Raw genomic sequence first — 72,089 nt, 5'->3', positions numbered from 1 at the left:
CCTCCGTCCACCTCCTCTCCATCATTCTCCCACGCCTTCAAGGAGGAAACCATTAAATGTCGTGTGAAATATTCATGTTTGTTTAAAGAAGGAGAGAAAAATTTTGTTTACTTACGGGGAAACGAACGTGCAGTTTTCACCACATGCATATGGCCAACAAGGTGTGGAGTGCCAAACAGGTGTGGAGTGCCAAGCAGGTGTGTAGTGCCAAGCAGGTGTGGAGTGCCAAACAGGTGTGGAGTGCCAAACAGGTGTGGAGTGCCAAACAAGTGTGGAGTGCCAAACAGGTGTGGAGTGAAACAGGTGTGGAGTGCCAAACAGGTGTGGAGTGCCAAACAGGTGTGGAGGCCTTGCAGGTGTGGGAGTGCCAAACAGGTGTGGAGTGCCAAACAGGTGTGTAGTGCCAAACAGGTGTGGGGTGCCAAACAGGTGTGGAGTGCCAAACAGGTGTGGAGTGCCAAACAGGTGTGGAGTGCCAAACAGGTGTGGAGTGCCAAACAGGTGTGGAGTGCCAAACAGGTGTGGAGTGCCAAACAGGTGTGGAGTGCCAAACAGGTGTGGAGTGCCAAACAGGTGTGGAGTGCCAACCAGGTGTGGAGTGTTATTAAGTAGGGTGTTATTAAGTCAATTACAGTATATATGAATTGCCATTTACGTGTGAAATGGTAACCAAGAAGGCTGTGCTACACACTAACACGCACACACACACACACACACACACACACACACACACACACACACACACACACACACACCCTCATTATCTTAGTACACGTTAAACATCTCTGTCAGGTGTTCGCTAATAATTTTTTTTCATACTCTTTCTTGACTTCCGAAATTCTTTTGTACAAGTTTTCATTGTCAGAGTTATATGAGCTGCTCCCTTCCGTGTTTGTCTTCATGGCTGGTTATTTATGTGTGTGTGTGTGTGTGTGTGTGTGTGTAAAAATGTGTTCCAGAGATAATATAGACACGGCTTAGAGAATACATGACGGGATGAGAGGTCGCACTATGCCATTATTTATCCTCCACGTGACACAGAAACCCACTCCCGTTTCACCTCCGTTTCCTCCATCCTCCACACGACCCCCTTCCCCTGTCTCCTGCTCCCTATATACTTTTTTCACACGGTGCCTGACCTCCTCTACCTCTTATCCACTAATTATTTTCACGTAAAAAAAAAATACCCTCCTGCTTTTTTTTTGGGGGGGGGGAGGGGGGTTAGTTTTCATTATCGTCAAGTATCATCGTTTTTATGTTCTGTCCTTTTTTTACATTATGCTTATTATATATAGACAAGTTTTCCCTCATTTCTCATCCCAACACGCTCTTTCTCTCCTCATACGGGTTAATAAAACAATGACCTTTGTTAGTTATATGTCTAACGCACTTTACGTGTACCCAAAAGGTCAAAGTTCAACATGTAACAGTGAGTTGGACGAGGTGATTAGTATAGCACTCCTGTTATTAAAGCCAGACAGACACCCATCAGTATTATGTTGATGTCTGGTCGTGGTTACTCTCATATATATACCACAAGTGTCTTTTTTTTTATAAAGTGGATCTAATGCTTTGTTATATACGTCACTCAGTGTGTAGTAGGGTCGTGTGGTCTTAGGAGTGGTCTTTGAGTGGTCTTTAGAACGCCATTTTGAGTTGGTTTAATAATATCCTCTCTTGCTGGTCTTATAAATGATTTCTGAGGAGCTGTTAACGGCCCAATAATGTCCTGTAAGAGGTGTTTGAGCTTATAAACATAGACTGGCAGTAGCCCCATTCATAGAAATTCCCGATATGAAAATTATTTAGCCCATATGAAATAAATCAACTTGAACTTCCATTGCAGTATAGTTGGTAAATAAAAATGAATATCTGGAATTTCAATAATAACCAGCCATTCCTCGCCGCTGGCAACACTGGCGAAGGAAAAAAATGCCGTAAAATGAGTTTTCGAAATGTAAGGAGCTGAAATAACAGAGTGTGACCTTTAAATGCGATTATCCTGTGAGGGATCCCTATGGAAGCTGGCCCTCTGGGAGACTCCTTTTGGAACTGTGACGAGATGGTTGTATTGAAATGAAAATTAATATCCCTCAGCAGAAGACGTCCACCTATTCTCAGGCATGTCTCGGGTGAAGGCTACACACGCCTGGCGCCGAATATGAGACCAACTTTTTTCCAGGGTTAAAGATTTATGAATCACGAAGGCCACACATACCCTAATCTTAATGAGCCCCAGATCTTGGTGGTTCCAGTCCTAATGGATAAGGCAAATAAGCTTAAGCTAGGATCGATTAGGTTGGATTAAGTTTAGTTTAGATTACGCTAGGGTAGGTTAGGTTAGGTTAGGTTAGAACATATTCAGCTAGAGGCCATCTAACCTTTCACCATTAAGAATCATGACTTAACCCAAGACGTAAACACCAAGTGAACAACAGATCACAGGTGATGGTGTGTAAACAGTGGGTGAAGTGTCTCACCACTTGCCTGACGAGGCCAGGTAAACATCAGTGAACCATAATTGCTTTCATTACTGGCACGTACCTGGATATTCTATCTAGGGGTGAGGAGAGGCTCTTCTCTATCCTCTCTTCTCGCTCTGTTGTGTCCGTGTGTCGGTGAAAGGTCAGTCAGAGACTACAGCTGCTCCTGGGGATCCATATTTTATTTCCACCTTCAACTGACCTCCGACATTCAAACCCGTTCACCTTGACCCCCCACCCCCCCACCCTCTTCTCTCCTCCTCCTCCTCCCTCCCTCCCTCCCTCCACCTTGCTCCAAGTACTTTTGTGTTACTTTATCTCTCTCTCTCTCTCTCTCTCTCTCTCTCTCTCTCTCTCTCTCTCTCTCTCTCTCTCTCTCTCTCTCTCTCTCTCTCTCTCTCATGTACTTGTAACGTTCCAATCTCGTGAGATAAGTGACCGTAAGCAAGGTCTCGCGGGTCCGTTCTTCTCAACCACCACAGAACTAGAATTTGGTCTGTCTGTCTCTCCGTCCATCTGTCTGTCTGTCTGTCTGTCTGTCTGTCTGTCTGTCTGTCTGTCTGTCTGTCTGTCTACATACTGGAAGAAGTGAGGAACTTATATTCCCTGAAGATTATGTTTCTCCCTCTTTCGGAAGTATTAATTTCTGGCACCCCTTCTCCCCTATCCTCCCCTCCTCTTCTCTTCTCCTACCTGTATCTTTTTGGTGTCTTATTTTCCTTTCCATATTCCTTGATCCTTCTCTCTTCTCTCCCCTCTTTCTCTCTTCTCTCTCCTTTTTCCTCTTCTCTCCCCTCTTTCTCTCTTCTCTCAATCTTGTGTATTTTTTCCTACTGAAGTCTACCTATTAAATTAATTATTGTCTGTATACTGATGACAAAAAATATCTAAGCATTACAACCAAGAGAATTATGTTCGTAGGTGTGGTGTTATTTTATCTGGTGTGTGGTGGATTCAGCGAACAATTCCTTGCATCCTTCTGTATGGAGAGAGCAGTTTCTCACCATTTTGGAGGCGTAGTGAGAAATATGTCACAGTTCTTTACAGTGTCTTTTATTTTTAACAGCAAGTGACTCACTGTATCACATTAACTGTAGTGCAGTGATGAGATTAACTTAATAACTTAATGAATAACAGTATTGACCAGTTAAAAACCACCTGTCAAATTAAACTGTATCTGAAGTCGTGAATAATCTATGTTTTTTTTCTTCACTGCATCGAGATATTAAAACGTATCATCCAGTCTACAGTGAATGATTTAGTTATGCTGTTTTGTAATTGTTACAGTGAGTCATTCCTCCATCTGACGAGGTAACTACAGTGAAATTTTCAATACTTTTGGTATATATGTATAGTGAACCATCGACTACGACCAAGCTACGTCAAGTGAATAGTTTATATCTTACCAGACTCTCCTCCATTCAACAGTTCATCACCAACTTGCTCCCTGCATCGATCATCTCGTCACCATCTCTCTGGTTTACGGGTGAATTATTCCTGTTGACTTGGCTAGCATGTGCCTCCCAGGTTACACCCAGCACTAACACCAGGACAACGTTCCAGGAAAATGAGACTCAGAATTAAAGATGAGCAGATAAATTCCAGGAAAATAAGACCCGGAATTAAAGATGATCAGATAAGTTCCAGGAAAATAAGACCCGGAATTAAAGATGATCAGATAAGTTCCAGGAAAATAAGACCAAGAATTAAAGATGATCAGATAAATTCCAGGAAAATATTGCTCATGAGATCACTGACTAACAACCAAAGAAAAATACCATAATTTATAACCAAGAAGAATCCTATGTTAATAATATTGGATCCATTACAGTATACAAGGGCGACACACACACACACACACACACACACACACACACACACACACACACACACACACACACACACACACACACACACACACACACACACACACACACACACACACACACACACACACACACACACACACACCTGAAATAGCAATGGTGTATTTTTTTATTCAGCCTATCTTCCCTATAACTCATATGGCGATACATAATTCTCTGTCTCTATAATCCTACTGTCAACATACGGTAAGACGAGAGACAGAACAATAGCACGTGCGGTCATAAAGTCAGTCTGTCAGTCTGTCAGTCTGTCAGGTGTAAATTAGCATTGTACAGGTGTTGAGTTCAGGGTTGTATGTAGAGCATTTGCCCGTAAGGAGGAAGACCCATTGTAACACATAGTAAATTTCTCCTTACCAGACAGGTTGGCATTAGGGGTAAAAAACAAAGAAACCGGTAGCGTCTGTCGTATTCGTTTGCTGAATATGTTTGCTTGTTTGGCTTATGAAGGTGTTCGCTGGTAGCAGGTGGTGAGTTAAGTCCTGTGTCCATAAATACTGTTTTTGTTTGTATCTTTGTATAATGTGTGTGTGTGTGTGTGTGTGTGTGTGTGTGTGTGTGTGTGTGTGTGTGTTTTCAATCAAAACTAAAATATATTTCGCCCAAGAAGTAACAAATCAAGGAAGTATTTTAAACATTGGCAAACACTCCTTAAAAATAGACACAAGGTGAGCGGCCAGCGTCGTGTTAACATTTTTCACTTCAAGTTGTTCGTGTTTCGTGTGTGGTGGTTGTCCTCTTGTGTCTCACTCTTGGTGCGTGTCTGTGGCGTCAACTATGAACTGTTAATTTTTTTTAGTTTGCCCCCGAGGGGGCTAGTTTATTGGGCACCCCCTTACATCCTGTGCAAGGTGAAGCGCAGAAGCGTTTACAGTGCCCATCTGGTAAGCATGCGGAGTTCATGCTTGCCTTTATGACTCATGCATTAAGGGCTTAAAGGCCTGAAGGGTCATGGGTTTTGTTTTTGAAGAACGCAAAACGTCCAAAGGTCAGAGGTCAAAGTCATAAATGTTTCAATGTCCTGCAAGTGTGCATTTCCGGGTTGGGGTGGGAGGGGAGGGGGCATGGATGATAAAGTAAAAGGTAGGTCAGTGAACGAGGTCCAACACTGAACACATGAGGACACACACACACACACACACACACACACTAATATAATGTGGTTAGTTGAGAGTATGGAAAATATAGCTGATGCTGTGATAAGACACGAGAAGAGCGGCTTTATATCCAGGGATTGTAGGGGGAGGGGGGGTGGGGGAAACACATGAAAATACACACGGTTTTCATGGACTCAGAGAAAGTCTATTAAGGACATGATAGAAATGGGCTGAAAGGGATATGGTGAGAGAGAGGGGGGGGGGGGTATAGGCTGGTCGGGAAGCTATTGGAAAACGTGAAGAGGGTCAGGAAGGAGTGTTAGTTGGCCGCGTCGAGAGGAAGGTCTTACGTCTGTAATGTAAACAGAGGCGTCAAAGATCTGGCGAAGCTGAAGAAAAATAGAAAGTGAGGTTTGTTGATGTTTCCCTGATGAGGCTTTGTTGATGGATGAGGGAAAACGAGTAACAGCAGAATGTGGAGAGGAAATTTTGGTACATGATACAGGTTAAAGAAATGATCAAAAGGTTTCATCATCCTTGGCTGGTGGACGAAGGTATGGCAAAATGTTCTCTTAATAAATGAGTTGGTCGGTCATTCTGGGGTGATGTTCGTCGAATTGTTGCAACAGCTAAGAAGAAGAAAACTAGTACCATCATTCATGCGTGTTTAAACTTATATACCTGTTATGCTATACTAAGAGTTATTGATGCCGAAAAAAAAAGGATTTCTCTATGGTTATCAATATATAGCGTCTGTGTCTCTGCTTTCACGTGTACCTGTAATATACCTATGTATAATTATGTATCTGTACCTATTAATTTATGTGTAACTGTACCTATAACTGTGAATGTGGATCTGTATGTATACCTGTTCTGTTAGGTCTGAATTAATAAACCGCGACCCGCAACCATCATAATGGTTTGTTTACAAATTTATTTCTGGGTAATATCCGTTTTGAAATTAATTCGGAAAGTGGCTTACTGTAAAACACCCATATCGGACCGAATCTCGCCTGGATATTGCACAAAACGGCCACATAACCAATAATGAAGTCCGATGGTAAACTTAACATGTAAAAGTAATTCAAAACAATAAATAAACGACTACCCTCCTACATAATCAGATCAAATATATTATTAAGTAAAAATAATATATACTTTTGTTGTTTTTGGTCATATTATATTGATTTTTTCATTCTCGGGTTTAAACTATCTGGATTACACCGTTCCACTTTATCATCCCGGACAGGTTAGGTTAGGTTTGTGACCAGTGTGAGCATTAGGGGATTTCTAGTTCCTATCATCAGTTAATAGGTCTAGTGTGTGTCTGTAGAGGATAGGTGTTTAGTGACTGTCTCTCTCTCTATGGTACATTACACTCACAAACTTGATCTCGCATTCAAACAAACAAACAAATAAATACAAACGCAAACACACACACACACACACACACACACTTTCACATTTTACTGCACTTTTACACTACCCTATATTTTGTCCATACTCTCACAGTCATACACTCACACTCAACAACGACACACTCACGCCTTCCAAGACCTCTCTCTCTCTCTCTCTCTCTCTCTCTCTCTCTCTCTCTCTAGTCTCTCCACCACCTTCAGTAGCTCTTGACCCCAGTCTTCCACACTATAGTTCCTGCGTATATGAAATTAATCTGAATAATCATTTTCCACTGTTGTCAAAATCATCTTCAGGAGTATTTAATGACCACGTGTCTTCTCCGTGTCTTGCTCTTTAACCTGAGATCCACAAGTTTGTATTTTTTTTCATTCAGTTCGAAAGTCAGGTGAATCTCTAATCAACGCATACTAATTTGTTGCTTTACCTGTTGATTCAAGTTAACCTGTTGGTGTAAATTATTCTGAATCACCTTTGTTGGCTAACCTTGGTCGAATTGTTTTTTATTGTTTGTCACTGTATACCTACGCTATCTAGGTATACATTATTTGTTATCCTACACGGTGTATGTTATTGTGTATTGAAGATATTGACATCATACGTGTCTCCCATAACTCTTCCTTGTTGGCCAGTGACAGACAGTGTGTGAGATAGGAGCCTCTTACATCTCTCTACGTCCACTTTTCCTCACCATTGGATACTGAAAGAGACAGTCAAACATCCTCTTCTATCCTCTGATGCATTCGACAACTATCCTTCTACTTCTCCTTTCAGCTGGATAGTAAAAAGACGTTAGTCGTAGTACTTCTGTCTATCCCCTGATGTCCTCGATACCTTCTTCAGGTACAAGACTCGCCTGCCTCGCCACACACACATTGAGTCACTTCTCATCTCCTCGCCTCACACTCCTCCTCAAACACTCTCCAACTTTATTAGATCTTAACACTTTATGACTTTGAGTCTGTATGGAAAATTTCAAGGTATTTTGTTGTTAATTGACATATTTTTTTATATAAATTAATCTTTCGTTGACGTATTTCAGTATTTTTTATAATTTTTTTATTTATGATCTTGTTAAATTTAACTTGTAGTTGGATGGAAAAAGTTAATTTAAATGTCCTTATCGATTTTGGGGCCACTAGGTCTAGAATATTAGTTTCCGTATCCTACCTCGAGTTCCAATACGGCAAAGACCATGGTATTATAGTGGTACCTTGGTGCTAGGGAGGGGTATGTCCCTATCAGTCTCGAGGTCAATGGTGCATTTTTATTCATTGGAATCTGTCATGGACAATAGAAATAATTAGAAACTCTTAAAACAAAGGCACCGAATGCAAATAATTATACTTCTTTTATCCTGGCCATGACAAAGGCGTCTTTTAATTGATTGATTAAAAATCGTTCAATATAAAACTGGTGATATGACGTAACGTGAAACCAATTCATTGTGGGTCATTTTTTTTTTTTTAAGGATTTGATTCATCTGTTATTTTCTCGGCTTCTCTATTGTGTGAGTTACCCTCCACATATAATAACAGATTTCCCCCACATATACAGATTTACCCTACACTAAACAGATTTTCCCCCACATATAAGAAATTTATCTACTCTTTACATAAACAATAAAAACAAACTATAATTATCAGCTAAAATCTCATAAAACACTTAATTACTTATAACAATGAAGTAAACATCAACTTAAAAAATAACTACTTTAATTAGTAACGATATGTTAGCCAAGTTAAAAGTAGGCCTAGACACCCATATTCAAAGGCCTAAAGAGTACCAAAAAGTCCACATACATTATTGTAATAAATTTTGTCCTCAATAGTTTTCAAAGTTTTTATTAAGGGATTATACAGGTCAAAGAAATTACCATAATATACTCACGAGTTTAAATAATGTCTAATTAAACACAGGAATCTGATTAACCTTTCCTTAGATAACAAATAGGATTTTATTTACCTACACATATTGTTAAGTTTCACGTTAGAGGGTCACAGGTAACGAGGTATTGCTATTGGGAGGGTCTTAGTATATGAGGTGGACTAATGTTGTGTTTGTGGGATATTTTTGGAGTTTCTTGGCGAACTTTGGAGTATAGCTTGGGGAGATGTAAAGACAGTGAGGTATAAATGGAAAAAAAAATCGATGAAGAGGAAAAAGAAAATTAAGGCCAAGAAGAGAAAAAGAAAGAGGAAAGATTCAAAGAAGAAGAAGAAGAAGAAGAAGAAGAAGAAGAAGAAGACCAACAACAACATAACAAAACCAACAACAAATACAAAACAACAAAACCAAACAAACAAACAAATAAGTAAATACCTTAGAAATTCAAATCTCAAAACAGAAAATGAAAAAAAAGTAAGAAACACAGATAGAAGAGGTGGCGGCATGAGGTGAACTCGCTCGTGATCTTCCCAATGTGCTGCCGACACCCTGAATTGGTGCTGTGAGTAGTTGGCTTAACACCATCTAAAGGGCAACTGGGACTACCACCTTCTTTGCCCTGTCTGGCTGTAGGATTTCTGTTTTTCTTTTTTGCATGTAATTCAGGTAGGATACTCGGTGAAGTCCTTAGTTCTGTGTTTGAGTTGATTTAATGTTGTAGGATAGTTCAGTTATTGTCTGAATCATCATCATCATCATCATCATTATCATCATCAGTAGTAAAAGTATCATTTTCATTATTGTGATCGATCCTCCGCCTCAGAAACACACACACACACACATACATCTCTATAAGTAAGGCAAGAACTAAAATCTTTCTCCAGACTTGATGGTGATAAGATTTACAAAAATATTATCTTTCTACCCGGGATGGTTGTCCACCCCCCCCCCATCCCCCACCTTCAACAACAATCTTGTTTTCAGGTTGGCAAAGGCTTTTAAGTGGCTGTGTGGCGGAGAGGATTTTCCTTTAACGTCAAGGAAAACAGAGCTCACTTGTTTCCTGAATAGGTGGATACTGGCGGCAACTTTCTACTGTCAGATTGTATTGGTTCAAGGTGGTACTGTAGTGGGGTCATGGATGCTGTAGCGGTGGTGGTGCTGCTTGGTATGTGGGGGCAAGTTTAGGACAGACAGACAGACAGACAGACAGACAGACAGATAGACAGACAGCCGAGGACAGAGGGTGTTCCTATACTGTTCTTTCTTAACTCACAAGTTTCTTAAGTTTTCCTTCTTGACTTCTTGCAATGACTTCCTAAACTAGTTAGCTCAGTTTTTGGGGTTAATTTGCTCCTTTTTTTTAATTCATAGTTCTGGGTAAGTTTTACTTATTTTCTTTCATTTACTCTGTGTGTGTGTGTGTGTGTGTGTGTGTGTGTGTGTGTGTGTGTGCCAGACAAAATCACGACTTATTCATCAAACAAATTTAAGTCTTCAAAAAGTGTCGTAAGTTATTGGTGTGAAATAGTTGATGATAGATTCTGTGGTACTTACGAGACCAAAGTAGAATGATTCTTACGCTTATACCAATAAAACAGACACACAACACCTTAGAGCTTTATCAATATGGCCCCATACTCTAATGGAAGAGAAAGTAAAGTACCCACCATAACCATATTCTAGTGTACAGTCATTGGTAATTACAGGTGAGTGACATAAAGTTATGTAAAAGACAGGTAAGTCAGAATGGTTCTAATAACAGGTAGGTCTTATCAGCTCAAAAGGTCAGGGAAGTAGGTCAGGTACGTCAGATAAAGCTCAGAAAGGTCAGGTAAGGTCAGATAGGTCGTTTCATATACCTGTTGTTCTAATGTGTCTGGAATATTATTTTTGGCATCTTATTTTTTTTTCGGTTTTTAGTAAGATTCATAATGTGGGAGTGAGCGATGTTACTGGACTGAAGGAAGAATTTATACCATTGAATCACTTTGTCAGTTAGGAAAGTCATTCACAGGGCTCGCTAAACACAGCCGAAAAATACTCAGTTCTCAGCGACACGTATGTTAAGTCACTTCCCAGCGTCTCAGTCACCCTCAAGGACAGGGGCCACACACCACAGATAAGACACAACCTCTCATAACCCTTGGCTGTACCACACATCTCTTACACTCGGTATTGTGTTGTGTTGACCTACAGCCATAACTCTCCACTCCTCGGCCCGCGCTCTTGTGTGTGGCGTGGCTAACCTGCGCTTACCTAAAGACGGTTGTTGTGGGGTGTGCGTATATCACAGGGGCTTCACCCGACGTCAGCCTCGCCGACCGGAGCCCCGTGGGAGGTGTTACTCTGCGGACCACAACCTCCAGGTTTCAATGATCCTCTCCTTATTTTATGATTTCTCGCCTGTGTTGTGTTGATGTTTCATGTTAGACGGCTACCAGGGGAAAAGCAATTTGTTCATATAATATTTTGCTGTTTGTTGGTCCTTCATCTGGGCATCAATAGAGAAGATCTTTAATAACATATACTAAGTCATTCCTTAACACTAGACAACAACTTTTACTGAAACACATCACTTTACCTGTTCTTGGGTAACACGTAAAATTATTTGGCGTCGACGTGAGTATGAGATTAAATAGGATATCATTCTTTTCTCAGGGACACTTAGATGTATCTGATAATTTATATAATCTTGAGATAAAATAAGCTGGGGTGCCTAATCTTCACGTGGTCCCAATCATATGTGTAAGGTCAGTTCAGTGTCAAGATGTATATAAATATTTATGTGACTTTCTTTCAGCATTTGTTTTTTCCCAAGAGGGATTCCATTTTTCACCAGACTCTCTCTCTTATATTTATTTGACTTACTTTCTGTATAATTTCGAAAGCGATAATTATTTAATGTTCCCTTAACTTTCTTTCAATTGGATTTTACTTTCAATTTATATATTTTTTTAAGGAGAAAATGTCAAACTTAATTTTTTTTTAAGGAATCATAAATATCTTGTTCTCGTAACTTTTCTCGGGTAAAGTTCATCAACTTTTTTTCTCATATTCTAGTAATTATAACTAACTGACTTTCATTTAACTTTCTCACAAGCAAATCTAATTAACATTCTTCTTTTAACCTTCTTACAGGTAAGTTGTCGGGTGTGTGTGTGGAAGTGAAGCCTACGAAATTGACTGAAGAATCTACTATGTGTTCTGACGTTCAACAGGTGATATACGCCAGGTAATAAAACACTAATTAAGGTGAGTCACTGAGAGGAAGAACAACACTCTAGCTTATCTTATTCCTGGGATAAATCTCTATCATCACTCTGAAGCAACGTCTAAGTGATGTGATATAAAGGAGTAGAATGATTGCGATAAGAGAAGCTAACTGATATGATATAAAGAGGTTGAATGACGTGCATGATACCTGGAGTAAGCATGATTGTGATATAATATTGAGCATGATGAGCATGATAGGTAAAGACAAGTTTGAGGAAGTAGAGTGTAAGATACTGAAATATAACACAGAAGAAAAGTAAAGAAAGTGAAACAAAAGTCACAGAAAGGAAAAGTAAAAAAAAAAATCGAACAAAATCAACAAAAGAAACAGTTGATGAATTACAAGACTTAGAAACAAAGAACAAAAAAAATAATAGATAAATGGTATAAATTATGAAACAATGAAAGATAAAAAGAAAAATATTGAGATAAATTACACGAACCAGAAGTAGAATTAAGGGGAAAAGGAAAATAAAAATGAACGTCAGTATTTCCAGCGACTTCCTGCCAGCGGTGTTCCTCTCTCGACAAATGAAATATTGTAATTTCCTCCCAAGACTGAAGAGAAGGTATCGGCCCAAGGAGGAAATGAACCAGAGCTCCCCTAGGTATTCATCAATAATTACAGAGATGACAACTATATTAACTCTGAAGGTAGAAGTGGTGGGATCATTCAGGTGAACCTTTTAGCTTATTTCACCTCACTTGAATAGAAACTAATTAGAACACAAAGAGCTACCTCCTCACAATTGTTATGGTGGTGGTTGGAGGTGAGTGACCTTTGACCTTCTTAGAGTGTGGTTGTAAGAAGTGTAATATTTTTTTAATCCCTTCACTACAGGGATGTCCCTTTTAATATTTTATTTGGTTCACGCTGGACGATTTTATATTCAGCTCAGAGTGGCTCCCCGTACACAAGGGGTTAAAGATATGCTATTTTATCACTTAGTAGAAGCTAATTAAAATACACAAGGTGGGTATCTCCTGACAACCACATTAGGATTGGAGGAATTGTATTTTTTTTTCTTAGGAACTGTGAACACTTTACACAACTTAAATAGAACCTAATTAAAACACAGGTGACTGATTCCTTACAAGTGTATCATTGTTATGGTATTGTTCGATCTTCTTATGTTTTGGTTGCTTGAGTTACGTCATCGTTAAAGGGAATAATACAGTGTTTCTCTCCCTGAATAGAATCTAATTAGAGTTTAGAAGATGGTTGACTCCTAACGAGGCTGATAACAACAGACAAGGGGCTATAACAATTTTACTTGTGACTCGTGATGTGAGTTATGAAACTGCTGATATGAGGTATTTACTGGCATTGTGAGTTATTAATTGGCTCACGCTGGCTATTCTATGAAAATAAAGACTAATAATTGGTCGTTAAATTTTCACTAAATAACAACGTATATTGAAGCATTAGTTTACCTCAGTATAAGTAAACTTCGGTGTACGAATCTCTGAGACTCCCGGGTGAGAGCTGAAGAGTCGAGCACCAGATGGCGTCTTCATTCACCCACTTAACTCGAAATGACCTGAGCTGATCTACTAATGGTGGGGTGAGGGGTTAAAGAAGTCAACATATGATGTCTGAATGTCTCTTTGTTTATCTTGCCAGCATACTCATTAAAGACAAAATGAATTCTCTATACTGGAGGCTGAACTTGGCTCAAAAATGTTTCCATACTGATGTAATGTGAAAACTTTAATGAATACACAAGAATATTTTATTTAGTAGGTAAAGACTGACTACCTCTTCAACACCAAGCTTCAAGGAATGATTTATATTCCCCAAAAAGGTGAGGGACTTGTTGTTGAAGAAGATCTCTCGGTGGTGGGGAGATCAAGCAGCCGAGTGATGCTATCTCTCTCCTGTCTCGTTGTTGTTTACAGCTGCGCCGAGAGACAGGGGTAGTATTTAATGTAGACTTATGTGTTTGTCTCTCTCTCTCTCTCTCTCTCTCTCTCTCTCTCTCTCAACGTAAAAGTTATACCATAGACGCTCCAATGATCTTGTCTCTCATGGTAAATATTCTGAGGTGTAGTTTGTCTAGAGATAACGAAAGTAGGGAACACAAAGACACTGATAATAAAACTAACACTATACCATAGACGTAAAATATAACGTAAAAAGAACAAAACAAAACTATATATAGTTTTTAATTGCTATTTCTTTTTACCTAAATGGAGAAAATAAATCGATTTACCCAACTAGTCGTTTCAGAACTCAAAGAACCTTAAATACTCTCTACTGATGAGGTAAGATATAATGAACTTACAACTTAGATACTGTATTTAACAAGATGTGAAAAAAAAAGAATAAATTAGATCTTATAGTGTCAAAGAAAAGAAAGAAACTTTATCTCGTCTACAGAATCTTCCCGGTAATTTAGTTATTAAATTACAAGATATGAATGACTTACGTAAAGGGTATCATGCCATTAAGGGTCTGAGTTGTTACGAGGTTGTATTTTGGGTAACTGTGTGTGTGTGTATGTGTGTTTACGATTATTCATTCTATTATCGCCTCTCAATATTGCAATTATTTAATACATCTACTTCTTAGTATATTTATTTAATTTTTGACCTACTTATCCTACTATATATTGCTTTATAGAGTATTACAAGCAGGAGTTAGTCTCAGAATTCAATACGGACATTTCCTCCGTAAAAGAAAACGGAACTCTGGCAATTCTCCGTTCTCTATACGCATGGTCCCTGGCAGAGGTAAACCAAGAGTGTGATGGGTGGGGTGACACAGCCAGTCTTGCCGATCATAACTCCAGGTGATGAGGATCTCGTGCGTTGGTGGCATCCGCAGAGGCTTTCATCTCCCATGACGTGAAGTAGTCGCTATAATAGTCACCGTTGTGCAGGAACAGATGGCGGAGTAGAGCCCGTCGTCCGCGCCAGCTCCCGGGTCAACAGACCACAACGAGGTATGTGTTTATCTTGTCACTGTGGTCATTAGTTTCGTCCTTAACAGCTCAGGATACGGTGAACGATGCCTAAAACACTCTGTGATGGTATAAATGTGAAAATTAAATCCCTGGTTGATAAAATAAACTCGAGATGGGGAAATACTTCACGCGCGTAATTATTGTTTTCACTTGGTAGTTTTTAGAGGAAATTCTCACGCGTATAAGCGGCACCTTCAAGCGTAATGCGTTGGTTCATCGAGAGTCAAGTCTTATGGGAAAACTCTCCGGTATAAACACATTATAATGAACAATCGTAAAGGAGGTAAATTTGTCATCCATCAGTTTAATGAGTTTACGCTGTGTTTAAAATGGCGGTATAAACAACGGCGTATATCACGACAGAACTATAACACAACAGAGACTACGTCGTAATATATAAAGGTGAAAATCATGTCACTAACCATTATTTTTAGTTACCACGCTTTCTGTTGATGCATACGTAGACAACGTAACACAAACGAATAGAGGTTAACGTAAAGACAATAAAAGTTATAATCTTATTAGTGAAAATTAAAATCAACAAACTTAAACAAAAAATGAAGTCCATAATTTCTTCACTACAGCCTTAATAATAACAACGAATTATACCCCAGTAGATTGGCGTCATTAAAAACATCACCAAATATAATTCACATAAAACACTGGGAAGATTACACGGACCATTAACTCTTTTGTAAACCCTGTAGTGATTTGTGACGGGGCGAGGTGGAAGGGGAGGGTTCAGGTCGGTGTAATTCAAGTTGGTACAGTCACCCAAAAAAGTCCTGTCGCCTCTCATCCTGAACCATGAACCCCGAGATTCGGTCTCTTGAATCCGAATCATTTATGGACAGAATAGTATATCGGTGTCTACTGCTTCGGGTTCACGAGTCTGAATCTCGGGGTTCGTGGTTCAGGATGAGAGGAGACAGGACTTTTTTGGGTGACTGTACGTGTGATGAGGCAGCCAGATGGTCCCTTAGGTGAAACGAGGTCATCGAATCACATACTACCTCGAAGTTCACGCTCTTAAGGGGTGATAGACTTAATGTAATTCTTTAAACTTGGAAGCGGTCTCAGAATCCATCAATGTTTCGAGCTAAAGCTATGATATGAAGATGAAGAGCGACATGGGGTTGAAATTGCTTTCTTTTGTTCCCAGTTGAGGGAAATTAATGGGTTTGTGATTATTGAAGGATTTCGATTCAGGTTAATAATGAGTTTGTAGCTTAATTTGGTCCCTTAACTGTAGTGCTATGGGTGTGTGTGAGTTTTATTTGGACACACACACACGCACACACACACACTTTGGGTATTTTTCGCACGCAGAATATATTTCACACAAAATTCAGATGTGGTTCACCCAATGTTTGTATATTTGATATAAACATTTGTAAACATCACACAAAAGTTTGTTTATAATTCACACACAGTTTGTGTACTGTATACTGTATGTTTCACACACACACACACACGTTGTATAATTCAGGACCATACGGGACTGATACTCGTTAACGAGACAACAACTATCGGCCCGGCCTAGTAACCACAATTTAATCACAAATATAAAAGTCAGACCAACACAACATTATATCAGAGATGTGAATTAATTGCACAGCTCAATGTACCGTACTAACGTAGGTATTATAAATTCTTAGTCGCTTTCGTTCTTGTTATTCATGTGTGTGTGTGTGTGTGTGTGTGTGTGTGTGTGCATTTGATTTTTTAGCTGCATCAGTCAGCAATATGAATGACTCTTGTCTGCTTTAGCCATTGACTGATTCATTCCTTCATTCACCCACTGAAATATTTTTTTTAACCAACGTTCATTAACACATTTGTTGATTAGTTCTTAGCTATGTTAATATTATTCATACAATTTTCACTTCTACATAAATAAATAATATTCCAAATATCTTGTATATATATATTCAGTATTGTCGTTTGAATAATTAATTTCTGTTTACATTATTGAATATATTATCAGTTACAGTATTTAATTTATTAGTTTAGTGATGTTATTGTTTTATATGAGGAATACCTTCACTATATACTGTACCCAGACTAGCACAGAGACAAGGCACACAGACACATCACTTCTCTCACACACACACACACACTCACACACACACACACACACACACACACACACACACACACACACACACACACACAATAGAGCAATAATATGTTTTCATTCATATACGTACAGTACAGTGTAATTGACCTATGCACTAGTGACATATACTTTAAGCCATAAACTTTTAATGAACCCAACCTAACCTAACCTAACCTAACCTAACCTAACCTAACCTAACCTAACCTAACCTAACCTAACCTAACCTAACCTAACCTAACCTAACCTAACCTAACCTAACCTAACCTAACCTAAACCTGTATTTGAAGAACTTTTGTGTTTTATTTTCCTACATACGATTTCTATTCATTTTTTTCACCTCATAACAAATTGGGCGATTTATATTAAGAGAAAGACAGACAGACAGACAGACAGACAGACAGACAGACAGACAGACAGACAGACAGACAGACAGAATTACTCATCATTTTCCGAGGCAAAGTGAAAGAAGCTGGTCGAGGATAGCTCAGGTCGCCCCCTCCCCCCCCAAGTGAACCCGGTACTAGCGAGCGATCCCGGGGTCGGTCTCAAATTGCTCGTACAATTGTCTGTGAAATGGAAACCAGGAGACAGGACGATCTGCATCTCTTTCACGACGTAAACATCCGAGTCGAGTCACACTAGGAGAGAGAGAGAGAGAGAGAGAGTCTTGGTTTTGTTGCAGCTAAACGAAGGAATTGTTGAAAGGAAGAGTGGTAAATGGCGATGATGCAAAGAGGAGGAGGAGGATGGGAAGGAGGAAAAGAAGGAGGAGGAGGAAAAGAAGGAGGAGGAGAAAGAGAGGAGAAGGAAGAGGAATGTGAGGAGAAGAATAAATGTGAGGAAGATTTAGTAGTATTGGTCTTTGGTTGAGGGAGTTCTCTGGTCGACTGAAGCTATTGTTGAAGGACGTCCGCTATATATTTATTATCCCTTGAATATTTCTTTAGGCAGGTTCTCACTCCCCTCTGGAAATCCTACAAGGGAGAGTTTATTAATGCCTATGAACGTGTGATTTCATGTGGCAAGATGGATGTGTATATATTTACTTTATAAATTGTTTAGTACTATAGAGTAAAATAAACTAAATAACATAACAGTGATGAAGGGAATTACGAAAATGAACTTGGTATTAACAGTAATATTTTGATTTTATTCTTTCCATTCATTAATCGTTAAATGAAAGACTTGTTGGTGATTAGTGTATGACCTGGTATAGTTATTGGGGTGTTGGAACATTTTATAACGTTAGTATTTCCTCGCTCTCGAAACAATATATACGAATTTCCTTTTGAGTACAGTAATTATTCAAAATTTTTACCGTTTGAAAAAAAAAAAAGTTACATTATGTTTTTGATAATGTATAAATGTGACACGAAAATATACACCGTCTCCTGTGAAAAAAACAACAACAGCCCGTAGACATTTTTTATAATATATCGAGCTGGGCATTAGACTAATAGGATAACATTTATGTGGGTTAACGTAATATATGTCAGATGTCGGAAAAAAATACCTTGAAATATTGGTTAGGTGAGAAATATTATATAATTAAAATCATGGTTATGAAATTAATGATCATATCCTGGGCTTTGAATAAATTTTATTTGTATTTAAACGATAAATAAATAAATAAAAATAAATGAATAAATAAATGAAGATCACTATAAAGGAAAATTATCAAAGGTTATCAACGCAAAAAAATCAAGGGGTAAATGAAAATGTTCCAAGAGACTGTTAATTACAATGAGGATATATAAGTAGTAGTACAGGTAGTAGTAGTAGTAGTTCTCGTAGTAGTAGTAGTAGTACAGGTAGTAGTAGAGGTATGTATAAGATATCGGTAACAAATACTCTATACAAACTGTACTGGACGTAACAAACAGATCACTTCCCAGCATTCATTATGGGAAGGCTGAGTAATCTTCTTTTGATATATCACCCATCCCATATACTCTCTCTCTCTCTCTCTCTCTCTCTCTCTCTCTCTCTCTCTCTCTCTCTCTCTCTCTCTCTCACCAGCCTGGGGTCGTGTGGGCAGGTTCATGTTGAGGCTCGTCTTTAAAACGCCCACGTTCAGTTCCTGCTGCTTAGTTCCGCATCCAGAGACGCGTTCATAAATCTCTCCTTGTGAACTCTGGGTGTCGCCCCGTTTATTGCTCTATTATGAATTATGTCTATCCCTCTCCCTCCCCTCTTCCACCCGTCTAGGAATATAAAGTCAAGGTACCTTTTTTAGATCAAGGTGTAGATGGAAGTACCTTTTTTAGACCAAGTTGTAGAGGGAAGTACCTTTTTTAGACCAAGGTGTAGAGGGAAGTACCTTTTTTAGACCAAGAAGTAGAAGTAGACCTTTTTTAGACCAAAGTACCAAGGTGTAGAGGGAAGTAGACCATTTTTTAGACCAAGGTAGTAGATGGAAGTACCTTTTTTAGACCAAGTTGTAGAGGGAAGTACCTTTTTTAGACCAAGGTGTAGAGGGAAGTACCTTTTTTAGACCAAGGTGTAGAGGGAAGTACATTTTTTAGACCAAGGTGTAGATGGAAGTACCTTTTTTAGACCAAGTTGTAGAGGGAAGTACCTTTTTTAGACCAAGGTGTAGAGGGAAGTACCTTTTTTAGACCAAGGTGTAGAGGGAAGTAGACCTTTTTAGACCAAGGTGTAGGGAAGTACCTTTTTAGACCAAGGTGTAGAGGGAAGTACCTTTTTTAGACCAAGGTGTTATAATCCTTACCATACAGCTATATCATCCATCGGTTCTCACTACCTTGTCTAGGTACCTGGATTATAGGTAAGTGAAATTGAGGCGTATGGCGCATCCACAGTAGAGAGAGAGAGAGAGAGAGAGAATGTGGTTCTCTTTTCTTATTTCATCGCTGCTGATATTATTTGTAGAAAATCCCCCACCCCTCCACCCCCCCACCCCACCCCACCCCCACCTTCCCCATATACCTCTCTCTCTCTCTGCCTCTTCCTCAACATTAGCCTCACCAACCCCTCCTCCCTCTTCCATCAACTTCTCTCACCTACTTTTCCTTCTCCAACACTCTCCCGTTCTCTTAACTTCCCACATCATACCACCACCACTATCACCACCACCACCAAGCTACCATCACACAACTACTACTACTACCACCACTACCACCACAATCACTACCACATTACCACCACCACCACAATCACTACCACCACTACCACCACCACCACCACCAAGCTACCATCACACAACTACTACTACCACCACCACCACAATCACTACCACATTACCACCACCACCGTGTCATCAGCATTAAGGTTCCAGATGAACCTTTGACACAATACCACCACTTAACCTTTACACACGGACGTCCTCAACTCTGCCAGGGAATATAACCTCTGTTTATCTGAGGTCGAGCTGGGTTAAGTAAATTCAGAGGTTTAGTCAAGATTAAACAGTAACTCGGGTCACATGAGTCAAGGGTTAAATAAATTGAATTCGGGTCAACAATATTAACCAGGGTCAACTATTGTTATGTGAGGTCAAGTAGGGTAGAGTTAAAGTCTAGTTGTATATCCTGATGTATGGGTCAATTACCGTCGATACGAGGCATTTAGTACATGAACGAGCAAAGATGGTTTAGAGAGAGAGAGATTAGTCTATTTAAGTTAGGATGAGGTTTAGCCTCAAAACGGATTACCAAGCTTTATCCACATATTAGCCTAATTAAGCTAACATGGATCAAAAGAATTAGTCTGTGTCAGTTAGCATAGAGTAATGAAGCCAGTCCTGATCAGTAAGCTTGGTCCCTTTATCAGTATGGATCAGCTAGCATGGAGTGGTATTAAGCCTGAATCAGTAAAGGTTAATGAGAGTCAGTAAGGATCAGTCTGAACTCGTGCTAGGTGTTGTGGAGGAGAATTCAGTCTGGCGCATTAGTTTCCAGGATTTTGTAAGAATCGTGACTGATGAGACCGGATGAAGGGGCAAATTGGTAAAGGAAGTAAAGACGGAAAAGGGTAAGAACGGAATGAAAGAGGAGGATGTGGAGATAGAAAAGAGGGTTAAGGAGATAGAAGAAGAGGTAATGATGATGAAAGCGGAGGGAGTCGAGATGAAAAGTAAGAGAAGGGAGAGGGAAGGAAGTACAGTAGAATGTATAAATGGAAGAGGAGGAAAAAAGATTCAAAATGGGGAATAAAGAAAGATGATAAACCAGACATAGATAAAGATGGAGATGGAACTAATACAACATTCATACACCTATTAAAAAAAACGAATAACTATCAATATATATGAAAGAAAATAGAAGGTGGGTCTTGTGGGTATTCTCTTATAAAATTTGAACTTAAAGGAAAAATGGTAATTGACTTTAGAGACGTGGATATTGAAGAAGAACCGAAGGAAAAAAAATAGATATGTTTTGGAGAGGAAAAATTGCATTGTGTGTGATACTTATATTAGGAATAATCTGCCTTAAAGCTCGTGTATTCGTTTCCGCTACGTAGGATAGAAGAGAAAAGATGAAATTGTACTTTTATACTTGGAAATCTCTCTCTCTCTCTCTCTCTCTCTCTCTCTCTCTCTCTCTCTCTCTCTCTCTCTCCGCCACAAAAAAACATTGACTTCACCACGGACTCATCTCCTTAAACCCTCATTCATGATCTCACTTCCCTCTCACTCTCTTTCCTCCCACCCACTCTTCCTCTCTTACACTCTCATCCTTCATTCACAACCTCTCACTCACTCACTTTCTCTCATCTCACTAACACCAGTTGTCACCAATAACCACGGGATGGGATGTGACCTGGTGTTGTCAATGATTCACGCATTCAGCGCTCTCTCTCTCTCTCTCTCTCTCTCTCTCTCTCTCTCTCTCTCCCTCGTCACACGCCAAGCATTCCAGCCGTAACAGAGGACAAGGCTGCAGCATCAGGAATAGTTAGAAGGATTTGACATAAAAGTCTTGCGTTTATGTATTATTATTATAAAGGAATTTAGGATCTGTACAGCCATTGCCTCCTCCAAGATTCGTTGTCCTGATCTAAATGAACCTACGTGTACATGAAGACATTTCCTAACTTATGTAAATAGTACCAAACTCCTTAACTATTTGATGGTAGTCGAGATGTAGAAAAAGATTTTAAAGAAAACAAAGGCGGACGAAGGGCTAACTTAAATATCACTGTTTTGTTTTATTTTTAGTTTATTTTTTATAGTTTATGCATCATATATCGAGTCCGGGACCTTGGTTTTATCATATTGATATTAGGAGTACAGATTCCCTAGACTGTGAGGCCTGTTCCTTGGTCTATACGTCTCCGATACGTATATTTTTTATGTTTACTTTGAAGTCCTTGAGCACATAAGTCCGTCCTGCAATATTCCTCCTTTTGCGTTTCCATTCGACTTCATACCAAGATCCTAAGAAAACCATTTCAGTTTTGTGGTTTCCGAAGCTACGTACCAATTTGTTCGGTCATATTAGAGAACTGGATGGAACTTATAACGTAAAACACAAACACGACACGGAATTTGTATGATCAAGGGTTAATCTCTGTGTAAAACAATAAGAGATGAATGAGTTATATATGTATCTGTAAGTTATATCATGGGGTACTTTTCATATGTTAAATTTTATCCCAATGACGATATGACGAGAGAATAGATAACTAATAAACGTTCTTACCTGTTGAGTGTCGGATCATGTAATAGTAATGAAAGTAGTGTGTGTGTGTGTGTGTGTGTGTGTGTGTGTGTGTGTGTGTGTGTGTGTGTTTCTTTTCCTCTCTCTCTGTCTCTGTATATTTCTGTGTTTTTATATACAGGGCAGGATACAAGGGGAGGACACAGTAGGCAGGATATAATGGTAGGCTGCTCGGCTGTGCGTGTTGGAGGATGGAGGGGGTAACTCTCTCATGCTCACCACGTTGTTTTGATATACGAGTCAAATTTTCCTCGACGTGATCCATCCATTCTCCTGCGAGGCGTCAGCTGAAGAGGATCGAAAAGAGAATTGGGGAAAATAGGGAAATAGAGAGAAAGGGGGAGAAAAGGAAGTAGACAGAGAAACAGAGAAAGAGAGGGAAGTAGAGAGAGAAAGGGAGAGAGAGAGAACGAGGAAGATAGTGTAAAAGAGAGCTAAAAAAATATAAGAGGAAAACGCCCCAGGTGAACGAGAGATGAAGTGTGGGAACTGATGATGATGAAATAGAGATGAGAAGGAGAAGAATGTGTGTGTGTGTGTGTGTGTGAGAGAGAGATAGGAGAAACAGACTACACTTTGGTGGAGAAAAATACCACACCACACATTCTTCTATTTCTCTTTTCCTCCTCCTTCTCTTCCTCCTCCTCTTCCTCTTCCTCTTCTTCCTCCTCCTCCTCCTCCTCTTCCTCTTCCTCCTCCTCCTCCACTCAGGATGAAGGTCAACCTAACACGGGCTCCCCTTGATAAATATTTCACACAATCTCACAGCTCCTCACTTCCTCCGGGGTAATGAACGTGGGTCGTTCTCTACACCTTTGACGGATCACAAACTCTGCAGCATTTGTTAATGGTATTAATGATGTTTTGTTCCTTTTGTTTTTGTTTGTTCTTGTTCTTTTTTTTTTACGTGTTTGTTTTTGTTCAGTTTTTTCATTGTTTAGGATATCAGTTATAATGTTGTTATTGTTTTGTTGTTGTGTGATTTTGTTGTTGTTATACTTTTAGATTCGATGTTGTTGTTTTATAATTTGTTTATTTATGTTTTTGTGACATGTTGATGCTACTACTCTCTCTCTCTCTCTCTCTCTCACCACTCTCAGCACCACTGTCACCACCACTGGCCGTCACCGCCACCACCACCACCGACACCGACACCACCACCAATTACCTCACTGTCACCACCACCACCACCACCACCACTCGCCACCACCACCACCGTCACCACCACCACACCACCACCGTCACCACCAGCACTGCCACCACCACTGCCACTAAGTTCCAGAGCTAGTTATAAACTCAGGAACTTCGTCTGTGAGATTGTTAATGTATGTTGCAGCAAATGTGGAGTATAGCATTGTGTGTGGTACATAATCTTAATGAGTTAAGTCGTAATATATGTTGAGTTTGTTTTAGGATTTAGAAGGAGGGAGGGGGAGGGGGAGGGGAAGGGGAGGGGGGGAAGGGGGAGGGGGTAGGAGGTCAATCCAGCCACTTAGTGTCCTTCCGGTGAAATGATCAAACTACTCTAAGAATGTGAGCGTGAGTTATGCTTGTTGTTTACCTCCAGTAAAGACGCATGGTGTGTGTGTGTGTGTGTGTGTGTGTGTGTGTGTGTGTGTGTGTGTGTGGTCAGCGCACTATTCTTATTATACCTCATCACCACCATCACCATCACCAATTCCCACCACCACCACCACCACCACCACTACCATCACCACCACCACCACCACCATCACCATCACCATCACCACCCCCACCACCACCACCACCACCACCACACCATCACCACCACCATCACCACCACCATCACCACCACCACCATCACCACCACCACCACCACATCACCACCACCACCATCACCACCACCACCACCACCACTCACCACCACACCACCACCATCACCATCACCATCACCATCACCACCACCACCAACATCACAATTAATCTAAGGTATATCTCATATTCCAGGTCCTCCCACCACCATCCTAGTCAACATGAACGTCCGCTCTATGGGACCTTTCTCCGAGAAGCAAGAGGTGAGTACCCACACTTCCTACAAAGCCTTCTTCAGATAACCCTTTAAGTGAATTAATCCCCATGGTACAGTATATCCACGTCATGTATCTAACAGTATCCATAATATACACAGGAATAAAAGAACTTACGGGGAAAAATAAAGCAAAACTACCCATTTACCTTTATAGATGAATATACACAACTCTCAATTCTTTACTTTATGTGATTATTGGTTTTCTATTTCCTCATCAATACGATAAATTGTGTAGTATAGAAATATTGAAAGGAATAAATATGCACGAAATTAAACTCATTGATATTTTTATTTCTCTTCTCTTATACAATTCATTCAAACATTCATTCATTTCATTCACTCTGTTTGATTCTTAGGAGTTGGTGATCAGATAATAACATAACTGTTGTTTTAATCTCGTAGTGCCTCGCTGGGGGTTGGCTTGAGTGTTAACTGGGGATCCAGGTCAAAGGGACTCCACTAATAGAGCCAGTTCTAATTGAGCCAGTTCTAATAGAGCCATTTTTAATAGAGCCAGTTCTAATAGAGCCAGTTCTATTAGAGCCAGTTCTATTAGGGCCAGTTCTAATAGAGCCAGTTCTAATAGGGTAAGTCCTAATTGGCCTCAGCAGTTCCATAAATTCCTAATCTTACCGAACCAAACATGAAGTAAACAGAACTCTTGACCATTAAGACTTGACCTGACTTGACCTCACTACTACTGGACTCAATACTAATAGTGAGGGTAAAATAGGTCATGAGCCTTATTGAACCAGGAGACTATATGACCAGCCACCTCTTGTTACACGAGACTATAGGGCAATTGGTCATTACTTCATTACATTTGTCTTCTTGAAAATATTACCTGTTGTTTCTTCTATTGATAATATGAGATAAGGCTTCTTTCGTCTGTCTTTAAGTGTGGGTATTATCTGTCTGTCTGTCTGTCTGTGTACACACTAAGCTATCCACCTTTAGCCACGAAGCGACTACTGAACTATGTGCCTGCTCTCTCTCTCTCTCTCTCTCTCTCTCTCTCTCTCTCTCTCTCTCTCTCTCTCTCTCTCTACCATCTCCCATTTTCCATCTCAGATCCTTATATATTCTCAATTTCCACTTCTTCTTCTTCTTCTTCTTCACTAATTAGTTTTTCTTTCTCATCTTTTTTTCACCTTTCACCTTTTCTTTTCAGTGTATATTCTTTCTCTCTCTGTTCGTGGATTTCATTCTCACTCTCTCTCCACCTCTTCACCTATCTCTGTCCTCCCTGTATCTCTCTTCCCCGTTCATTCCCTCTCCATTTATCTTGTTTAGTCCTTCTTTTCTCCTTCCTCCTTCTCCCTTTCTTTCTCTCCCCTGCCTCGGTTTTCTTTCTCCCTTCTTCCCTTCCACAACTCTCCAATCTCTCTATCTCCTTCACTCATACTCCCTCCCTCCTTCATTTCGTCCCTTCCTAACATATCCAATCTTCCTCTCACCCTGACTTCTTCCCTGCCCACCTTTCCCATCTGCCTCTCTCCTTCTTCCCTTCCTCACCTCAATCATATCCATATCTCCCTCCTTCTCTCCCTTACTCCTCATGCCTTAAATCCTTGCTCATACTCACACCAAGGCATTTGACTAAGCCGACCAGGAGCCCCCATAGACGCTGGCAAGTGGAAACCACGCGTCAGTGAAGTTGTCAAATCCTCCGGTTTCGTCTCCACCTCCTCCGCCGACTCAAGTCCTCAGCGGAGGTTCACGCACACCAGGCTCCTCAGTGTTTACACAACATTCATACTTCCCGAGCTCACCTATGCCTCCCCTACTGGTCTTCCTCCTAAATGCCACACAACGTAAACACCTAGAAAAAGTGCAAAAGAGGGCATGCAAGATTATTCTCTCCCCTTCCTACTCCACATATCAAGAAGCGCTCAACACACTGACCCTTTCGACTCTCACTGGCCATCACCACGACCTAATCTGCAAATTTGGTAAGAAGCTTGTACACCATCCTCGACACCGGCTCCTACTACCACCTGAGATCCCTAGCCCGAGAATTGCTGTTCGACACCACAACCGCATCCAGCCCATACGTGCACGAACTGATCGCTATAAGAACAGCCCAGTCACAACCATTGTAAAAATTATCAAAAACTTGTAATAAACCAGTGTATTCACTCCCAGTAAATACTACTTCTTGCACTGTCACTATGTTGAAATGCCCTGTAGTTTGAGCTTTTCCCCATCTAGTTATTGTATATCTTATTTGTATCACTTATGTTACTTGTATATTATTTGTAATTCGAAACCCATTCCCCAAATATGTAACTGTATATTTTCAGCCTTCTGGCTGCCAAGCTCTTTCAATAAACCGTTAATTATTATTATTATTATTAATTTGTCTTAACCTCCACTGAATTGGGAAGTTTTCTCACAGTCCTCAGATGGTCCGGCATTCATAGCTACGAGACCTTTCTGTGAACTCAACTAGTGAATGATTATCACAGCCGTACGTCGAAAATATGATTTGTCAGTCACTGATTTGGTGGGATATATGACTGAATCGAACGGTGGAGATATGAAGTAATAAGTAACAGCTAACCTCATTATTATCATGTGTCATCATTACTGTTTTGTGAGAAATTGTGGTTTGATCGATCGACATACATTAGTCACCCGGTATATATATATATATATATATATATATATATATATATATATATATATATATATATATATATATATATATATATATATATATATATATATATATATATATATATATATATATATATATATATGTGTGTGTGTGTGTGTGTGTGTGTGTGTGTGTATGCATGCCATTTGTTGTTGGTGTTGGCTTTTTCAACCCCAAACTCGATGGTGTTGTTTGAAGTAATCTGTCGCAAAAAAATATTTTTATTTTACCCTAAAAGCGTCGAGTTGTGTGGATGTTCCCTCCTGGTCTACTCTCAGGGGCTGCTGTAAAATTTACTCTGTGTCACCCAGGTACAAGGACCATTTTTCCCTGACCCATGTTCAACAGAGGAGCAGGAGGAGGGCCTGTGACAGAGAAGTGCCTGGAGGCTGGTCACAAGGGCCCCAGCTCCAAATGGACCCCAAATTAACCTAAACTAACTTAACCTAACCCAAACTATGCTGAAGTAATCAAACTTAACCTAGCCAAGCATTTCCATATGAACAATGGTCCAGTCATTACATGATACTAGTCCTAATTGGCCCTACCAGCTGTAATGAGCAAGCTAGGTTAGATAAGGTGGGGGCCCATTAGAACTGGGGCATATTTGACCTCGAACCCAACAAAGGAGACTGATTAGCTGTTTCATCGTACACTCCACCTTGTCATTATCACTTTTGTACAAACCGGGTATAAAAAAATGTGTATTCATTGTCTTCCTGAGCTTATAACAATGTTCATATCCGGGTTTTTTCCATTTTCATTATGTTTTAAAACATAACTTTTATTTAATTTAATTTTTGTTAGTGTGTAAAACCAACATAATCATTTTTATTGCTTCTGGTATTATGACCTTTAAGTTTACAATAAAAAAAAAGTCTCCATTGTTTGCACTAAAAGACTGATACGTTTATGTTGTCTTTTTGTTCTATTTTTTTTTTGTAATTTTTCCTACATGTATTTGTTTAGTTGTTAAATTTTTTTGTCGTGTTTCTTGTTTGTTTTTAATTTAATACTCAATTGACGTCAGCAAATAGTTTAGATCAAAAACAGAGACGCGACGGTCCAATGATGATCTGTCAGAGCCATGCTGTGTACTCTCTCTCTCTCTCTCTCTCTCTCTCTCTCTCTCGTACACAGAGAATCAACAGTAAACTGATCTAGAAACACAGAGATACGGCCAAACATTAACATATTAGTACAGTTTATGCAAAAGCTACATGATTTTCTTTCACTGTCGGGCAATGATATAGGCAGGTACAGGTCCAGGTCCAGGTACAGATCCAGGTCCAGGTCTTGGTACAGGTCCAGGTACAGGTCCAGGCACAGATCCAGGTCCAGGTCCAGGTCCAGGTCCGGGTACAGGTCCAGGTACAAGTCCGGGTACAGAGAGAGTCAATCAACACTACAATGCTACAATTCCTTCACCAAACTGTACTCAAAACAACGATAATGGGTTTCACACAACGAATTGTATTTTTTTATTAATGTTTATATGCTTATCAATGTGTAATTTATAGCTGTTAGTTATTATCCATCTCAAGCAAGTGACTGATTACACCCACATAATAGTTTGTTCTAGTTAGGAAGACTGCCGACAGATTGCCTTAGTTGAAAAGGGTCCCACAATCCTAGTTCACTCCCGATGTATCAAAGTTTCACAATTTAAAGAGGATATACCTCACCCTTGCTGCCTCTCCTACATATATGCACACGGTCTTCCTATTGCGGCTGTATAATATTATCATTACTTCTCTGACTGAGCTGAAGAGTTATGGTGATTCAGACAATATAGAGTGATACCTGAATGTGTGAGTATTGGTTTTACGGTGTTGAGTTAAATTAACTTGAATACTTTTAATAATTGTTTGTATGAAATTGCAGCTGATAACGGGATAATATATTTCGTTATTAAAGTAACTTACGAGTGTGATATCTGATTAAATAATGAATCAAAATAATCAAAATGTTCAGAGTTATATAAGATCATTCCCACTGTCACAGGGATGGTTCGTTAGCTTGTTTACTCATTTCATCAACACGGGGGTTTAACTGAGAATCTATACACCTTGCATTATATCTGTTTTCAATATGTTACTCTTCAGTCCCGCCTTAGATCCATACTGCATTATATTTAGGTAATCAGATAAGACAATTTTGGCAACTTGTCTTATTTCTTACTTTCATATTAGTTTGGCTAGGGTAGTTTATTTGACTCCTGTGGTAGAGTCTGTGCCCCGACCTGGCAACTGTGAGACCAAGACCTTTGCTCTCCACTCATCTAGGTGTCTGGCGGTCACTGTTGGCAAGGCTAGACTGTTTCTTCCTAGGACGGCTGTAGAGGAGAGAGATCTAAGCCTTTATTATGTCTCTCTCTACACTTGGAATAGTAAGGAAGAGCGTTCTGTAGGTTATAAATGACCATAACAACACACATACACACACACACACACACACACACACACACACACCTGGCCAAAATCCACGGGGGACATTAACGTTATATAGGTATTACTGTAATTCAACAACAAAGTTCTTTTAGCTTATGAGTGATAGTCTGTAACTACTTGAAGAGCGAAGAGAGAGAGAGAGGAGAGAGAGAGAGAGAAGTAAGGATGTTGAGGGGGGGGAGAGAAAGGGAGGAGGGTGGGGAGACAGGTTAGGATCTCTCTCTCTCTCTCTGTCTCTCTCTCTCTCTCTCTCTCTCTCTCTCTCTCTCCTAAATGCTACAGTCTCCCTCAAAGCTCCTCACACTTACAGACAACGGAAGAAAGTAATATGGCCATCGCTATTATTGACAGTGTCCAAGAGTGTTTTCACTTTTTAGACTCAACGCTAATAGCAGTGATATATATTACACCTTCGTAGATATATTACTGGGTCAAGGTTTTTCCGAGAGACCTTTATTTCCAGACAGACAGACAGATAGACAGAAAGAAAGACAGACAGACAAACAGACACAGATAGGCATGACAGACAGACAGATCACTTAAAACTTAATTAAATATCCCCCTTGTTTTTCACGTTCATTAGCATTTAGAAAATAAAGTAAAAAAAAAAATCAAGTCCTTATTTACTTAGATACTTAAAATACAACACTTATGTAAAACTACGAATGCAAATCCTATTAACGTAGAATATGTGTAATGGTTTATGTGGTTCTCTTGTACATACTTTAGTTTACACGTTAGATAAACAGTCATTAGGAATTGTTATATAAACTAATTGCAGTCGACATTATATTGTAAGTCTCTCTCTTTAACAGATTATTCTTCACCCTCGTTATAAGAGACATTTGATCTCTCTCTCTCTCTCTCTCTCTCTCTCTCTCTCTCTCTCTCTCTCTCTCTCTCCTTCACTATCTTAACCCCTCCTAACCTCCCTCCTTTCAATCTCCCTTTTCTTTCCATCTCCTCTCCCAAATCCCCTCCTCTTCCCTCCCTCTCCACTCCCTGTCCCCACCCACTCCACTCCTTCTCCTCCCTCTCCCCACCCACTCTCCTCCCCTCTTCACCATCTTCTCACCTCACTGTAGAAACCAATACTCCTAAACGCTCTCATTTCTCCTCCAAGACTAAGACTTTTTTTCTGGCACTTGGTGAGTTCTTGTTGGTGTTCCTTCCTTGTGAGGGGGCGGGGGTGTGGGGTGATGGAGGGGTGATGGAAGACGCTACCTGAGAGGAGCGTCAGAGGGTTAAAAGGAAAACACGTGAAAAGTCGACTTAATGTTACTTATATTATTTATGGTGTCTTGTGGCATTCTAGGTTATGGCACTATTATTTAAGATGTCCAATGGCACTCTAGGATCTCAATGTTACTTTTAGTGTTCAATAGTGTCCAGGTTTTAATCTAGAGGAAATTAGGCACTTTACATTACACCAGTGACACTCCCTGAGACACTCTTCACTGTGCAGCTTACGACACCTTTTATGGTACAGTCGCTCAAATAAATTCGCAAAGACCCAACAAGTATAGGGTAGGGCAACCGATCTGGTAATAATGTAAAAATGAAGTAAGCCTAGGAGAGGTAGGTGGGGGTGACAGGTTAGGTGTAACGTGCGTTTGGAAGCGAGTTTTTTTTACACTGTTACCAAATCGTTTGCCCAACCCTGTATTTGTTAGGTCTCATGTTGTGTTGTTGTTGTTTTTGTTGTTGATGTTTTAACTTCTCTCCTACAGTATAATTTTCCATTTCGCTTTTGATGTCATTAATCACCAGAGGATCCACAGTTCTCAAAAAGCTCACCCATGCAAGTATTATCACTGCAGTACAATTTGTATCCGTAACTTTCTGGCTAAATAAACTGTTTCAGTTCAATTCAATTCCTGTCCCCTCCCCTGAAAATTAAAAGTGTTGAGGATAATATAATCGTGTTTGTGTGTGCGAGAGTCCGTGAATTTGTTGCAGTAGAAGCAAGGGTTACTGGTATGTTAGTATTTTTATGAATTATTTTTTCATATCATATCCAGGTATCTAGTTTACTCAGGCTTGGAATAAAATAAATACTCTATATAATTGTATTGAGAAAAATGTCAAATATATATGAATATAGACTTTTGCATCAATATCTGACTAAGGAACAGATGAACTACATAAATAAAGACAAGTATATCGCCTTAAATTCCGTCTTTTTTTATGTTAATCGAAAAAGAGACTTAGGGTCATCAATATTGTTTACAATCAGTCTCTTCTGCGAATCCGATATTACAGTAGTATTACGTGGCGCCTCCCTGAGTACGTGGATGTTTGCTTTTTTTACGTATGATTTCTGTATATTAACATTACCGTAAGTTAGTACGACGGATATTTCTCGGTATTAAAGGGAGTAAGAATATTTTCCATCGTGGTTCATTTAACACCAGATGGGACAACCTCATGTTACAGAACCTTGGAGTATGGCGTCTACATCTGTTAAGGCTTTACTGAAATAATTTTCATTTACCCTCCCTACCTCTTGTCTGCTTTATGATCAGATTATCCGGTCATTTAGTTCCCCGCTGCTCACTGTTGCCAGGTCCTAGGTAGACATACACATTACCTGAAAATGCACCAGTGTTGGCTCAAGCTTGGACTTACGTCGTGGAAGTTTAACAGGAATGGGTCCGAGTCTGTAGTGAGGTTATCAGTCCATTTGTTACTGATCATTAAATACTAGTTGGAGAAACTTCTTGTTCACAGACCCTAACCACCTGAATGTTTGTCTGTCTTCTCTCTCACTATCGTTATCCTAGTGACTATATATTGGTTACCTAGCAAGAACATGTCAGGTCACCACCGCAATTCAATTTATCTGGGGGCGAGTGGCGTCGAGCTTGTCAATTTCCGTAAATTCACTCTCTCAGCTGTCATGTACGCGCTCTGTGTTACAGTTTAGCGATGGTGGGAGTGTTTGGTAAGAGTGATAGGTTAATTGACAGATTGTTAGAAAGTTTAGAGAGTTAGGTATGGATAGATGTTTGTATAAATGTGTATGTACAGTAATGTATATTGGTTGATATACAGATTATCCTTCACATTATTTTACTGAAATAACTTCATATATATATATATATATATATATATATATATATATATATATATATATATATATATATATATATATATATATATATATATATATATATATATATATATAACCTTGTGATCAATTATGGGAGAAAATAGTATTCCTTATACATGAACAAACAGAGGTAAGTTAGTGTGTGCCGCCCCTATGCCACGCCATGAAGAATGTGTTTATTTTATTTTTTCTCCGAAACAATTGGTCATTATTGTCTAAATTTCAGCTTACTGGGTCAAAACGTGACCGAGATATCGCCCCGAGAAGCAAGCAAGAAAACAAATGGTATAATAAAGGTCACAATGAAAATCCTCTTTCGCTCCTGGAAAATGATTGGAGGACGGCGGTGTAGATGACCACATCATCACCCACTGATGTCACAACGCTCACCACCACCCGACGGGGACTACATTAGTTAAGACCTAGTCAAGCTCTTACTCTCTTAGACGCGTACGTAGTGTATATCCCGGGTAACCTGGGATAAGAAGTGTGTGGTGTTTATGTAATGCGAACGAGCGCGAGCGAGTGAACCACTGTGTGGCGTGAATGAGCGTGTGTACGAGTGCTGTCCTCTAGTGGCGTAATTCACGTGTGCATGAGTGCTGCCACCTGACGGTGTGAATGAAGTTGGATGTCTGAGTAGTTAGATGACATAGCTCGAGGTTTCGTGATCATGTGCGAGACAGATTGTTTCCTGCTGCGCCACTGTACAGACCTCTCCCAGTAAACTGCAGCTGTGAAGACTGTTTCTTTGAGCCGTCAGGAACCAAGTAGAACTTGAACATGGCGCAGTGAGTAGGCTCCGTTGCTCGTCTATCGTGGCTTGTTTCCACTTATTCAAGATGAAACTGGAACAGCTGACGGCCTCCTTATACAGCAGGCAGAGATGGCTAAGCAAGACACCGAAGACCGCCCTCTCTGCTGCTATTGTTGGCCATTTTCCCGGACCGGACCATCCACCACTGACATCGTCGACATCTCACGAGCGTTTTCGGTTTATCGAGCATTAGCTTGCCCTCCCCACTGGCGGTGTGAGTGACCCACACTCCAGATGGAGAGCAGCAATAGCGCGATATTCCCGACGTGGCTTGAGCTCTTTTCCTTCTACTGCTATTTTTCCTTTTTTCGCTCTGGCCTAGGGACCTGCACCCTCAAAAGTGTATTCGTCCTGCGGTCCCCCCTGTAACTGTTCACCTCCCTCCCAGGAGATTGTGAACATGAAAGGGGGTTGGAGCAAGAACCCATCCCAGCCGAGTCTTTCCAGGAAAACCGTGATCGTGCGGGTCCACCTGGAAAGGGGGTCGCAATCCTTATCCTTCCCCAATAGGCACACTTAGCTCACGTCTATAAGTGAGCAGTCACATACACTAGGAAGTAGGTTTACTCAGGCTTGGAATAAAATAAATACTGTATATAATTGTATTGATAAAAATGTCAAATATCTGACTAAGGAACAGATGAACTACGTAAATAAAGACAAGTATATCGCCTTAAATTCCGTCTTTTTTTTATGTTAATCGAAAAAGCGACTTAGGGTCATCAATATTGTTTACAATCAGTCTTTTCTGCAAATCAGATATTACAGTAGTATTACGTGGCGCCCCCCTGAGTACGTGGATGTTTGCTTTTTTACGTATGATTTCTGTATATTAACATTACCGTAAGATTAAATTAAGTTTACCAATTTTTTGTGACTTTATGACAACAAATAATAATCGAGAAGTGATTCAAAGCCCGATTTACGCTTGTAGGACCATCATTTGACTTCATTGCGACTACATTTGGGTACATTTGGGTAATTCCTCGCTCCCTCGGTACATGCACGCGATCTATTAACTAAGATTAAAGTAAGTTTTCCAATTTTTTTTTACTTTGTGACACCAAATACTAGTCGAGAAGTGATTGGCAGTCTGATTTATTCATGTAGGACCATTATTTGACTTGACTTAATTGCGGCTACATTTGGGTAATTAGTCGGACCGCCCAAAAGGCACCCATCACCACCACCAGTTCACCCCCAACGACACTGCCAAAATTCCGGATCTCGAAAACGGACACGAAAACGACATATGCCGCCATCACAGAGATGGAAAACTAAATCCACTGGCCAAGTTCTCAGTGCGGCCCAACCTAAAGGGGGAGATGATTATTCACCCCAAAGACAAGGACTCCGCCACCACCCTCGACACTTACCTGAAAAACACCACCACCGTTGCATCAACCAAGCTGGATCCCGCCCAGAAACTAATGAAGTCGGTAGTCCTCCGGTACCCAAAAGAACTACCCCTCAGGTGCTCCATAATGCCCTGGGGCCGCTTCAAGTTTAAATGCCCTGTCATGGGGCTAGTTTCGTCTGGCGACTAGTACAATCGACTCGGCGACCAAGCTCTCGGGGACATCCCTCGGACGATCAAGATCGTGGACGACATCTTGGCGTATGACACCTCGTACAAAGATCATCTCACCCACGTTATCTCCATCATACAACGTTGTGACCGGTTTGGCATCACCAATGAATGCTGAAAAGTTCATGTTTGGAAGGAACAAGGTTAATTTCTGTGGCTACACAATCTCGCCCCAAGGTTACACCGCAGACTCTGGGAAGGTCAAGGCAATCGCAGACTTCCCTAGGCGATATCAGATGCCGCAGAGCCTCTCAGAGACCTCCTGAAGCCCCGGAATGAATGGCTCTGGTCCTCACAGCATGATGTAGCCTTCGAGAAGGTGAAAGGATGTTTGGTAGCGCCACCTGTCCTGGCATTTTTTGACCAGCCGTTACCAACTACGCTGCTGACCAACGCATTCATGATGCATGGATTCCGCTTCATTCTCCTCCAGAGATACGGCGAGTTGTGGAAGCTCGTCCAGTGCGAATCAAGATTCCTTACTGACACGGAGTCACGGTATGCTGTCATTGAATTGGAACTGGCCGCCGCTCTTTGGGCAGTCAGAAAATGCAGTACGTACCTCACAGGCCTCCCTCACTTTGATTTGGTGGTTGATCACCGCCCCTTGGTTCCAATCATCAACACGAAGTTTTTCAGCAAAATTGAGAATCCTCGCCTGCAACGCATACGTGAAAAAACTTTGTGGTTACTCCTTCACAGCGCGCTGGCAGAAGGGCACTTCTCATTGTGCTCCAGACGCTCTGTCCCATGCGTCAGTTCAAGATCCTGCAGACAGTGACAACGCATCAGACTGTGATGACTGGGATCCCTTTCACGCCGCTGTGGTGTCTGCCCTCAATGCTGTCTGTGAGGAGGGCAATCGTTTGGCACCTCTCAAGGACCAGACCTTGGAAAAGGTGCGTGCTGCTGCGACACGGGACGTGGAGTACGCTGCCCTGAGGGACGTAATCATCACCGGCTTCCCTGAGCACCGCCACGAGTTGGAACCAGTCTTACGGCCCTACTGGGCTGTCCGTAGCCTACTGGCCTTGAACGACGACCTCATCGTGTACGGGCAGAGGCTGCTTATACCCTGCAGGCTTCGACGGGAGACTGTCACACCTGCATGACTGTCATCAAGGGGTGGAGCGCACCAAACGTCGGGCTCGGCAGACTACCTATTGGCCAGGGATCGACCAGCACATCGAGAATGTCGTCTCTAGTTGTTCACGATGCCGTCCTCTCCTCCCTAAACAACAAAACGAGCCCTTGTGGCAGGACGACGACCCGCCAAGTAGAGTGTTCGAGTCAGTTTCTGCGGATTACTTTCATGTGGCTGGCCGTGCCTATCTGGTGTATGTCGACCGTATGTCCGGGTGGCCATATGTGTCATCGTATCCACGGACAGCGTCAGCGGCTTATCTTGTTAGTGTCCTGCGGTCTGTCTTCGCAGACACGGACGTGCCCGTCGTCCTGAGGACCGATGAAGGTCCCCAGTTCACGTCGTCTGCCTTACGCCGCTTACTGGCTGTGTGGGGGTGGAGCACCGGGTGACTTCGCCGTACATCCCTCGGGCCAACGGACACGCAGAAGCTGCAGTCAAGACGGTAAAGAAACTGATAATGTCGACAGCACGGAAGTGACACAAGGGAGGTCACCAGCGCAAGTACTGTTTGGTCACCCCATGAGGTAAGCAGTACCTGCACACCATCGCTCGTTTGCTCCAGAGTGGCAACGCGTGGCTGATGAATGTGACTCCAGGGCTGAGCACCTCAGAAGAAAGGGGAAATCACGGCACGACTCCACGGCGCGATAGCTCACCCAGCTGCACCTTGGCGCTTACGTCGATGTGTAGGACCACGTGAGCAGTCGATGGGACCCCGTAGGTGTTGTCGTGGGTATAGGACCACCTTGTCAAAATCGGTAGCAGCCGTATCTTGTGGAGGAACAGGAAGTTCCTCCGTCGTCATCGTCCTTTGGTGCCAGAGAGCGTCTTGGATCTACATCCGAGGCGAGAGCTCCACCGGAACCAGAGTCCTGCACCACGCCCACCTCCGTTCAGGCCTGCAGCTTCCGCCACGCTGTAGTGGCCGCCAGCGGTGAGCGCCACAGCGACTGGAGGTGCGATGGGATTCTCAGACTTACGGCGATGAGATGAAAAGATGAATCCAGACATCGGGGATTTTCAAGTCGGCCCCAATGTCTTGGGGGAGGTGTTGTGTTTATGTACTGCGAACGAGCGCGAGCGGGTGAACCACTGTGGCGTGAATGAGCGTGTGCACGAGTGCTGCCACCTAGCGGTGTGAATGAAGTTGGATGTCTGAGTAGTTAGATGACATAGCACGAGGTTTCGTGATCATGCGTGAGACAGATTGTTTCCTGCTGCACCAGTACAGACCTCCCAGTAAACTGCATCTATGAAGACTGTTTCTTTGAGCCCTCAGGAACCAAGTAGAGCTTGAACAAGAAGAAGCATCTTGGAGTAGCAGTCCCAGTGTAATTTCAACGATATTCTTAGTTTTCACAGCCAGAATTCATCTTGTTATAGCGTAGTCCCTGTGCAGTTTTGACGCCCTTTCAACAGCCAATGATACTTCATAGAATCTTATTAGTCCCATCACGAACTACAAGGAGAAATTAACGTCCCCCCTCTTTGAGAATCAAGACCTTGGGTTAGGGGAGGAGGGGCGACGATAATGACATGTGGAGACGTAATTTACATGTATGCTGAGCGACACACAGGTGGCTAGGACACACCCCTTTCTCTCTATTCACAGGAGTCTGTCTATTGTTGGGTGGCGTGCGTGTGTCTGGGGGAGAAGTATAGGGCGATTTGATCACCGACTTATTGTTAGGTAAACAGGATTCAGCCACTTTGTCTATTGTTGGGTGGATTGTGGGTGTTTAGTAGTGGCACAGGATCATGCCATAGAACCTGTCAGTTATCGGGAGGTGTTTTGTGCAGCAACAAGGAACGTCACCTCCAACGTATGTGTCTGGTGGTTCTGCTCTTCTTCTATCACCTGTGAAATATAATACAAACACAGTGAGAAAACATCCAAGGAAAACTATTCTTTATACTATGCAAATTGGGTTAGACTGAGAAATACTAATTTATAACAATTAACAACTATTATATTTACAATAAAACAAAGAGTACAGACATTGACACTGCATGGCCTTGTGGCCCAACTAATTTAGTAAATTATGAATCTTAATCTCACAATAAGGCTCTTCCACCATTCACAGAAGTATCACTTAGTATTTACCCTAAATGCTGGTGAATAAATTTTTCGAAAATTTATTCTGGGGATAGGGATATTTTTCCGGGTTCGAGAGATGTTGTTGTAATGCACAATTTCTGGAACTTCCGAGAACATTTATCCCGTTACTCGGAAAATTCCCAGGATGAGGGATTTTTCCGGAGGTGCTCTGCACCAATTGTTCCAGCCAAAGGAGATATCATAAAATCAATTCAACATCATAACAGCTGGTCTTTTAACAAAAACATACTGCATCACATATTTTGCAATGAAAAATAAGAGAGATGTGTACCATTTGTTTTTATTTCAATAGAATATTAAATTTAAGGTGTATACTATAATGACTGAGTTGACCCAGTGTAGAGGCTGCAAGATGCAGCACAAACTCTTGCCTCCGTCTCTACACACCACCCATCTCCACATATGTTTTCCACCCACTAAAAAAATATCAAAGTTAAATTTAATGACAGTCCCTAGATAAACCTTGTGTAGCAGTTATTAAGAATTTATTTCCACTAAAGGCCATTAACTTCATCAAAATACTGTCTAAGTAAGAACTATACAAATTTCACTGTACATGATATTATATGCTATAATTTTGAAAATATGCTTATCAAAATACCTGATACAGCAGTCTTTGACTTGTATATTATATAATACAGGTGTCAAATACCTGATATGTCCTAAAATTATAGAATTTGTCTAAAATCTGATGGGAATTTTGAAACTGAGTAAATTGTCTAACATCACATTTTCTAAACAATTTGTCTAATGAAGTATCTGGTTGCCTTGATTTTAAACTACAAGATAGTAGGTAGTAACCAGCTATCAAACGGAGTTACTACCGCCTGGGAAGATATTGGAAGGTCGGTGATCTATGCCCTGGTGGGCTATTCCCCATAAAAAAAATACATTACTTACTACCTTGTGTGGCTTACAAACTACAAATTATTTAGTATTTCCTCGAATTATTTTCTAGTGGAAAGTTGCAATGATTTGGCATTGTCTATAAGAACTCGAGTACGCAATATGTTTGAACTACTTAGTATTTGCTATCTCTGCAATACCTTGCTTAGCATCGATTATCTATAGAAGATCTCTAGCATGTGATATTTTCTTGAATCTTTCTGGAGATTTTCTTGTCTAACGTACCTAATTAAACTCGGCTATATCTATTAATGCATATATAAACTGAACTTTACTACATTTCCAAGAACTTTCAAGAACTCACATCTGATAATGTCTGTCAAGTACAGTACCTGATACTTGCTAGAACTCTTTTTAAAGTGTTGTGTCTAGGCCAGGGTAACCATGTTTGGACCAAGGACGAAGTGTGCAGAAACCAGTGCTGGACTACGGTTTATCTCCAACACTACTTCTGCTTCTACTTCTACTTCTGCTTTTCTCACGTCTTTAACTCTCTCTCTCTCTCTCTCATCTCCTTTAAGCTCCTCTCTTTCCTCCTACTCTCGCTAGTTTCTCTCTCCTTATCTCTGTTATGTCTTTCTACATTTTACTCCTCCTCCTCAGCATTTCTTCCCCTGTTCGTCGTAAGGTACAGAATAAGTCTGTGGATTATATCAAAACACACAAACATTAATACCCGCTACAAGAATTAATCAACAAAATTCCTTGAACTTGTTTCCTCTGGTATAAAAAACGATGGTAGGCTTGAGGGTTATGCATTAAGGAATGAGTTTGTTGGGTGTTCATTCATCAGATGAAATGAGTAAGGGTGCTTGATCTTTAAGTGGTCCGTTTTTAATATATTTCTTAGTGTTCTGAAGGGAATTTACTTGAGGGAATTCATAAATAAAGTCTGAACACTGAGCGTTTTTCGCCCTCACACTGTAAACGTCTCCGTGTTACCTTAACATTATTTTTCCTCTGTAAACATTTTTCAACATTATGTGTTGACACTTGGTAAACAAAATTCAAGTCAAGTAATTTGACGTACTCAAAGGATATAAATTCATTACGTATACGATACAAATTTCAACCGAGATTATATTTACAGAGAACGTAACTCATTTTATTCTAATCTAGAGGAAAATATTGTATAGCTGTTTAGAAATAAATAATTGAAGAAAAAAAAACGAAAACTTGGATATATTTGTAAACAACACCATAAATTTATTCGTATTGGAAGACAATGTATTGTGTTAGTGTTTACGTCGTGGAGGCTACCCAAGACACTGCAATCTCCTTACCCAGCAGGTGACGTAGTGGAGGGTGTGTGTGTGTGTGTGTGTGTGTGTGTGTGTGTGTGTAGAACAGGTGTTTACTCAGTATTTATGTCCCTTCAACTCTAGACATTTGACACACACACACACACACACACACACACACACACACACACACACACACACACACACACACACTTTAAAAAGAATATCGTGTTAACTTTGAGCTCCTGACTTGACCTCACAAATAAGCAGAACATTAATGTAAATACAGACGGGAGGAAGCTAAGGCAAATATTTATCATGTGTGTTGGTGCTACTGACGAGTCCTGAAGTGCAGCACTGCTTAACGCCAGGCGAAACACACACACACACACACACACACACACACACACACACACACACGAATAAACACTCAATGAACGTTCTACCACTTCAAAAAGGCAGGATATACAAAAAAAAACCCGACTAAATTACCCGGAGGAAAGGTTAAAATGGTGTGTTGTTGAGCAGCAGTGAGTGAAGGGAGAATTAGTGACGCAAAACATTACCTTAAAGGGGAACCAAATAAAAAGTTTAGGATCAAAGGCCAGGAAGCAAATTTAAAACATTTCCATAAGTCACTGGGACGTAATGAAGAGTTGGGGGTAGGAGAGAGAGTGAGAGAGAATGAGAGAGAATGAGAGAGGAGGAAGAAGGAGGAGGAAGAAGGGGAAGAGGATAACCAATTTTCTATCATTCTCTCTCTCTCTCTCCCTATATATTACAATGTATACAGGGTCGTGTAAACTACTGGAAGGTCATCAGTGTGTGTGTGTGGAGGAATAATCTGTGACGTAAGACATAAATGAGGAAGCGGAGGATTGATAGGGATTATATGGTTAATGTAGCATAAAGATGGAAGTAAAAGTGTTGACAACTGTTCCAAATTAATTTAAAGTTGTGTATTGGAAACGCTTTACCATTATTGCATCTATTTTCTATATGTGTTGAGGTGAGATGTCTATAGAGTGTGATCTAATGTGTTCGTATTAGATGGGAATAATCTCCCTCATTTGTAGCTAATTACACCTCGTAGAATTACCATACATATCGAATTTACAGGTTTATTACATTAGCCTGACTGTCGGTACAATGTCACCTTCCTCCTGACCCGGTATTCAGCTCCACAGATAGAGGCAAAGTGTCATATTCTGATGCCTGTTGAAGGTGTTCTATGGTCTGGGTGTTGGATAAGGGTTTGATATCCATTTTACTGTTTTCATTAAAGTCATTGATGATAATTTAACCCATTTCACCCAACTATTTGATACATACATTAATATTTGTAAACATAAATCTGAATACACTGTTAATTATTCTCTTATTTTTAATTTACTAAAATTTTATATGTGATTCTTAGCTGTTTGCTATTTCGTATTCCCAAGGTTGTGACGTTGTTGTTAAAAATACATATATTGTTAGTTTTTGTTCTATTGAAGATATTTCTATGTAACCTACTGAGGTCCCTTACTCACTCAGTATTACATCTCACTAGGTCTACAGGTTACCACATTAGTGTTTCATATGTGGGTCTCTCTCTCTCTCTCTCCCTTAACCATTTACCACTGACAGTTTTTCTTTCAGAATAATGTTGTATCATTTTTAATGTCTTCTTGTCTTTCCTTCCATCGTTCGTACGACCAAAAAGGAGGTAGAGTATAGCACTATATGACCACAAAGCCCAGATGCAGGTCTTTCTATAAAGTATCCTTCACATGCAACGGTAGATGCAATGACAACAGGACAAGTGTCAATCTATGCTTAATTATTGGTCCCAAAATATCTTTGATTTCGTGCGATTTTATATATTTACTTTTTGGATACTTCGTTTCGTTCTTTTGCTCTTTTGAAAAATGGTCTTAAAGAAAAATCTAAGACGATGGCCGTCAACTTGTGTAAATAAAAGTTAAAATTATATATTATAGTATTTCTCCATCATCTGGCATCATCCTCTGCTTTGCTTGTGTTATTTCTTTGTGTGGTGAAGGCGAGTCACATCCTGTGCATTAGACTTATTGTAGTCGCTTATACAGTAATGTAGTTTATATATAAGTGAGTGGTTCTCGGTCCCTCTCTCTCTTCCTTAATCCCTCTCTACTTATTTCTTCCTTTTTTACTAAGTTTCTTTCCATTACTATCTATCTTTACACCTTCCTCCTTCTCTTCTTTACTTTCTATTCTGTCTTCCTCTTTAACCTTCAACGTACGACAAGTGTAGATAAGGCAAGATTTGACGACTCGCTAACAGACCCAACAGCCGAACACGGAACCTAACCTAATAGCAACCTAACTTAGCCTAATCTAACCAACCACTAACCCATGTTAACCTAACCTTTTACAAGCCTAAGTTAAACTAATTCTAAAACATAACCAAACCCATTCATTATTTCAGTACGAATAAATCGGGTTTCGGTTTCGGGTTCGGTTTCGAGTTCGGTTCAGGGTTCGGTTTCGAGTTAAGTTCCAGGTTCGGTCCCTCAGGATTTATATGCTTCCCCCTCGCGCTTTATCCAACCCAACCCATCCCTACACTCCTCGCTCATCCCATCACCAATGAATCGAACTTTTTTAAATGGCACGTCAACCATTAATTCTTCTTTAGGGCACTATAGGAGAATTGCACCGTCTCTAGACTATACAACACACACACATATATCCACTGGCACCTGAAGATGACCAAATATATAATGACAAAAAAATAATACCTTAATGCCATTTTGCTCCCTATCTTGTATGAAGCATCAACACACTACAGTATATAGAATCTCTTACTATTTTTACACTGTTAAATTCCACATTGCTAGACTACCTTAGCTTGGGCATAATCAAGGAATAAATTATATATATAGTATTATTCTTAAGGGTTAATTTAGTTTTATTTTGCTTATATTTTAATTAATTTCTGGTAAGTGATGTGTAAAGATGGAGACAGAGAATGAGACGAGAATAAGAAAGAGACAAAACTGAAGTAAATACGTAAATAGATAATGAAAAAGAAGAGAGAATAATACAAACAAACAGACAGGGATGAATGTGTGTGATAGCTAGGCGGTGTAGATAAAGAAAACGGAGAAAGAAACAGGGTAGGAGAGAGAGGAGAGAGTCTATTAGGAGAGGAGGGTAACTATTAGGACTGGGGTAAGGGTCTATTAATAGGATTAATATTCTAGGTATTAGGACTGGGGTCTATTAGGACTGGGAGACCTATTGGGAATTAGGGTCTATTAGGACTGGGGTTTATACTAGGACTGGGGCCTATTATAACTGGGGTCTATTAGGACTGGGGCCTATTATAACTGGGGTCTATTAGAACTGGGACCTACTGGACTGGGGCCTATTAGGACTGGGGTCTATTATAACTGGGGTCAATTAGAACTGGTACCTACTAGGACTGGGGTTCATTTGACCTGTAATACTCATTATTATTATTTATAAACAATATTAAATTAATCCACAAAACAAAATATCAACAGAACTAAAATATATTTGTAATCTATTAATTAACCTCAACAAATTCCATAAAACAAAATAATATACAGATGTTTTCGCTCTTATCAGTCATTTGATGTAAAGTGTATAGTCAAATCAGTTCAATGAATAATCAGATGAAAAAATACACATTCTTTTAGTTTTTTATAAATCCGCGCAATGGTTTAAGTTAAATAAAAAAAATAAGTTGCGCGATAACAGTTCAATATTTCTTTAGTAAATTTAATATCTTAAAACAAAACAAACGAGAAGAACACTCAAACAACTCTAGTGACAAACGTGACTGGTTTTTTTTTTGTCTCTAGAAATTAAAAATAAAAACCTCAACTTTGTCCAGGAATCCTAAATATGCTTCACGTTAAGGAGATCTTTAGTAAAAACTTGAATACCAAAAAATTCATTCATTAGTGTTTTCTTCATTCATGTAAATTTGATCTAGAAACTGAAGCCTTTTATCTCATTTCTATATTGGTAATAAAAGGTCAGTGGACGAATTAACCTCTCCTTAACTACATCCGATATTCTAGGTGTGTACGTGTTGTGGGTAACTAGCAAAAACAACACTGGGAAAAAAACGGACATTCCATTGTTAATAAGTCGTATGTATTCTCTCCCTCCCTCTCATGAACGAGATAACCACCATCGATGATTAACACTGCTTTCCTCTTTTTTCTAGTCGTACTCTATGCAACTGTACCTCCGGCAAGTGTGGTTCGACTCACGCCTCCGTTTCAACAAGACCGACTTGGGCACGTCCCAGTTCTCTATGAACTGGATGTTCGCCGCCAAGCTCTGGAAGCCGGACACCTTCTTCATCAACGGCAAGAACTCCTACGCTCACAAGATCACTGCCCCCAACACCTTCATCCGTCTACAATACGATGGCCAGATTACCTGGTCCTTGAGGTAGGTGTGTGTGTGTGTGTGAGTGTGTATTTTCTGGTAAATTTTGCCCTGTTTCATTTAAGACGTCGTTTGCCATCATGAGGAGGAAATATGAAGCTATTCAAATGCATTACGATTATATACATGATCGTCAGTGGCCAGTCAGAAGCTTAAAAAAATAGAAATTCATAGAAGTTATCGCTATTTCCCAACTATCTACACCTCCTGCTGATACTTAGTGTCGTGTCCTTCCAACGTTAACATCAAATATGTCATTCTTGTTGTTATACATCACCCGGGTTTCATTTTTTTATCAAATGGTTTTAATAAAGACTTTGTTGTGTCTCACCGAGCAGACTGACTGTGCGGGCCAGCTGCAAGATGCATCTCCGCAAGTTCCCGCTGGACACCCAGATCTGCCCCCTCAGCCTCGCCTCATGTAAGTAACGCCTCACTCTGGTACCACCACACTCACGTACAGATAAAGAGAGAGAGAGAGAGAGAGAGAGAGAGAGAGAGAGAGAGAGAGAGAGAGAGAGAGGGGTTACAGACAATCGCTCACTTATAGAGACACAGAGATAGTACCGACTGACGCCCATTTAGAGATGGAGGGGGGAAGGGGGGGGGAGACATGACGCTACTTAGAAAGACAGAAAAAGAAGCCAGAAAGATGAGCAGCAAAGTGGAGAGAAAAAAAATGATCACAATGAATGATTAATTTAAATATCTTTCTCTCTCGATTTTCAACATATTCACACACGAGATGATGTTATATACTGTTTTTGTTTTTCCCAGAGACGAGTAGAATATATAATAATATATCTAATATATCAACCAACATCATAAAACAAGTACAACACATCATAGTACAGCCGTAATATATAATACAACAGATAATATAAGTCAAACAACATCTATATCACATCATACGAGTGTAATATATACCGTATATCTGTTATACCCCAACCAGACGGGTATAACTCGAATGATATGGTATACAAGTGGGCGCAGGGGCTGGTCACAGTAGATGCTGACGTGAGCATCGCCCAGTACAAGCTTATTAACATCACCACGACTTCTGCCAAGGTCATCGTGAGAAGAAAAGGTAGGAGTGAGAGGAAGGTCCTGGTAAGGTAAGATAGCCCTTGAGTGTTAAGAGGGATGTGTTGGTATAGCGAGTGTAGGCTACCCATGCATGATACACCTCAGAGGATATGCTGAAAGGCTACGACTACTACTAATAATGATAATAGTAATGATAATAATGATAATTCTACAACTACTACTTCTGTTGATAATAAAAATATAAATGAATAATAACAATAATGATAATGATACTACTACTACTACTAACCTATTCGTTTAATTAACATCATTTAGGCATTTATTACCTTGATCCATTAATCACAAAGGTAATTTATAACAGGACATAATGATCCCTTCAATAAATGTGTTGTTTTCCTGAACATCTTTATACTTGTCACCCCTCACAGAAATTGACACATTTCTAAATAATCTAACTTTCCCTTTATAATACTATGGCATTTTCTCTTTCATGCAGAGAATAGGCGCCCAGGTAAGGTACTACAGTTGTCATGTAGTTTAGCAATGTTGAAAAAGAATGTTAGATAATGTTAAAGGAAGGTTTTGTTTATGTAGTAGCTCATCACTCAATGTTGTTATGTTGAATGTTTATGTTGTGGGTTTCTTCTTTTCTCTCCATTAGAATGTAAACAAATACCTACATAAACGTCAAGTATATGTTCAGTTATATACAGCCACTCATACACTACACACACACACACACACACCCAATGCATATGCTGGTTCGCCTGTATGTGTACGTGCGAGAGAGAGGGGGGGGGGGCTAAAAGCATTAATCAACAGCTAAGAGAAACCCACCATCACGAACTCATCCCAAATTATCATCGGAGGTAAAAATAAATATATTCTTAAATCCCATTACGTTTATTCCCCGGCGTGTACTTAACAATCCCGGTTAAGCCTCAGGGACGAGAATAATAATAATAAAAAACTTGAAAAAACATTGAAATTATTCCCTCGAGTGTACCTAACATATCAGGCAAGGCTGGAGGGGCGAAAAACCTTCAAAAAAAAAAAAGTCAAGTCCCACGCTGTTCCTATATAGAGATGACTGGTCAACCATATTCAGGAGATGTGTTTAGGACCGCCACCTTGCCCTACTAGTAATAGATTTTATGTTAATTAACTCCAATTTCTATTGTTCTTGATCTAAAGGTTAACGAGATTATGTCACTGTTTGGATTGGTTAGAGGATTGGTAGGACTGGGGCTCATATTAAACGAGCTAGTTAACCTTCTGGGAGAATTTGTCTTAGCCAGAAGTCAAATGATAAAGTTCTTGTACCGTATAGTCTTTCGCCTCAAGGATCCCCGACACCTCCAGGACACTGTCAAAGATTTTATCTGGTGTGGGAAGAGTGTAGTGTTGGGGGGGGTGAGAGGAGAGGGTGGAGGTGTAGGTGATTGAGGAGTTAGTGAAGGGAGGTGTAGGTGAGAGGAGAGTGTAGAGGTGTAGGTGATTGAGGAGTTAGTGAAGGTAGGTGTAGGTGAAAGGAGAGTGTAGAGGTGGAGGTGTAGGTGATTGAAGAGTTAGTGAAGGTAGGTGTAGGTGAGAGGAGAGTGTAGAGGTGGAGGTGTAGGTGGCTAAAGAATTGTTGGTGTTGAGTGTAAGGAGAACTGTAGTTACTGACTATATTATGACAAGAACGTAACTAATAGTGACAGTACAGAAGATCGATAATGGTGATAATACAACGAATGAAAAAAAAATCACTCAAACGCTTAAAATAAAAATAATTATTCCACATGAAAAAAAAAATCTTCCTTTGTAACCAAGTTGTTGTTGAGAGGATAAACAAGACTCCTCGTCACGCTGTTCATCTCGGCGTCATTTTCTATCTATAATTTTTGGTTGTATTTAGCATTTCAGCGTCAAGGTAGTTCCTCTAATAACATGACCAGAAGTGAACCATTAAATCCCTGTGAACTTACGGAGTGTGTGAGATGGCGAAATAATCACCAGCGGGAAAAATAAACCTATTTGGAAGAGATAAAAAAAATAATTTATTTTCCCAACCTTGACGAGCAGATCTGGATTAAACGATGATTTTTTTCTTCCTATTTCACATGTGAATATATGAGGATTTAATGACCGTAAAATACAGAGCCTGTTTTTGATCCCTGGCTGCTGTTTACAGGCTGTGGTCTTCATTTTACAGATGAGGACACACACACACACACACACACACACACACACACACACACAGTAGTTCTTGAAGATGTTAGTTACTTTCTCAGATAGATCTACAGCTTACTCGTATTCACTTATATTTGAGCGTCGAGTTTTAAGGTTTTAATAATAATAAATTATTCTTACATTCTCTCTCTCTCTCTCTCTCTCTCTCTCTCTCTCTCTCTCTAAAAAGAACTTCAGTCTATCATCCTTTCTTCTCTTTAAACACACCATCACCCATCACCATTATTATCCTCACCACCACCACAACTACCATCACCACCACCATCATCACCATCACCACCACCACCACCACCACCACCATCATCACCACCATCACCACCATCACCACCACCACCACCACCACCACCACCACCCACCACCATCATCACCACCACCACCACCACCACCACCATCATCATCACCATCACCACCACCACCACCACCACCATCACCACCACCACCACCACCACCACCACCACCCCTCACTAAACCTTTACTATAGGAATAACATTGATTCTCTCAACCCGCTACTACAGAGACTGTCTCCACTCTCAACGTCAAGTTCTACCTGGAGCGACTGACGGGGTTCTTCCTCCTCCAAGTATACGTCCCCTGTATCCTCATCGTGTGCTGCTCGTGGGTCGCCTTCTGGATCACCAAGAAGGACGTCCCTGGCAGAGTTTGTTTAGGTGAGAAGCTACTATACTGGACACCCGTGTATGTAATTTAAAAAAAGGGATTCAGGGTTTCATGAAGATCAGGCAGTTCAGGCACTCGCTCACACTGTAATTTTTACTTGGAAATGTATCTAGGAGACAACATAAATATTTAGTTTTTTTTTATCCGATAATTAACTACAGTATAATATTTTTCTTAATTTCAGGAGTGAGTTTTAATTTGAATTTTTCAGATAATATATATATTATCAGTTGTTACCGCTGTCTCCCCAGTTGAGGCATTATGGTATACATAATTAGATCAACCTTCATAATATACAGTAGATACATTGAAAAGTGATACATGGACACCATCACTAGATTACATATTGTGGTATTAAAAAGTAGGTATCGCATCTTTGAGGTAATAATGGCCTCCATAGGGTCATAACTCGAGTCCATATTCCCTCCTAGATGTGTGCTGCAGGGATTCAAAACTAATGTTCATGGACTCTCGACAAACTGTGCTTTCCCGTTCTCTCCGCCGGCAATGTCGAGTTCATTATGATTTACTTCCTCGAGCTCAATGTGGTTATCCACCCGTAGATAACTTTCTGCAGTTTTCCCTTTACAGTGACCACGTCCTCATGGTGGGGCGTTTTCTCTCGTATTTCCAGGCGTGACCACCGTGCTCTCCATGACCACGTTAGGATTCGGCGGACGATCTGCTTGGCCAGCTGTCTCCTACGCCACCGCCCTCGACTACTTTGTTATTCTGTGCTTTGCCTTCGTGTTTGCGGCCGTCCTGGAGTTTGCCTGTATTAACTTCTTCGAGAGGGCGGCTAACAAGAGGCGGAAGAAGATGGAAGACCTGAAGCATCAAATCACAGAACGTATAATGGTGTGTTGGTCGGGGTGGACTATCTTGCACGATGTAGTCACCTCCTGTTGTTAACATGTGTATTGTAGTCTAGATATATGTTTGCACTGTAGTCTTAATTGCAGGTGTACAGTATCCCTCACCTGGGCAACTGGTCTCTCACGAGCATTCTTCTGAAAATAAAAGTAGAGTTAGAAACATGTATGGTGTTGATGGCTGTATATTGAGTGAACAGGATTTGCATTGTTGTTTTCCGTTGAATTTTGTAATATGGCGAACTGATTACGTCTCTACGGTAAGGTGCGGTAAGGATGATCACGGACTGACTTCAAGATAATGGTTTAGACTTTTGGGACAATGGTTTGATTATAAGAAGGATGATATAATGATGGCTTAACCCCTTTCGGACGATGTTTTAACCCATTGATAGTGTTGGTTTAACTGGATGACGGTTTAACCTCCTTAAAACGACTTAACCTTTTTCTGAGTGATGGCTTAAAGCTTAAAATCTTGAAGAAGATCGTTTAAACCATCGTCTCCAAAGGGTTAATATTACATAGGTTAATATGACTTGAATCTTAATAAACTGTGATCTTAAGTTACATAAAATCTGACTGTAGTTTAGTTTCACTTATAGTTGTAAAGACATCTAGTTTCTCCTCAGTCATTTCTATTTGTATCAAGCACATGTTTGTGACTGGATGTGCTTGTATGTGTATATTGGTGACATGTATGCTTTGGTGTGTGTACCGTTGTGCTTATGTATGTGAAGTTGTCCCTTGTGTGTGTGTTTATGCGCTGTACTGTGTTGCTGTGTGTATGTATGTGCATAGGTTACTAGATTATCCGATTTCTAATACTATTTTAAGTTTCCTTTTCTTTGTGAAATGTATTGTTTTTTTGTTTTTTTCAGTGTGTAGATTTTACATACTTCATTTAGATGCAGTATGTTCTATTATGCTACTATGTGCAAGTAAATCTTTCAAATTATATGTAGCAATTTTCAATATATGTAATGAAAATGATTCTCCATGCATGTTATAAAGTTATGTACATATACTGTACACGTTTAACAGACACATTATCCAGAGTAATGATTTATATACATTAAAAAGCTTTATAGAACAAGATAATGTGCAGTAGTAAAAGAAAAGTGTGTCATAGATGATGTCTTACCTGCAGGCGGCGGAGAAGGACGCCACAATGCTGGTGACGACGACGGTGAGGGAGGACGGTGGCGTGGACATTGGGGCGTCACTGAGGGACGCCATGAAGGTTCCTCTTTCTGTTGTGCCGCTGAGTGTCCAACCCATCGAGGAAGAGGTGGACACCCAGTCCCCACTAAGAGAGGCTCTGAAGCTGCCTCTGGCCATCGTGCCCCAGAGCATACACGCAGTGACGCCAGAGAGAGAGGAACGAGAGGGACTCAAGGCCCGACGTGTGGCCACGCCCCCGGAGAAGAGGGAAGGCGAGGAAGACAGTGGTGGTGATGGTAGTGGCATTGACACAAGTGTAGTGAGTGGGGAAATAGACCCAATGTTAATGAAACGCGAGGGCCACCTGTCTGGCAGCGACAGTGGCAGCCTCACTAGTAGAGGCAGCATATTTAAATTCAAGAAAGATTCCAAAATAAAGAGAGACAGGTCCCAAGACAGTGAAAGTGACTTGACAGTTATAAAGGTGGACATCCAATCCGAGGATGAACAGCTTTCTCCTCCCCCTCCCCCCTTCACAGTGTGGCAAATCCTGACCAAAAAAAAGAAACTCATGTCGGAGATGACGATTAGAAACACCGTGCCCACTGAGGAGGATCTGCTAGATCGTTTTTCCATCATTGATCTCTACGCACGTAGGTTCTTCCCGACGACTTTCTTCATCCTGTTCATCACCTACTGGGTCTTGTTCAACTACTACATCACTGACGAGTTCCCTGAAGAGGCCGATGCTCGGGTACCCTCGGATGGACTAGTTCTCGTATAAAGTTTGTTTTATTTTTAATGTATAAACTTGTTTTGAAGAAAGACAAAGAGCGAGACATTGGCCTCTCCCACCCACTCGCGTCGCATTGATAAGTGACGACAGCCATCCAATCACAGCAGGGATTGTGTTTTTCCTAAAAAATGATTGGTTATTGGAAGCATTTTGCCTCCCCTTCCACCCTCTCCCAACAGATGGTTCTAAAATATCTATCATGTTTTTTGTGAGGTTCTTGTCCCATTAAGATAAAAAAATACCATGCAGGTTGTCAGGATATTCCGTTTGTAGGTCTGCACACTAATGTTTAATTTCATGCATGTAAGTATGTCTAAGTAGCAAAGATACAGTAGGTATGCAAGTATTCACCATAACTGAAACTGTCATGGAAACTTATCGTATATGGGCATATTATGTAATGGATATCTTCATTGCTTAAGTGCAGCTGACCGACAGCGTCTCAAGTTTATGGTCAAGCGTCATTCATTATTTTTTCTTTCGCCCCGTACATGCCAATGCATCACCTACCGTTTTAGAATCAATTTCAGAAGTTAGACTTTAGACAGTTTATGAACGGTTCATTGATAAGTTAATGCACAAGTATATTGCATGGTTTCATGCGATATTTTCCTTAACATGATATATAGGGTAAGATTTGACACTTGGGTTGCTGCAGCACCAGATGCAGAGCACCACAGTAACTCTTGCTTGTTTACCAAATTTTTACGTTTGTTAAACATGTTTTGATGGATCCTTGAACACTGGATGTTCGTCGAGAAGTACAGTAGGAATTATTCTTTCCTCTGTCACACTACCCAAGTGCCACTGTACTTCTAGTCATTCAACACAATGTAAAGCCTTTAATTAATGTAAAATATATTTGCATAATCAGGAAGCCTTCCACAGCTAGCGGCGGCATTTGAGTTTACTTGCAGCTGGCGAAGGAGTTAATTTACATAACAAAAACAGCTGGAGTTGGAACATACCAGAGAGCGAATTTCATTGCTTGAACGTTCATACCGAGGGATTATATATGAGTGAATTTTTACTAGAGGCCATATGTATAAACATTTTGTGCCAGAGGCCACACACACACATATATATAATCACCCCTATAATAGGAGGCTTACGTATACATTATATAAATATATCCTAATCACCAACACCAGTCCAAATTCACCATTATCACCAATTATCGCCTAAGGAAGAAAGAATCTGGAGTCTGAACATAGTATAAATAAGTGTAAATAGGCAAAAGTTATATTAATACTCCATATAAATTTGGAGAAGATAGCTCTTAGTAAATATCGCCTTTCACGAGTATATTATTAATTGTTGTTCATCATGGAGAGATACGTGTTACCACCAGCCACATCACCCTCATAACAATCAATTAGTTGGAGAAAAGAGAATGTTATTCATCTCATCTTCATAATAAAGTCATAATAAAGTCATAATAATGTCATCATAATGTCTAACGTATGTCTTTCGGGGTCACTGGGTTTTCGAGCCGAGGCCGACCAAAACATTTTAGTTAGTTCGAACACTGTGCCGAGACTGAGCCCCTCGGTACAGGGTTCGCTGGTTTATTCACTGTTTCACGTGGTCGGGACCCGGATTATTTTTTCTTTATTTTTTTTATTTATTAATAATTGATTTTTTGTCTTCAGAAAATGGACAATGGAAATTACCAGCATGTCTATCTACACTTTTTTGTTAAATATATCATAATATTTCGAGGTTTTATCCTCGCTTTGTCACATAAAGATACAATGTATTTCCATTGAACCAATACATACACTTATGCTAAGGACTAAATAAGCTTTATACGTTTCGGGGAAGAAAGTAGAGGATAATTTTTGTATGTAGACTTTTTTTTTTTAGTCTCCAGCTGTCGACGTTTGATGGTAAGGTGTCATGTCACTCGTTTATAAAAAGCGTAACTCTCTCTTAGTGCCAGACGTCTCACTGGGCGACACTTGGCAGCCCAGGGTCGGAAAAATTAGACTAAGGAGAAATTTCAAAGTGTTTCTTGGCCAAGGAGACAACTTTGTGTGGGGTGGACGGAGACAAGGACAAGCATTCGAGGTTATGACACTTGGTGTTGTGTCATGGGTTTGCTGGACATTAAAACCCTTTTATTGCCATTCTAATGAATGAAAATAAGGTATCTTCCTTACCCTTTTATGATGTTAAAAGTAAGTTCTACACTTGCATAAATTATGTTCCTTTAATCTGTTCCCATTTATTTATTTTTTTGCTTTAAATGGTGGTTATATCCTTCTTCGACTTGCCTGTTCCTGATCTGATCGCTAAGAGTTACAATGTGATCACAGTTTTTCTCCTAATTTTATTTGGTTGTCTTATGGTATGGGAAACGATTATGTTGCCTCTAAATCTCCCAATTAAACCTATCAAGATATTTGTGTTTTCTTTGCCTTTGGTTTGCATGGTTTGTTATTTACTATTCTCTCATTTCTTAGCAAAGAGGCATATATATATATACACACACATATATATATATATATATATATATATATATATATATATATATATATATATATATATATATATATATATATATATATATATATATATATATATATATATATATATATATATATATTCGTTGATACAACTAAACCATGTATCATTAATAAATGATTTTATGTAACTATTTTTAAGGTAGGATAATATTAAAGTGTTTTTTCTTTGTTTCGCCACAGTTAAGCAGTACACTGTGGTGGATGTAAGACACTTGTTGCAATAAACTCTTCTCCTTACCGCCACATAATTCGCTCTAAAAGTTACAAAACTTTCATCACAAAATATATTGATTATTATTAATATTGTTGATAATATTTTATGTATTTCGTGAGTAAAAATAATACGACACTGGGCTGAGTTCAGGTCGAAAAGGGATTTACTAATTAATTTGCTACTTATTTATGTTTGTTGTTCGTAGACTAAAGATGAATGATGCAACGCTTCTAAACTTATCAAATCTAGGATGGCCTTATATCAATTATAACACATTATTCTAATTACCAGGAGCAAAAATAATTATATGCAGCACAAAACAACTGCATATAACCCCAACCAATAAAACCGCACAAATATCTATATGCAACTCTATAACAAAATGAAAAGCATAACAGAAGGATCAAATTAAATATAACAAACGCTTAAGATCTAAGTCCTTAAAATTACTGAATGGATGTTTTGATTATTGTTGGCAGAGCAAGATGAGGTGTTTCCTCTGGGGACAGAAAGTGGGTGTTGAGGTTCACGGAGAATAATATATGGGACTGTAATTATTATATAGTTATTATATCGATTTGTGCCTCAGTTTATCTGTTTTTATAAATAATATTTTCTCTCCTTCTGATTCCCATTTTCTGCTTTTTCAATAAATATATATATATATATATATATATATATATATATATATATATATATATATATATATATATATATATATATATATATATATATATATATATATGCAGTATATATCTATCTCGCTCTTCAGGAACTGGTTACCCTCATAATACGCCAATAATGTGTACATAATTATAATCACAGATTATGCCCCAAAAGGTAACGAATAATGTACATTCTAATATTTTGCTCACAAGTTTGTGGGTCAGACCTAGAGAAGAAACCAAATGGCCAGAGTCTGTTTGAAAATTGTTTAATGTAGTCGGTGTTCATAATAAATGGCTGCACATCAGCTATATTTGCCCAAGATTCGACTCTACGTTATTATCACCGTCATGCCGAGTCTAGAACCATTCAGCCACCAGCAGGCTGTTGGCTGAGTCGTGGGAGCCTCTGCGTGGTGGTGCTCATAATGTAAAATCGAATCTTAGAAGACGAAGTTTGGAACTAAAATAAGCGATGTAAATGCGCATATTCGACTACCTTAAATACCTATAATGAAGATGAAGATAAATAGAGAGATACAGCTAAATCAAATGACACACATGAGAGAGATAGAGATATAACAAGTTGAACTACCAGAGGAGATAATAGGATAAAATAAGAGACAGTATAGACAAAATTAGAGATAGGTGAGAGATACCACTTAATAAAATGGCCAAGACCCGTTCACCTTCACACCTAAGCTGATCCGCCATAGCAGACAATATCAATTCCTTTTAACACTTTCCACTTGCCCAAACCCCATGTATGTATAAGTGAGTGAGTGTTCTGATGTATAGTTTATCCAGGTAGTGTACATAACTCTTGCAACACTTGGCTTTTAGTAACTCTTACCAGCTTAAAGATATGCGTCTGGATCAAGAACTTTGTTATCCCAAGTGCCCTGATAACAGTAAGCAAAATGAGAAGATAATAATGATGATAATGATAGTATAATAAATAATTACGATGTCTAAAACAATAAAATTAAATTCATACTAATTGCGTTGATATTAGTAATACAGTACAAATCAAAACTCAGACTCGAAGAACGACTAAACTCGATTTACATAAGGAGTTTACAGCAGCCGTCACTTAACAATTGAAGCAATAGACAACTTCCAGCAGAGTGAAATAAGTGACTCCTCATTGGTGGCTGGAGTGAAGCCACCGTCTCTTGATATACACGTAATTGACCTATTGTGATGATTAAAGCAATAAATGGCTCTTCATTCTCTAGGTCTGACACACCTTCTATAAACTGTATATACCTGATTCTCTTTTATTCGTGTATATACAATGAACAGTATGAATATTTCTAGTAATATATTATTTTGTGTGGAGAAAGACATATTAGCAGTGTGAGACTAACTTAATAACGAGAGAGGTTTGTTTGTTTACTTGCTTGCCTGTGTAGTTGTTGTTGATATTGTTGTTGTTTTGTGGAGGAGGAGGGAAATAGTTCCTTGTGGACAGGTGAGGTTCCGACATTTTAGCGCCATTTAGTTGTTTTAATGTTAGTAGAGAATCAGTACTCGTGTTATATTGATCACTTCATCAGTTAGCTGTAGGTAGAATCACGGCATGTACACACTCACGTTTCCTGTATACAGTTATGATATGCACACGTACACCTATCCACGTGTACATGAATGTCCATAAATGCACAGTAAACACTTTCACTCACATATGCCTTAATTTTTGTACACACACACACACACACACACACACACATGTAGAAATGTATAAACATACACAAAAACAATTAACCAGGTGTAGAACAATAAAAATAGATGCACATATAACGCACAACACTCCTACAGACGAGGCAATCCCCACCACCACCCCCACACACCCCACCCCCACCCCACCCCCAGCCCACACACACCCACACCCACCCCCACCCCCCCACCCACACCCCCCACACACACACACACACACACACGCACACGCACCTTATATTATGTACATAGCTAGTCCATAAAAAAAACTCATCATTTCATTCCGACATAAAATGGATAAAAAAAACTTATAAATGTTTTTTCTTCATATCTAAAAATAAAAAAAATAAAAATATGTATATATACAAAAGCCGTTCACAAGTTCGTGTATCCGGGTAAAGCTATTGAAGGAGTACTGTTCCACCACCTCATTATTATTCACGTCTCCAAGTCTTAACGCAAGCTCACAATAATACCTATTTCATGAGCTAATTTTTTGCATGAGTAGTTTAAATCGAAAGTATATATATTCATTCATATTTGTTCCCCTTTTTCCCTTAATTTATTTTTTATCTTTTAGATGTATGTGTGAATATTTTTTTTCTATGTACTTTTGTATATGTTATTTCTATGTATATAAACGTATGTTAATTTCACTAATATTCTCAAAACTTCAATGAATATAGAAATAAAGTGGCATTTCCAGAGTTATTTTTTGCATGTGTAGTTTAAATCGACAATAAATATCCACTACATTTTCCTCTGACATTTTATGATTTATTTGGGTATTTTTGTTATATATCAATAAACGTGTTACAGATATGTCTTTAAAAAAAAAAGTAAAGCATATATTTTGATTCATCTCAGAATATTGAGTTTTAAAAATTTTGAATTTACAAATCTTTGAGGAGATTCTTCTGTTTTCTTATAATATTCTCAGAACATTAGAATATTAAAACACCTTCATTGAATCTAATTAAGTGGTCTTTTTTATTAATGTATTAGGTAGTGTGAAGAATTAAGTAGTTGTATATCATTGTGTGAGAGAGGTGGAGTTTGCACGGTGTATAGGCCATACCACTGTGATGCTTCTTGATAAATAAAGTAAATATCAAATTCCTTTCTTCCTGACACCAGAATGAACCAGAATGAAACAGATAATTACCCTTTGTGTAGTTATTGACTTTTTTGCTGTTGTTACGGGGAATTTATGCACTTTTCACAAACACTTATGAAATCTAAGGTTATCAAGACAAAAAATTTGATGTATGGTAATGACATATTCATCGTTTCCATTTATTGTCTTTTTTTTTACACCTATAGCAAGTGATTATTTAGATAGCTTTGTGTACGCTTTTTACAGTGGTAATCAATCCTATCTACAAAGGAACCTGTTAAAATTTTCAGATATTTTTACATGTGTGATCCCTCTCTAAGTATGTCATGTTTTGAGAAGTTTTCCCATACACAATTTCAAATACAAATATACGTATATATAACATTTGCAATTAATTCCTTCTCAGGCGTAAGTAACATATATGTTTGTTTTTTATCCAGTACAACTTTTTATGTTGTGTGTTTATGTATGTTTGATAATTTAATATATGTGGACCCGAGTGAGGTTTTCGCTTTTTATTAATGATCTCAGAGTAACGCACAAGATTCTCATGTCTGGAAATAATCAACTAAATTTCATGGAATTCCTAAGTGTATTTTAGAATCATTTAAGAGACATTGGTTAAGTAGACATAAGAATATCCGTCACTTATTATGAAAATGAGTTGAAAATAGTCTAATGATTCTTAAGACCGAATCAAAATGAATTGATTTTCAAGTCATGTCTTAGAAGGATATTTTCAAAACCATATTTAGTTAAAACACTGTACAAAAACTGTCTAATTTAAGTGTAAATAAAGTTAACATACTGCGAACTTTAACCCTATAATAGTTCCTCGTCTTATATTATAAAACCACACAACCAATTATACTATATATGTCTTCTATATACATTACGTACCATATATTATAGGGAACTGAAATAATCGATTAACAAGTTATTAAATATTCTTGAGGAAGGTAAACCACGAGGCGTTAATTGAGAGTTGGAGTTGATCTTACGTACTGAGCTCAGGTAGGTGGAGATATTAAGGTGAATTGTGACAAAAAGAAGGAGTTTAAACACAGGTGAATATACCGATCGGCAAGTGAATTCAACTGGGAATTATAGATGTGAGTTGAGTCTCTTTTATATAAGCTATTGAGTTATAAAGCCAGTTAGATATAAGTCGTCAGGTAACTTGAGGCAGGTTAATGAGTTGAGTCAATCAGAATGTGAGATGAGTCAGTCATGTAAGCGTGACAGATATGAATATCCTTAAAAATCATAGTCAGCTAAAACTGTGTGTTTGTGATGGATAATTCTATGTGTTTTCCTCACTGTTTTATGAGTTAGTTTTGAAATGATGTAACTCGTATTAGATATATTTGTCTTAACACCAAGTCCTACGGCACACACTAGGCCAAGGAAGGATTTACATATCAAACTTAATAAAAAAATAATAAAAATACCATTACTTATAACTCTAAATTTTTATCAGTGCCTCTGTGTGTATCGGTAATGTAAGTAGACACGTGAGAGATAATCGCTATTGTGTTGTTATCAGTTGGGGATAACTACAAAAACGTTGATAAAAGATAACCACTAAGACTTGAACTAAAATGTGGATTAGGGTGAGTAAGGTATAACTTTCTTCTAGTAGCATATAATCCATTACAACTCTGGTATAATTTTTTTACCGATAATAGTTATAATTTTTTTCTACAAATTTACTCTTAATATCTGTCTAGGAGTAAAATACCAGAACATAATAGAGCTTAAAAGAAAGGTTACACGTTCAATGGTTTAATGTGTTCACGAGGACTTATTACTTTGTGATTAATGGAAGGTTTTTCAGGGTACAGTCTTTATAAAATCTCCAGTACTAGTTTAACAATATTCCTGAAGAAGCTTGACAAATAACTCTTTGTTATGTATACGATTATAACCATTATGTAAACTGTCATTATTATCTTCATTTCTTGGTGGAATCTCATAGACAATACACAGTATAGGTGGTAAGAGTCCCCCCCCCCTTCCCTCTCCCTCGGATAATAATATTTATAAAACAAAAACTTTGACCTCTGGAGTAGACACTAAGTGGCTCCAAGACGCTGTAACTTCTCGGTAAGAATCAAATAAATTTTAGCCACTTTTTCATGTTCTTTATCTCAAGGTCTCAACGTCTTCATAAAGGAAGAATTTGTTCTTTATTTGTCGTCGTCTTCTCCTTCTTCTAACATTATTATTATTTAAGAAGCATCGTATACAAACGTACAGCTTTTGGCGAGTCTTTACGTTATATATATGAGAAGCAGTATCAGCCTTTATGAATAATCTGTGATTAGGGACAAACACTTTATGGCTCAATTAAAGATCTCAATGGATTTAAAATAAAATGTTCAACAGTAGGAGACTAGAGCGTTAGAGGCACTGGTCTATGTGTGTGTAATCTCTCCATTTTCTGAATTATGCTTTTTGAATATTTTAATCTCATTTAAGATGTTCCCCTCAAATATATATATATATATATATATATATATATATATATATATATATATATATATATATATATATATACTGTATATATACTGTATATATATATATACAGCTGTACAAAGGCCATAAATAACTCCAGCTCTGGACTCAATATGGTCTCTGTGGTTCATTTCGTCATCATACTCGGGAAAGTGCGTTAAACCTTCATTATATATATATTATATACATATATATGCACACAACCATTTACCAATATTATGGTATATCTTTTTTATTACTCCACAATATAGAGTTTACTTAGTGTTAAGAATATATTGTTGCATTATAGTCGAAATTTCGAGAATAGTAATGAGGTTGGTGACAGTGGAATGACACACTGGTATGTATATACTGTACATATGGAATGAGGATCACTCCTATTTCCCATTACTGTAGACTCTAGTTCATGAATGTAACTCATAACAACATTGTGTAAGTATATTTGTATGTATTCATCTGCACAAGCTGAAGTCCTCTCGGTGCACGACAGCCTTAGAGCTCATCCCAGTTTTGTTGTGAATATTTAGTCATTTGTATGTCACGTTCAACAACATCTATTCTCAATGTCACATACCAATTTTTACACAAGGAAACTAAATCAAGGATGTGTGTGTGTGTGTGTGTGTGTGTGTGTGTGTGTGTGTGTGTGTGTGTTTTACAACTTGTGGGTAAAGTGATGGTCAACCTAACACTAACACCGACTTGTATCTCTCCTGTACGTGTCGAGGATCACATTTTCTCAAGTATTTATCATAATCGGAATCTTACGAAACCAAAACAATAACAAAAAATATATAAATTATTTGAATAACCTAAACTAAAAACGATAAGACTATATTTTTACTTTTACATTCAAGAAATTAAGTAAAATATGAATCTGTGTTGGTAATAAGGGACACTAGACCAACGACATTACTTATTTAACGTTTATACACGATCAGCCAGCCACCCCCATTACTCCTCTGTTCTAAATCACAATAAAAAGAAGTCATTGTGTGTGTGGTGAAAACGCGACTCCTCTGTGTCAAGTTGTTAAGGCTGTCTTAACCCATCGTCTGCCAGTGTTAACCTCGTCACTACAGGTTAGCGATATAGTTAACGCTCAAGGGGCTATAGCCTCCTCCGTCTTGTGACTCTCGGACTTCGTGTCACAATCAGAGTAACATTAAAGTGTAAAGGAATAACTAAACATTAATGATCATATCTTAATGGATTGAATAAATGTCATAAAAATCCACTGAAACCTTATATGACCTCTAATTGCTTGAAGTTAATATTGTTAGATAAATATAAACCCTCAGATGTCCCCAGTCACTCATTTAACACTTAAAATATAGTACATTCGTTCCGCCCACCTCCGAGTTTCTGGTCAATTGCCAACTGTGAACACATACGTGATTCCCTCCCAACATTGCATCGATCGCCATACAGACGCAGCCTACGCGGAAGAGAGCCATTATTGACTGTTATATTTATCATGATCCACCTCTTGTCATCTGCTACTCGCCACCCAAAAGGGAAAATGAACTCATACCCCCATTTTTATACCGACAACACCCCATCACTACTGTAGAACCAATCAATAGCTACAGAATCTCTCAAACAATGACCCACTATTAACCAATCATCACCTAGAAGACAAACAATGTCACCTCATTTGCCTACTATTAACCAATCATCACCTAGAAGACAAATAATATCACCCCATTTGTCCACTATTAACCAATCATCACCTAGAAGACAAATAATATCACCCCATTTGCCTACTATAAACCAATCATCACCTTGAAGACAAATAATATCACCCCATTTGCCTACTATTAACCAATCATCACCTAGAAGACAAATAATATCACCCCATTTGCCTACTATTAACCAATCATCACCTTGAAGACAAATAATATCACCCCATTTGCCTACTATTAACCAATCATCACCTAGAAGACAAATAATATCACCCCATTTGCCTACTATTAACCAATCATCACCTTGAAGACAAATAATATCACCCCATTTGCCTACTATTAACCAATCATCATCAAGAAGAGACAAAGTCATACCCCATTGTCCACTACACATGAGAACAACTCTCATTCCTTGTAACAAACCACAAAGGTGCCCAGACAGCCAGACGGAGAGAGCTATAGGTTGAGCCCATGTGATACTCCGCACTAGATGGCCATCAACCTATGTATTAGATACAATATATTGTATGCTCATTACTGTGTATCATATAAGCAATAGATTTTGAATTTTCTTGTGGTTTGATTTCCCGAATAAAACTTTTTTTTTAATATAAGTAACTGTAGGTAAGTAGTTCTTAAGGTAATTCAAATTTACACCCCTTAAAATTAAAAAAAAATATATATGTACAGTTATGAATATTTTTTTACAACTGGCAAGATGATGAATTTGATAAATTATTTGACCCTTAAAACAAGACAAAGTTTCAGACACGGTAATAAAGTTATATTCTCAAACACTGATAATTGAAAAACTCTAAAAAAAACTCTGTACACTCTGTAAATAACTCTTAAATAACTCGATACACTTTCTAAATAACTAAGCAATTCTGTAAACTTTGTAAATAATTCACTGTAAATATTTCAAACACTCTGTAAATCACCCAGACAATTTATAATCATAATTTATTCAACAACAAACAATACATTAGGACCTACGTGAAACAGATAAGTACTGCTAATCTTCCAGAGCTACTCCTACCACGTTCAATCCATTAATCAATAAAACACAATGGTGAAACCTATGCAGTAGTTCTTTTAACATTTTCAGCCTTGATTGACTAAGTTTAGTATCGATCTGTGCATCAAAATTACTCTCAAATCAGATGTCGAGCCAAAACTACTTTAATGGAGGTTGGACTCACACAGCCAGGACCTAAACTACCAGTGAACAGTTAGCAAACATCACACACCCGTCAACTGTGTGCCGGGTGTGTGGGTGTAATAGACCGCCTAGTCTAATCAATTCGGTGTAGGAAAAGCCAACACCACAATCACCAATAAGGAACTGACCGGAAACTTTCAAAGTGAAGCAATGAAAACGATAGAAAAACCAGATAAACAAGAAATAAAAATAAGAATAACTCGAGGATGAATCGATGAGAGAAAGACAACGAGAAACAGACGGGCAATAATCAGACAACTTGGAATAGTGTAACTACTACTTAAGCACAAATGCGTCTGGTACGTCGGCAAAAATGATGTAATAACTGAAGTAAACGTTATACCAAAGAACACTGTGACGTAGATTATTCACCCACCCCCCCCCCACCCACCCCCACAAGCGTTCCTATACTAGCTAGCGGATAGAAAAAAAATGAATCACAAACTCACATTATAATAGTAAATCATCAGATGCAGTAAGCAGGGGTGGCCTACTCTTCATATGATTCAAATGATCAAGTGAGGCAACTAGTTACTTGGAACGTTGATAATGACTGCACGCAAACGTAAACAAATGATAGGGAACTGACGTATACTAGTACATAAAACACAGTCATGATGATGTTGCAATAATTCCTCAAGTAGGGTGGCGGAATTAAGAACATAAGAATGGAGGAAACTGCAGCGGGCCTATTGACCTATATTGGGCAGTCCTGTTTACACCCAACCCCTATCGCTCATATATCCATCCAACCTATGTTTGAAGCTATCCAATGTATTCGAGTTATTGATGATATTTGGTAACTTGTTCCACTCATCCACTATATTTCCAAACCAATATTTACCTATCTCGCGCCTAAATCTAAATTTGTCTAATTAAAAACCATTGCTACGATTTACGTTTCTGAATAGTTGTCTTCTGATGTAGTCCAGACCAGGGGTACGGCATGGCACTGTTGTTCCGTCTAAACACTGATGGAAATGAAAATAGCACGGCAATCACCCTCCCTCGCTGAGCAGTGGGGCTGGAATCACACGGTCACATCAGGGACCACGGGTCGTCCTCAATCCCTGAAGTCTGTTGTCAACTACACTGGTCAAGCGTGTGTTCTATATGCTTCTAACGTCATATTTCAGTCTTTCATTATCTTCATATCGCATTAATAACCTCAAAAGTGTCTCATCAAATATAAACTATTCGTACAATATGCTAAATACCGATATAAGAAACTATTTTACGAGCTTGTTTGAGGGACTAGTTTGTTTTGAGTTACGTAATTTATTTTCCTCCGCTTCCTGTGACAAGAAGCAATGGTTGTTATGTCCACATTCAACAATAGCTTTCTAACAACCACCTTTAAGTATAACTTCGACTGAATGACATATAGAATAATTTAGAAACCGCGTCACGTTTTCCTCACATGGAACCCGGATAAAAAAAATAATTATCAAAAGTTAGTCAAATTTCCGCTGTTGTATTATTATTACTTCCAGCACCGAGACTCGAACCGCTGATAACCAAGCGGAAGGCGGGGACATTACCAGTGAACCATCAGGAGTGATAAAACGGTATTAATTACAACAAATACATCAATAGTTTAAGGTAGTTGGTGGTTCCATAATAGTGTGTGTGTGTGTGTGTGTGTGTGTGTGTGTGTGTGTGTTTGTTTTACTAAATGTAGCTCCCTGAAGTGTTGATTTTACCAAGTTTCCTCACTTAACACTTTAATTTCTCACTTATTCTTTACTTAACATCCGCATGATACCAGGAAGTCCTCTATGACTAACAATTCTGAACAATGTGAACTGTACTTGGTCCACGCACCTATGTACACGAGCTTGTATCTACACCTGTAAATACATTAAGACATTCAATATCGTTTTCTAATGAACAAAATGAAACAAAATGGGACCAAGTGAACGCTAATGGTAGTGAGAGCTGTGTCACCTGTTGTGTTGGTGATGGTTCTGTTACCCACTAATAAAAGCCACCAGCTGATGTACACACTGGACATATGTTGTACACTCTCTCTCTCTCTCTCCCTCACTCTCTCTCTCTCTCCACACTGAATGTATACGTGTATGTGTGTATGCATGTCAAGCACCAGTAAATAATTCGTTTCGTCATAAATAAAGAAAAGTTAACCATGAAAGCAGATTACACTCCCAGCAACTTATGCTGAGAGTGTAAACAAAATTTTCACGTATTTAGACAAAATTGTTAATGTTTACAGGACTCAACACAATAGGGAATTACCTCACAGCCTTGTTCGTGTCAGCCGGAGTATATAAAGCTTCAAAGAAAATGAAGCGTGTCATCTGCTTTCATGGTTAACTGTTGAAATTTGTAAGAGGCAGAGATCATACCATCCTAAAAGCTATATTCTTAACAAAACAATAGTGGATTATACGCTGATGATTTACAACGTTGTCGATCTTATGCTACGGAATAATTATATATTATCAATATAGCTTATCATAATTCTTTTACTCGTTCCAAGTGTTTCATAATGAAGCAGCAATGAAACAAATGAGTCAACTGCTGAAAGGGACCGACTGGGCCAACATTGATATCAGTGTTGCTGTTCACTCGGCACAAAACAACAATTTTGTCCTATTGTATATTTTTCAAACTTTTGAAAATGGTGATTTCTTTAGAAGATTCATATAAACGCTGGGAAAATAAGAAACTATATACATTTTAACGTTTAGTGAAAATGCTAGTATGGCACACAAGATGTGTCGAACAAATAAGCTAAAACAACGTATTTTCCTCAAGCCAGTAAGGATCAACAATGGACATGTGCATTAAAAAGTCGGCAGTCGAGGTGAACTTATGCATAGGGTTTGGGGTAAGAGGGAGGTTGCTCGGGGTACTGGGCCTCACCCTCGTAGGTCACCACGGCCTCCAGACCGTCGCCATTGTCCACATAGGTAACGGTCTGCTGGCGGCCGTCGGGGAGGTCCACCGTGTAGCTGCCCTCGGTCTTGTATCCGTCGCGGTTCTCGGAGTGACCGTAGTTGGCGCCGGAGTAGCCATCAGCGACGCCGTAGTTGTAAGTGTACTTGGGAGGGACCTGAATGATGAGATGGAGTGTTAGAAGAAACTTTTACACAGACGAGATACTGTAATTACGCGGCCTTCACAGTGATGCATCTATATTGCCCTACTTAACGTCGTGTCCTTACTACAACCGGTCAGGATCCTCACACAGGTGGCACTTTAACTCTGGCTGTCAGTTGTGCCAAAGGTCCTTCACACTACCCAAGGCGTTTTGGTAAATTAAATAATTCGAGTTAGTAATTCATTAATCATCCTCACGATATATGAGTTTATTGTAGTATACTAAGGAGACAAGTTAATAAATGATCCTTTAATGTTATTTAGGACAAGAGAGAGGAAGAAGTGTACATGGTTCCTCAGCTGTAACTTTTCTCTCCTCGTTGAGAATATGATACAAAGGATTATTGTATGATTTTTCTTTTTAAAAACTGAATGAATAATATTACATATTTAATACTTCATGACGTGATATACCTAATGTTACTGTGACCTCATGCTGACACAGAGAGAGAAAGAACCGAGACAGTCATCAACTTCCCTATGTCTAAGAGTTAAATTTGCCACATTTGACACTTTGGACAGTAGCCAGGAGATACCCTCACAGTACAGCACAAAACGATCAACCGAGGAAAAGAAAAAATAATATATTAAACTTGAAAGCATCAGTACTCACGTCAGGGTAAGTTTCAACAGGGGCGTGGTAGCGTGGAGGAGGGTGGTACTGAGGAGGGTCGGAGTAGATGGACACTGGAGGAGGAGGAGGTGGATGATCACCCAACACAACCACGACCACACAGGCAACGACGACAGCAATCTGCAACATGAAAAGTCTTCTGATCAACAAACACTTCGCTGCAAAGTTCTGTACGATGTAGAGTTCATTAAAGTTGATTATATCCAAGTGAGGGAGTCAAGAGACAGAGGATGAGGCCGTAGGAATATGTAAACTTTTGGAAAATTCGTTTAAAGAGAACCACTAATGATTTGTCAATATAATAAAACCAACTATACCTAACCTAACCAAAACTACCTCAGGTTAGATTTGGTTAGGTTAGATTTAGTCAGGATTGGTTTGTTCGTTTTGTCTGAACAATAAACGTTTTACCAGTCCTGTTCATGGCATTGTTGTGTGTGTGTGTGTGTGTGTGTGTGTGTGTGTACCTTGAGCGACATGGCAGGTAACTGATGACGGTAGAGGTTGTGTTTGCTGTATTTATACGAAGAAGAAACAACTTTCTATCACCGCAGGGAAAAGGCAAGTTCCACACTTTCCTCCCAGACTCTCCGTCTCTCTCACGTCTGCTGGATTCTTGCATAAAAAAAAACAACACCTGTGCCTCATTATTCACAACTGTTGAGTTCTCATTACTCCTCAGTGTTAACTTCCTAAACACACAGAGACAGACAAACACACACACACACACGGGGATAATTTATAGTGTTTAATTAATTCTTGAGATTAAAACCTTATATCATTTACGACTCTGTTTATCATAAGAACATAGAAATCTTACACTTTCAGCTCATAACAACTTGATAATTCTAAGCATCAAGGGAGGTGGTGCTTAGTCCAGTTGAATATTGTAGTAAATATTTATCTCTGTCAATGTTTGGATTTTTGGCTAATATTTAACACTTAATTCTTCTATCTCTTACACCATTTACTCATATTTCCCAAACTTCACCAGGACTAATTTTTTTCTGATTTATTCATTTATTTTTTATTGTGTCATTCATTCTGTTCTTTCTTCACATCTTTTAATATTTCCAACTATTTATTATGATCATCCCAACAATTATCAGTCTTCTTCTTTCTTTATGGTTATTATCTTCTACTCTCCTTCAGTCATTCTTCTAATCATTCTTCCAGCCTCTCTTCCTTGTTCCTCATACCTTCCCTCAGCCTCAGAGTGAGTGAGAGGGTCTAGTGGTTACCGTAAACCATATGTGTACTGAGACCTTTGACGGTGCACGACTCTCTCTCTCTCTCTCTCTCTCTCTCATCGAAGAAAATACTTCAACAAAAAAAAAGTTATTTCCTATTCAAGTTACATTTCGCTACTTGAATTTATACGTATGTTTTTACAGCGTGGTTAAGAGGTAACAGACACATGCCACTCAGCAGTCTTAGTATAAATAAAGTGTGTACCTCCAGTGTATTCATTTTTTATTTTACATGTGTATGTTTTATAGTGTTAGCTGTGTATGATGTATGTTATGTATGATAATGGTATTAAATGTTTATAAATGTATCTGTTCTTCCTCATCTACCCAACATAAGAGTAAGTGCATTAAAAGAAGAATCCAGTTACACGGTAAAGCATATTTACAAGTCAATTAAAATAAACATTATCTCTCACCACAGCTGTTGTGGAGTTTGGCTCAATTATATCCTCAGAGAAAACAACAGAGAAACTAAGAAAAAATAATGACAGCAACTCCACCTCACACATAAAATACCAAATGGTGGAAATTAATGTTTTACAGAATAACTACGTGAGAGACAAAGACGAGGATAATGATGTGTGGTAAATAAAACAATAATTATCAAAAATAGTGAAAGGTCATAAGTTATACAATTGAGAGCCTTTGGAGAATTAATAACACATACACCGGGGCAAATAAGCTCATAGAGACTTAACACTTATAAGGTAGGGCAACTTATCTGGTAATGATGTAACGATAAGAGGGGGGACCAGACGAGGTAGGAAGAGGAAAAGAAGGTTCAATTGAGTGACAAGTACAGGTCATCGTACGTTTGGAAGCGAGGTTTTTACACCGTTACCAGATACTTTACCCTACCTTATATTTGTGGGTCTCTATGATCTTTCTGGCGGCACCAACATGCACTGGTGTTGCCGACAATCTCAGTTGAATACAGTGTGTCTCTCTTCCCGATCAGAGTACAGTATGTCAGCGTAAATAATACAAACTGAACCCATCAATACATTTGGCTCTCAGCTGTGTGTGTGTGTGTGTGTGTGTGTGTGTGTACAAATATATCCAGGGTGTAGACTCAACCTCTCTTTAATTTCTCGTTTTCTTGTGACGTTTCATTCCGCAAAGTCTGGAAAATGACAAATTCCAAGTTTGTTTATATCGTCTCTCCAGGATGTAACGAGATGTATTTGTGTGAACCAAGATCTTGATTGACCAAAATATTAAGGAATCTCTTATAAAACACATTTGACTTCTGTTGCAACATTTGACTTCTGTTGCAACATTTGACTTCTGCAAATTAATGTAAAACATAATTTTTTTTTAGATCTGTCTTTGATAGGTTCCCAAAGTACTTGTTCAAAGTCGTGTTAAAGGAACATTCGGTCAATTACTAATGAAGATGATTTTCTAACTTTGTAAAATGAATTTATGAGAAAAATAAAAAGATTTACCTTCTTGTGTAGAAGCCGTCAACAGGTAATCTTGTTTTATCAGAATGCGAAGAACTTGTGAGCCAAAATATATCTATGTAGTGTTGGATTAAACTTAAAACAAATACAAAATTAAAAGTTTATTTCTCTGTATTTGAGAAAGGTCTAGGCAGCCGAATTTCGTGAGACTCAGACCAGGGTGATGGAGGACTCGCGGCTATATTTTGTTAGCACAGAAGAATTAAATAAAAATAGAAGCTGTGGATAAATGATAAACCGTACATCCCCGCTCAGGCCAGAGACATAAAGATGATGAAAAAGGTATTTACAGATCATACTTAGCTTCTTTAATGTGACAAGTATAAGAGAACTGTATGGTGGAAACTTGATCACAGATTGCCGTGTGTTGAGGGACGCTAGACTAGACTATAACCATGTGAGAAAGAAGACACCGATACTAACTTGTTTTGTAAGAAATTATTATAGAAATTGTGTAATGAAAATAAAGTGTGCAGTGTGATATCTTAACAGGAAAAGGAATCAATGTAGAGAATTATAGCGAGATAACCAAAGAATAAGAACAGCGAACACAAGAACAGACGATATTTTTCTTTAACTTGGTGCATTGGTTAAGACGAATGAATTCCAAAAAAATAAAAATAAAACCCTGTAGTGTTTCTTGTAAGCTTAATGAATAATGACAAAAAGGGTAAATGCTGCTTCTTTCTTGTCTGTGGAGAAACATTTTCACGAGCCATATCCATCCTTTATATACATTCAGATCACTGGTACTAAACACACAACACACCCAGAGCATTAATACCCTTTACGTAGGTCTATAAACCACAATTACAGAAGATGCATGTTTTATTATTAGCCTGATATGACTATGGCACAATAAATATGATGACACTTTAAACTATGTCCTTCATCTCACGGGGGATGAAGGTGTGAGGTGTATCATCTCAGTTAGCGGCTGAGAGTCGGGGTGATGACTTAGGCGGGGTACTGGGGGGGCTGGGGGTACTTAGGTGCTGGCTTGTAAACAGGGGGAGCGGGCTTGTAGACTGGGGCGGGCTTGTAGGCTGGGGCAGGGTTGTATTCGGGGTACTGGGCCTCTCCCTCGTAGGTCACCACGGCCTCCAGACCGTCGCCGTTGTCCACGTAGGTGACGGTCTGTGTTCGGCCGTCGGGGAGGTCCACCGTGTAGCTGCCCTCGGTCTTGTAGCCGTCGCGGGCCTCGGAAGCAGCGAAGTTGGCGCCGGAGTAGTGGTCGGCAACATCGTAGTTGTAGGCGTACTTAGGGGGGGCCTGGGTGGGTGAAAATGTATTTGAAAGACATATCGTTCCAAATAGACATACAATATAAACATAGTGGCTGGGATAATGGCTTTGTGAGTGAGACCAGACCTTGTTGACCACAGCGAGGACACCGTAATTGTTGGGCAATGGAAGGCAGTTTTATAGTTCCTCACCACAAGTTGTTGCTGATACTCCAACTTGTTCAGAATAATTATAATATATGATCAGTGAGGACTAAAGCAGGGCACCGCATGATATAAACAGATATAAATATGGATATTTATCTCCAACAAGTACTAAGTTCTTACAGGCGCGTGAAGGTAAATTAATTCAAGGAAACATAGACCCTATCCTATAAATATCTCCTTTAGTGTTCATTGATCCAATTCGCCTTTCCGTGCTGAACTAACTTTCTCTAGTTCTGTCTGCCACCAGCCAGCCAGCCACCAGTCAGCCAGCCAGGTGTGTGTTGCAACAGCCATGGCGGAATTCGAACGCAACACAATCACAAGTAGACGGGGATTACCCACGACTATGTGTCAGTCAAC

General features: G+C 39.3%; 3 protein-coding genes across 4 annotated transcripts in view; 1 reads left to right on the top strand and 2 right to left on the bottom strand.

Moving 5' to 3' along the window:
- The first annotated feature begins 24,782 nt into the window (after positions 1-24,782).
- On the top strand, positions 24,783-54,542 carry LOC121863201 (gamma-aminobutyric acid receptor subunit alpha-6-like). 2 transcript variants are annotated; one of them, XM_042361685.1, is made up of 8 exons: positions 24,783-24,847; positions 45,123-45,352; positions 45,688-45,770; positions 46,302-46,436; positions 46,893-46,907; positions 49,147-49,299; positions 49,944-50,167; positions 51,329-54,542. In XM_042361685.1, exons 1-8 carry the CDS (start codon positions 24,806-24,808, stop codon positions 52,124-52,126), a joined length of 1,680 nt encoding a protein of 559 aa, XP_042217619.1. In that variant the 5' UTR covers positions 24,783-24,805; the 3' UTR covers positions 52,127-54,542. The 2 variants fall into 2 exon arrangements, with proteins under 2 accessions (XP_042217619.1, XP_042217620.1); XM_042361686.1 differs by lacking the exon at positions 46,893-46,907.
- An 11,957-nt stretch (positions 54,543-66,499) lies between these two features.
- On the bottom strand, positions 66,500-68,122 carry LOC121863200 (pro-resilin-like). The gene is made up of 3 exons (XM_042361684.1): positions 68,030-68,122; positions 67,542-67,682; positions 66,500-66,881 (listed from the first exon to the last, which is right to left on the bottom strand). The coding sequence occupies exons 1-3, from the start codon at positions 68,039-68,041 to the stop codon at positions 66,639-66,641; spliced, it is 396 nt and encodes a 131-aa protein (XP_042217618.1). The 5' UTR covers positions 68,042-68,122; the 3' UTR covers positions 66,500-66,638.
- A 2,966-nt stretch (positions 68,123-71,088) lies between these two features.
- Positions 71,089-72,089, bottom strand: part of LOC121863212 (adhesive plaque matrix protein-like) — a 2,520-nt gene continuing 1,519 nt past the window's right edge. The window contains exon 3 of the mRNA XM_042361697.1: positions 71,089-71,550. Coding sequence (XP_042217631.1) covers positions 71,236-71,550 — 315 coding nt within the window. The 3' untranslated portion in view covers positions 71,089-71,235. The remainder of the gene's footprint in view (positions 71,551-72,089) is intronic.

Source organism: Homarus americanus, unplaced genomic scaffold (assembly GCF_018991925.1).
Source record: "Homarus americanus isolate GMGI-L3 unplaced genomic scaffold, GMGI_Hamer_2.0 scaffold7329, whole genome shotgun sequence".
Taxonomy (NCBI): Eukaryota; Metazoa; Arthropoda; class Malacostraca; order Decapoda; family Nephropidae; genus Homarus; species Homarus americanus.
This window is presented reverse-complemented; position numbering and strand designations above follow the sequence as displayed.

Coding starts and splice junctions, on each gene's coding strand:
- LOC121863200 (XM_042361684.1), bottom strand. Junction 66,882..67,541: donor CTGTTGAAACTTACCCTGAC/GTGAGTACTGAT, acceptor CTCATCATTCAG/GTCCCTCCCAAGTACACTTA.
- LOC121863201 (XM_042361685.1), top strand. CDS start 24,806: ATGAACGTCCGCTCTATGGGACCTTTCTCCGAGAAGCAAGAG. Junction 24,848..45,122: donor CTTTCTCCGAGAAGCAAGAG/GTGAGTACCCAC, acceptor TCTTTTTTCTAG/TCGTACTCTATGCAACTGTA. Junction 50,168..51,328: donor AAATCACAGAACGTATAATG/GTGTGTTGGTCG, acceptor TCTTACCTGCAG/GCGGCGGAGAAGGACGCCAC.